The sequence below is a fragment of the Lycium ferocissimum genome, chromosome 8 (assembly GCF_029784015.1).
Source record: "Lycium ferocissimum isolate CSIRO_LF1 chromosome 8, AGI_CSIRO_Lferr_CH_V1, whole genome shotgun sequence".
NCBI classification, from domain to species: Eukaryota; Viridiplantae; Streptophyta; class Magnoliopsida; order Solanales; family Solanaceae; genus Lycium; species Lycium ferocissimum.
Genome location: NC_081349.1, coordinates 37,460,365 through 37,532,453, shown reverse-complemented (window position 1 = coordinate 37,532,453; position 72,089 = coordinate 37,460,365). Strand labels below are relative to the sequence as shown.

At 32.2% G+C, this 72,089-nt stretch overlaps 4 protein-coding genes, 1 long non-coding RNA gene and 2 other non-coding genes across 9 annotated transcripts; 4 read left to right on the top strand and 3 right to left on the bottom strand.

Moving 5' to 3' along the window:
* Positions 1-1,470: 1,470 nt before the first annotated feature.
* On the bottom strand, positions 1,471-1,545 carry TRNAK-CUU (transfer RNA lysine (anticodon CUU)). Its single transcript has one exon. It is a non-coding gene; the product is annotated as a tRNA-Lys (tRNA).
* Positions 1,546-4,054: 2,509 nt separating this feature from the next.
* On the bottom strand, positions 4,055-4,127 carry TRNAK-CUU (transfer RNA lysine (anticodon CUU)). The gene has a single exon. It is a non-coding gene; the product is annotated as a tRNA-Lys (tRNA).
* A 7,613-nt stretch (positions 4,128-11,740) lies between these two features.
* LOC132068316 (L-type lectin-domain containing receptor kinase S.4) lies at positions 11,741-14,139 on the top strand. Its single transcript, XM_059461881.1, has one exon. The coding sequence runs from the start codon at positions 11,970-11,972 to the stop codon at positions 14,040-14,042; it is 2,073 nt and encodes a 690-aa protein (XP_059317864.1). The 5' UTR covers positions 11,741-11,969; the 3' UTR covers positions 14,043-14,139.
* Positions 14,140-25,698: 11,559 nt separating this feature from the next.
* LOC132066897 (thaumatin-like protein) lies at positions 25,699-27,251 on the top strand. The gene is made up of 3 exons (XM_059460092.1): positions 25,699-25,977; positions 26,265-26,636; positions 26,745-27,251. Exons 1-3 carry the CDS (start codon positions 25,776-25,778, stop codon positions 27,044-27,046), a joined length of 876 nt encoding a protein of 291 aa, XP_059316075.1. The 5' UTR covers positions 25,699-25,775; the 3' UTR covers positions 27,047-27,251.
* Positions 27,252-31,249: 3,998 nt separating this feature from the next.
* LOC132068315 (glycerol-3-phosphate acyltransferase 5-like) lies at positions 31,250-33,821 on the top strand. Its single transcript, XM_059461880.1, has 2 exons — positions 31,250-31,972; positions 32,688-33,821. Exons 1-2 carry the CDS (start codon positions 31,427-31,429, stop codon positions 33,645-33,647), a joined length of 1,506 nt encoding a protein of 501 aa, XP_059317863.1. The 5' UTR covers positions 31,250-31,426; the 3' UTR covers positions 33,648-33,821.
* A 3,014-nt stretch (positions 33,822-36,835) lies between these two features.
* LOC132068314 (E3 ubiquitin-protein ligase SDIR1) lies at positions 36,836-44,528 on the top strand. 3 transcript variants are annotated; one of them, XM_059461878.1, is made up of 9 exons: positions 36,836-36,934; positions 40,330-40,498; positions 40,623-40,677; positions 40,770-40,822; positions 40,938-41,166; positions 41,290-41,404; positions 41,962-42,007; positions 43,285-43,410; positions 44,031-44,528. In XM_059461878.1, the coding sequence occupies exons 2-9, from the start codon at positions 40,421-40,423 to the stop codon at positions 44,154-44,156; spliced, it is 828 nt and encodes a 275-aa protein (XP_059317861.1). In that variant the 5' UTR covers positions 36,836-36,934; positions 40,330-40,420; the 3' UTR covers positions 44,157-44,528. The 3 variants fall into 3 exon arrangements, with proteins under 3 accessions (XP_059317861.1, XP_059317860.1, XP_059317862.1); XM_059461877.1 differs by having other exon boundaries at positions 36,849-36,930; XM_059461879.1 differs by lacking the exon at positions 36,836-36,934 and adding an exon at positions 36,986-37,123.
* A 26,107-nt stretch (positions 44,529-70,635) lies between these two features.
* On the bottom strand, positions 70,636-71,745 carry LOC132066896 (uncharacterized). Its single transcript, XR_009416959.1, has 2 exons — positions 71,035-71,745; positions 70,636-70,919 (listed from the first exon to the last, which is right to left on the bottom strand). It is a non-coding gene; the product is annotated as an uncharacterized LOC132066896 (long non-coding RNA).
* Positions 71,746-72,089: the final 344 nt, after the last annotated feature.

The following is a 72,089-nucleotide window of genomic DNA, read 5'->3' as shown; positions in this document are numbered from 1 at the left end:
GGGTTAACCAAAAGAGGTGAAAAAAAAAAAGGCAAGCGCTAAGCAATAAATTATTACATATAGCAAGTTAACGAGTCGTGTCGTTAACCTTTAGCGCAAGAATTTATTGCTTAAAGGCATTTTCGTAACATTTTTTTTTGTTGGGTATTTTGGTCGAAACTGTTTTTTTTTTGGGGCATTTTGGTTCCGGACTCTTCACTTCGCCTACTTGTCATGAATTTAAGCTACCTTCACTTGACCTCTTTATTGTAGGCTGTCTGGAAATGTCCTTTACTGATTATCCCAGCGGGCTATACCATCGAATCAACTTAGCCGTTTGAATATAGTTTGAAATCATGAGATGAAATCATGAATTGAAATTATATTTAGATATGCAATTTGAATTTCTTAAGTTATGTTTTTTCCTATAGATATAAAAACTCCACAAGTTGTGAAAACTATCAAAATATTCTCAATGCTTATACAATCCTACCAATGAGCAAGTCATAGTTCATAACAAAATTAATACGTTACTAGAAGTCCTTTCTAAAAAAAAAATACAACATTAAGTAATCAAACTTTAGTTCAATAAAAAAGAAAATTCAACATGAATAGTAATGTAACTACTCTTTAATATAATCCTCCCATATGTTAAGACATAAATAAAGGTTGATAAATGGTTGGTGTGAGTAATTGTTAAAAATATCTACCAAGTTATAGGTCTTTTTTTACAAAATATAAACTTATGAGTAAAGTTTTATATTTAAATTTTTTGAAATCATGGTTTGAAATCCCAAATCATGCCTTTTTGGATGATTTGGGATTTGAAACCATGAGATGAAATGCATGCCCAAACGCTGATTTCATCTCATGGTTTCAAATCGCATGTCCAAACGTCTACTATATATCTAGGTTCCTTCTAGACTACAAACATGAAGGAGCTAGCAGAGCTAGAATATGAGTTGCCGATTACGGGTTCGGCCGAACGTGTTTGTCCGAATCTTATAGTATTTGTCTTCAAAAATTCATTGAATACGTATAAATTATTATTTAAGAACCCAATAACTTAAAATAATTAAAATCATTTCCCATAAACTTCAAATTCCGTCTTCACAGTCATTGGAACATGAGTTCTACTACTTGATGGTGGATGTAGGTCAACAGTGTTTAACATTCACTGTGTGAAAGGGATTAAAATCATTACTCTTGAGCTATATTTGAGTGGACACAAGCGTTAAAAAAACAAGTACGTCCTATGTGAAGTATGGGTTGGGAAAAGAGAAAAATTGAAGTCAACAATATTCTTGTTTTGTCATTGAGAAACTTGGCTTGGATAGGATCGATGAGAATGTTGCAAGTAAGAATATAACTTAAAGAGACAAAGTTAAACATTATTGCTTTCGTGTTTTTTCATGTCTTCAATGAGAATCCTATGTAAAATGTGTTCCATTCTTCAAAAATTAGAAAGTTGGATAGACCAAGTTATTTAAGCGCCCACCGTGGGGCTCGAGAACCCACGACCACAAGGTTAAGAGCCTTGCGCTCTACCAACTGAGCTAGACGGGCAAGACATTGCAATAGCAGTTAAAGCTCTCTCTGCGTAGAAGACAATTGTATGAATCCTGCTTTAACGAAATCAGTTAGTAATGAGACAACTGAAGAAAGGGTGACGTAGATAAGAATCAACCTCTTCTCAATGAGGTTTTGAGGTGTCGCAGAATCCAAAAAGCAACTGATGATTAGAACCCCTATGTAACTTCGTATTTAAAATATGCCCATGGGCGGAGCTATGTAGAATGAAAGGGATTCAAATAAATTCCTTCATCGGAAAATTATACTTCACGAATAAGATAAAATAAATTGTTAAATCCTCAAAACATAAGGGAAGTTGTAGCGAGCAGGGGCAAATGTAAGTTCAAATTCTAGAAATGATATTATGCATCTTTTTTAATCCCCCATTAGTCAAGCACAATCTATTGTAAACATGCAGGTCGATTTAGTCAGACTCAAATCTATTGCAAAATTATCAACGCACTGGATGTTTTCAAAATCAATCTTATAGTGACACTAGTTGACTGGACTCCTGATTTAATCATAAGCTTGAATGTTAATACGTCAAACACGTAGATCATAAAGAGGTCCCAACATTGAGTACATTAAAAAGGTATATTGGCATACTTCTGGCCAAAAGTTAGATTTAGCAAATGACGCCTTAAAAACAATGGCATTGTATAGTCATATCTCACAAGAATGGATGAGATAATGGAAGAAAAAGATACTCCACCACGCTTGAAAGATGCATTCCTCAAAATTGTAACATATCCAATCATCCAAACACACTAAAAAATGCAGACCTCTATTTCCAGAATAATTGAAGGGGGCGAATTAGATACAACCACTAAAGATCTTAAGAATTTGTGCAAGCTTAGTATCAATATACAAATTTTGGAATCAACAATTATAACAATTTTCTCGAGAAAATTCGAAAATCTTGCATCCAAATAAAATCAATTCCAGAAGATTTTTAATATCACGAGTTCAGAAGATTCAATAACAATGGAACATGTATATATCACATTGTATATCAAGATATATTACGCCGAAATTTTTATTGATATACGTGATATACAAGAGATAAACAAATGTCCGGTGTTATATACTTTATATATGTGGTGATATGCACGAATAAACAGGGGAGATATACTGATGAAGTCTTTCTACACTCGAGTTTTAACTATGAAAATCATACAAATCGGCCTCCAAAATTGATATTCAAGATCCTTAATTTTCTTTTCAAGAAAACTCAATATCATCCATCCAATCAAAAGTTATAAGATTTTAACAACCAAAACTCTGAAAAGCCCATAAAATAATAAAGATTATAACCTAATAGAGTGCTTATCGGATGAGTATAATGTGAGAGAGAGAGAGTTTTGGGGAGAATGATTGAAAGATTTGGGAGACAGAGAGGGAGTAGGCACTGGTATGAGCTTTTTGTCGGATAACCTAGTTCTACAACATACCAATTTGTTAAATTAAAACATGAATCTGAGCTATCAGATACTAATATCCATAATTGGTTTTCTATACCATTTATTGGGCTTGGTTGTTATGCAATGCAAAATTTCTAATTAAAAAATATGATTATGTCTGGCTCTTATAATGTTAAGGAAATAAAACTTGAGCCGCGAGAAAACTTCAGGATAGGTATCCTACATCTTAACAGATTTTTTTTTTTTTTGGATGAAGAATATCTTTCTAGTTACTTTGGAACAATTATAGGAGATTCTCTAGAAGAAATACGGTATGTTTGCTTCTGGAGATAATATACTTGGTCCTACTTATGGAATCAAATCAATACGTTATGGAAAAAAGATTGTGATATCAAAATCATTGAGATCATACCAAGTCCCATCAATCGAATCGCCCAAGATCAAAGTCACTTTCTTAATCAAACGTGCATTTTCTTAATCAAACACGAACACCAATGATCAATTCAGAGTAACCACGTCATCACCCCCAATTGGAAATACTAGGACATTCGGACATGTGAAAAAGGGGAATGAAAATAAAAAGAAGGGTTAGAATGGATAAGGAAAGCCACTAAAAGAGCAAGAGAGACTGGAAAAAAGAAAGGGGGTGATCCAAGGCACAAAAATACCAAACATGTACACACACATGCACAAGGAAAAAGAAGTAGTCAAACACACTCACACACACACACATATGCAGTATATATATAATGTATTTTAAGGGGCTCTGAGCTCTTAATATTTTCTTTTCCAAACATTTTTCTAATAAGTTTTTTTTTTCGTCTTTTTGCTAACATTACTAAATTATTTTGCACATTTTTTTTTACAAGCTATGAGTCTTCAATGGAGTTGACTTAATTTTCATCAGTCATCTTAAGAAAGTCAACAATATTCTTGTTATTTCATAGAGAACTTTGGCCTGGGTAAAGGACTAGAATGTTGCATGTAAAAGTTTGAGTTAAAGAGACAAAGTAAAATAAAAATTGTACTTCTTTCATAGTCTTTGAGACAATAAGTTGAATGGGGTTTGAGTATGATTGAAACGCCCACCGTGGGGTTTGAACCCACGACCACAAGGTTAAGAGCCTTGCGCTCTACCAACTGAGCTAGACGGGCAACACATCACAATACTAGTTAAAGCTACTTCGGTAAGAGATAAGAAAAAAAAATTGTATGTATACTAGCAACACTGCTATAACGAAATTAGTATATAATAGTTTAATAAGATAACTGAAGGAGGATGAGTATTCGTTAGTCAGAGCACAAAAGCAGTTACCTTTTTTACTTTATTGTATCTAATCCTACACTAATTTTTGGAATTCTCTAGAATAGCAGCTTCCTTATTCTCATTCTATATATATATATATATATATATATATATATGAGTTCACACCCTGTTTTACAAGATAACTACTGTTCATTCCAACAACTAGGTTACTTATAAGTTATAACTTTGATGATGTTAGATCGCGTCACATTTAGGTTCAAGAAATGAGATGTTATTTTATATATATAGTCTTGACAAGGAAAATAAGGTAATAATTGTTATAATCAGTTAAGCTATAAGCATGCAAGTTTTTTGCTAGTAGCTAATAGGCTTCTCTTACACATATATGGAGGGAGGCGAATCAATGTGCAAATTTTCTAGCCAATGAAGGTCATAAGCACACAGATTTGATAATCTAGGATATTGCGCCTAAAAATATGGAGTTTCTTCTCCTTGCTGATTTAACAAATGTAGCTTATGAGCCTATAATGCTTGGTGTAATTTCTTTACTTAACATTATTAGCGTATGTAACTCATATCCATGTAACATGCCTATCCGTTCACGTAACTTCTTATTTCTTCACATCTTTTTGTTTTCTTTCTTTGCAGTGGATTGTGATAATTAGGTGGAACTACAACTTGCCTAGAGGAGAAAGAGAAAAAAAAAATGGGAATAAATGAATAACAATATTAACTCATTTCAAACAAGGCACAGCTACATATCAATATTAACTCATTTCAAACAAGGCACCGCTACATATCAAAATGTTACGACCGCCACTTTCTACATAGTGAGTATATTTGAATTTGCTTTGAAGATCTCATTTAAAATGTAACAATCGTGCTTTTTGACCAACATTTCAAATTCTCCATGACATAAATCACTTTTATTTATTTTACATTCCTTTGACTTCCTCTTCACATAGAAGCCACGACAATCTTCTCTTTTTTCGTCCTTGTGATATATAACTCAGTATTTTTAACGTCAATTAATTAAAATGTGTATTTCTGATCTCTTCACGTAGAATATATGTTATACTTGATTATATATAGAACTATATTACCATATGATATGGAGGAATAATACAAACTTAGCATAAGACATGAGTAATTAACTAGTGGAAAGATTAACAATTATGGTAAATTTGTGAAGATTCACAAGCAAAGGGGTCAAAAATGCACAATTAAATTAATTGAAGATTATATGTTCTTAATCAAATATTATAGGGACTAAAATTAAAATTTACTATAATAATTACGGGACCAAAGTGCTAGTAACCATAAATTATAAAAGAAAAAAGAACTAGATAAACTACATGACAATGGATTATTACATGAACTTGCATTATTAAGTTCGCCACTATAAGCAAATATATATAGCGCTTTCAATAAATTATTATGTAAGGACTTAGAAGTTGAATTTCCTCTACTCCTAATTAAAATAAGTTAAACAAGTTATATTTATACATTCCCACCGCACCCGGCCACCCCCACTAAGTTACACAATTGCAAATATTTTACTTAATTCTTTTGACCAAGTCAAAAGTCTACGATTCGTAAAATAACTTATCTTATTTGACTTTATATCTTTTACAACGAACGTGAAATAAAATTCACGGTATTAGTTTTGCTCATAATTGACAAGTTCCTACTAAAACTGTATGCTGGTTAAAATATTCAATTAATTTTATCACTTAAATGAGGGAGCACACTTTTATGGTTAGATAAACACTTCCTCCACTCATCTATTCTCGTCTATGTGTACAGATAAAAAAATAAAATAAAAAATAAAAAAATAAATTAAAAAAAACTAATTTTAGCATTCGTGTGTTGCATGTGTCAATGAATTAAATAATTTATACAAAAAAAATAAATGATGGAACACTAGTCAATTAATTCCTTCCCTTTTTTTTTCTTTTTTTTCCCAGTTTTTCTTTTTTTGCAGGCCACTGAATCAATGCCCTTCAGAAAGATGGAAAGTAAGCCCAGTGAGAGTTCGAATTCTCACATTGTAAGCCCAAATGCTATGGTCTAATGGTAAGACTACAATTTGTAATGTGTGGATATTAGGTAGTATGTGTTATGGGTTCGAATTCTACTGCGGACGAAAATTCTGAAATTTAAGTGAAATACATTAGATAGAAGGTCCACTATTCATCGAGTTTCGAATCATGTGTCACTAGTGCTTGCGAATTTCTATATTATACCCCCTTCGTCTCATATTTTACTTGTCCACATTACTAAAAATACTTGTCCCAAATTATCGATACATTTACGAAATCAATATAAAATTAATTAAATCTTTCCCATCTTATGCTTAATATTAAATGTTCTTGAAAATAGTCAAATTGATTAGAGTGTTTTATTGGGGAGAGATAAGGGTAAAGTAGTAAAAGTACATCTTTTATTTATGATTTCTTAAAGGGCGTATGAAGCAAACCCGAATTCTAAACACAAATATAAATATAATCACTGATAGCCAAATTACAACTATAACACTCAAACTATCAAATTACAATGGAAAATACTGAAATAACAAGTAATTAAGAATAGAAATAAGAATGGAGATGAGAAGTTAAACTCTGAGAAAGGAGATGACAGGAACAAATAGTTTCCTCTTCACAATACGCATAAACTCTTCTCTCTAACCGCTAGTCCTTTTTAACCAGTTGCTAATTGGGCCTGGATTTCAATATTTTACTCTGCCAAACAATCTCAACTGGATCAGTCTTGTTTACCACTTCTAGCCCATAGGCCCTTATGAAGTTAGATTGGTTCATAACAGCGTACAAAGTGGAAGTGGACAAGTTATATGGGACAGAAGAAGTAATAAACAATGGAAAGTGTCGTATACCACAAAACCTTGTGGTAAGGCTACAACTTATTATGCGTAGGTTAAGCATCCATCACGGATTTTTCTACCAACAAAAGTCTAGTATTTAAGTAGAGCAAGATAAAGGGAGAGATGATTTATCTATCAATTTTAATCGTGTGCCACTAACACTCAAATATTTCTCGATTATATATAAAACCGAAGAGGCTCAAATATGCCATCAAACTATCGGAAATGGCTCATTTATGCCACTCGTCAATAGTTTGGCTCATTATGCCATCACCTCAATAGTTTAGCTCATTTATGCTATCGCCGTTGCCATTTTTCATTAACGCTGAATTTCAATAAAAGGATTTAATTTGTCTTTGGTTTAATTAAATGATGTGAACCTCTAGTTGGCAGTAAAGTGTTATATCTGGTATTATAAACCGACATTAATAAAAAATGGCATGAATGAGTCATTTTGGTAGCGGTGATGTCATAAATGAGCGAAACTATTGAGGCGATGACATAAATGAGGGAAAACTATTAACGAGTGGCATAAATGAGTCTTTTCTGATAGTTCAATGACATATTTGAGCTTTTTCTGTATATAAAAAGTCACGTCTCTCTAAATATGTGGAGCCGATAGACCAAAGTGAGTTGCACCTAGACCTTTTTAACTAAATTTTCAACCCTACACTTAACTTCTATTTTTGGAGTTAGGTTGTGGGGTGGGGGAACAAGGTGAGGGCACTTTTGAAAATAAATTCCATTTGACTTTAATTTATACAAATATGAAATTGTTTTGATTGAGACATTCCCTCAAGTACGCACCATTGAGATTTTTTTGTTCCATTTTCTTTTTAAAAATAGGCAGGGAAATCAAAAATGAAGCAGTTGAAGTTTGTCCATAAAGAAGTACTTTTAGGCTCTTTTGTTTATGATGTCAAATAATTTTTTCAGTTTTTAGATAAATCAATTATAAATGAGAAAAATATTCTCGAAAGGGCTTTTAGCATTTTTATTCAAATAAGATGTATACCTCTACCTAGAGTTGGTAGTATTGATGTGGAATCTTAGGTGGCCTCTCTTCCATTTTTCTTTTTTAAAATTTTGGAAAAAAAATAATACATTTGTCCTAAAACGTATTTTTTATGTTTCTATTTTAAGAATATTTTTCAAAAAAGGTTTTCAAAAATTATTTTTTTGAAGAAGTTTTCTTGAATGAAATTTATCCTTTTCGTAAATTTTTAATTTTCTTTTCTGTGATAAAAAGATTTCGTAAAACGTTTTCTAAAAGTTATCCAAATGGTTGTTAATTAGCATTCTCCGAATCATGATTATGACAAGGATTTATACCTTGGAAGAAAGTGCAACTATGCCTTCCCCACATTAACACGCCAAATAAGTAATAATATTAAAATCCATAAGCCAATAGTTTGAGTCACTAATTATTTAATAGAGTACCTTAGTTCAGCATCCTCTCGTTATGTCAATCAATTTTTTTTATGGATAAAGATACTTAGCTAATTTGTCAGGGACCAGATAATAAATTAATGGGTAAAACTGGAGCATAAGTCAATGCAAATCATACATTAATAGATTACCTCTTGCAACTTAAGGAGATTAGTAGGCGTTTGGACATGCAATTTCATGTTATGATTTCAAGTCATGAGATAAAATCAGCGTTTGGACATGTGATTTCACTTAATGATTTCATCTCATGAGATGAAATCCCAAATCATCCAAAAGGCATGATTTGAGATTTCAAATCATGATTTCAAAATTTTAAATGTAAAACTTGACCCATAAGTTTATATTTTGTAAAAAAAAGACCCATAAGTTAGTAGATATTTTTAACAATTACTCCCACCAACCATTTACCAACCTCATTAACTTTTACCAACTGTTAATTATGTTCGTACCATGTGGGAGGATTATATTAAAGAGTAGTTACATTACTATTCATGTTAAATTTTCCTTTTTATTGAACTAAAGTTTGATCAGTTGATGTTATATGTTTTAGAAAGGCCTTCTAGTAGTGTATTAATTTTGATATTAACTATGACTTGCTCATTTGGTAAGATTGTATACGAATTGGGAAAATTTTGATAGTTTTCACAACTTATGGGGGTTTTTATGTCTATAAGAAAAAATACAACTTAAAAAATCCAAATTGCATATCCAAATATAATTTCATCTCATGATTTCAAATCATGTCCAAATGGCTATATTTGTTTCTGACTAATATAAACATTCATGATATCATTTACCTTATCGCTCTCATCTTATATTTTGCATCTTTAATGTTTGTTATGATTTGTATTTATCTAAATCGAAGGATTAACAATTTGTACAGACTTCGTCTCCGTATCAATCGACTAAGGCTAAAATGTAGTTGACTCAATCTTACAAGACCTACAATTCACCCCTATTGTACTTTCAGTTAATTGCTTAATAGAGTACTTGCTGTAGTTCAACATCTTCTCATTATGTCAATTAAAATTTTGATGGATAAAGATATATAGCTAATTTATGAGGGACCAGATAATAAATTAATCGGTAAAGCTGGTGTATAAGAGCCCGTTTGGCTTAGTCTCTAAGTTGCTGAAAATAATTTATGCCTATTTTAAGCTTTTTTGAGTGTTTAGGTAAGTACAAACATAAGTCATTTTATCTTTAAAAATCTATCTCTTATAACGCTTTTTTAAAGCCCATCCAAGCGCTTTTTCAAGTCAAATAAATTCATACTATTGCACTTATTAGCTTAATTCATTTCCCCAAAGAAAACCAAAACTCCTTTGTTAGCAACGAAGAAGACAAAATTTGCTAAGGTGGTATTAATATTCTCTTGTGCTAATAGGGCTATCCTCATTGGCTCAATAATATAATTAAGAAAATGATCACATGGCTTATCTCGATGACACAACTGAAAGTGTAACTTTACTGACCTAATGTTGATTTCAACAAAACTAGACATGAACTCTATATTTTATATGTTTTCCTTTTTTTTTTTTTTTTTGGGGGAGGGGGTGGGGGGGGGGGGGGTTTATGAGAAAGCTATAGGTTAGAAGTTTATGGGGTTGTAATATCTTAGATGGAATTGAGAGATTTTTGAAACCGAATGATGCAAATTATGCATTTGCGAAAATTTGTGATATTCATTATTACAATTGTTATTCAATGAATATCATGTAACTTAAGTAAAAGCAAAAGATTACATTTTAATTTGCAACAAGAGAGTACTTATAAACCGTACGTTTACCAACACTATCGTAACATTATCAGAACTATGCCATTTATCCATGAGAGATTGAGCTAGAATTTGAACATTATGAATTTTAAATTTTAAAATAATGATATCGGGTGTTACTAACTGAGTTATGAATTTAATGTTTATATATAATTACTGAATTTATTAAAATTAATATAAAATTGGGACTAAAGCTATTGAATCTGACAGAATTCGCATGTAACCTTCTAGCTCCGCCTTTTAATAAAGGCTAGAATCACACAATTTTTGTTGTTCAAACAATTTTGATCTATGATATCTATCCTAGTACTTTGAGCGGTAGTTTGGTAAGCGGACTAAATTATCCTGGGATTATAATCTTGGATTCAGGATTATAATCTCGGGACTAATTTATCCCCATCTGGGAGATGGGATAAAATAATCCCAAGGTTAGTGGGATAAGGTGGGATATCCCATCCTTAAGATTTTGCTTCATTTTATACTTTGTTTGGTAGAAGGTATATATTTATCCCAAAATAAATTTATACCTTCTATCAAACATGATTCAAAAAATTAATGCTGAAATATCCCAATTTATACCAGACATCAAACTACCCCTGTTCTGAAAATATGCCGGGATCAATCCTTAGTCCAAAAGCCTTTTCAACTTTGCAAAAAGGATTCACTTAATTCTTCGAAGTTAAACCGACCAATTAAACCCAACCATGGCATCAAGGTTGCAACTTGAGGTCATTGACATTTCATTCATCTCTTGTCAACTTTCCTTTCAAAAAGAGCTGGAGGTACAATATAGTGGTCACAACTCACAACTGTACTTTCAAGCACTTAATTTCTTTTGTCCAGTTGACCCCACAAATAAATCTTTTGTCAAAGAATAAGATGTAGCCTAATAGTCATTGAAGTGAGAGAAAAATCACAAAATCTCAAGTTTGATTTCAACGGTTACATAAAATATCAGGTGATTTCTTTTTATCTAATAGATAATGATACGCAATATTGTATTCTATTATTTTTAAGTCATTGAGTTCTAAATAAATAATTTGTACATATTCAATAAAATTTCAAATAAACACTAGTATAAGATTTGAATCAAAACTGTTAGATTAAACCGAGCCGACACTCTCATTCCACCCCTAATAGGAGGTAGTTGATATCATGTGAAATAACTGAGGCGAGTGTAAGCTGACTTGAACACCAATCTAATCAAGAGAGGTAAAAACGAATAATATAGCACCCAACACACGTCCACTCAACATGTACAACGTGAGACCATTTTCTTGAAACCAAGTGTCGAAGTAACTACGGTAGTTGGCTAGCATGGACTGTAGTGCGCTATAGTGCTAACTGGTAAAATGCATTTAATTACAAAAATTCAAAACATAAAAAATAAACATTTGAAAATCACCCACCACAATTTCCTTCTCCCTTCTGCCACTTTATATTTAACAACCTCTAGACCCCACTGTTTCCCCTTTCCTTTTTAATCACACAGACAAATCACATGTAACAAATCAAAGACAACTCTAAAAAAAGAATGTCTAGATTTTTTTCACCCATAAAAATCATCACCCCACACAGTTCTTGAACGCTACAACCAAAAATTTAATTAATCTTAGCTATGCCATGGCCGAAAAAATTAGACTAACTCTTTTCTTGGTACCTTTTATTTTTCTATCAAGAACAGTTTGTTCTGATGAGTTTGTTTACTATGGTTTTAATGGAGTTGGTGCTCGTGATATAAGTCTAAATGGGGTTGCTGAGATTGTAAAAAATGGTGCTTTAAGGCTAACAAATGAAACATCTAGAGTAGTTGGTCATGCTTTTTACAAAAGTCCAATCAAATTCAAGAATTCTAAATCTGGTAAAGTTTCTTCCTTTTCTACTGCTTTTGCTTTTGGGATTGTTCCAGAATATGCTAAATTGGGTGGACATGGATTAGCTTTCACAATTTCAAGAACCAAAGAGATGAAAAGTGTACTTCCTAGTCAGTATTTAGGCCTATTAAATTCAAGTGATGTTGGGAATTATTCCAATCATTTATTTGCTGTTGAATTTGATACAGTTCAAGATTTTGAATTTGGTGATATTAGTGATAATCATGTTGGTATTGATATCAATAATTTAGAGTCTAATGCTTCAGTCAATGCTAGTTATTTTTCTGAAGGAGATTCCACTAAGCAAAATCTTTTTCTCCAGTGTGGCAAGACGATTCAGGCCTGGATTGATTATGATTCAACAAAAAATATGTTGAATGTTACACTTTCCCTTTCTTCAAAAAAACCAAGTTATTCAATTTTGTCATATCCTGTGGACCTTTCTCCAATTCTTGAGGAATTTATGTATGTTGGATTTTCTGCTTCAACTGGTTTGCTTGCTAGTTCACATTATATATTTGGTTGGAGTTTCAAGATTAATGGGGAAGCTCAAAGTTTGGATCTTGATTCATTGCCTTCTCTACCTCGACCTAAAAAGGATCAGACAACTTTAATTGTAGTTACCTCTTTATCTGCTGTGATCTTTCTTGCATTTGGACTTATTTTAGCCTTGTATGTCATTTGGAAAATCAAGAACATAGATGTGATTGAACCTTGGGAACTTGAAATAGGTCCACATAGGTTTTCTTACAAAGAGTTAAAGAAGGCTACAAGATGTTTTAGAGATAAAGACTTGCTCGGATTTGGTGGATTTGGTCGAGTTTATAAAGGAACGTTGCCTAAGACCAATACCGATGTTGCTGTTAAGCGAATAAACCATGAAGCAAAACAAGGTCTCCAAGAATTTGTATCCGAGATCGAGACAATCGGTCGCCTTAGACATAGAAATTTGGTTCAGCTCATAGGATGGTGTAGGCGGAAAGGCGACTTGTTACTTGTTTATGACTTTATGCCTAATGGAAGCTTAGACAAGTACATTTACGATGAGCCAAGAGTTATTTTAACGTGGGATCAGAGATTCAAGATTATTAAAGGTGTGGCTTCTGGTCTGTTGTATTTACATGAAGAATGGGAACAAACAGTAATCCATAGAGATATTAAAGCGGGGAATGTTTTACTAGATTCCGAAATGAATGGAAGACTCGGAGATTTTGGACTTGCTAAGTTATATGAGCATGGTGCAAATCCTAGTACAACAAGAGTTGTGGGGACATTGGGTTACTTAGCTCCAGAATTAACCAAAACTGGAAAGCCCACGACGAGTTCTGATGTTTTTGCCTTTGGTGCTTTGTTACTAGAAGTTGCTTGCGGGAGGAGGCCGATTGAGGCGAAGGCATGGCCCGAGGAGTTAATCATAGTGGATTGGGTATGGGATAAATGGAAGGAAGGTGCAATTCTTGAAGTGGTTGATCCGAGATTAAATGGCGATTATGACGAGATGGAGGCCATTATGATGCTTAAATTAGGTCTAATGTGTTCGAATAATACGCCATCTAAGAGACCTAGTATGAGGCTAGCGTTGCGGTACTTGGAAGGTGAGGTGGCGTTGCCAGAGACACTGGCAGCGCCCAATGAATATGATGGAAAAAAGGGTGGCCCTAATGGAATGGAGTTTGAAGACTTCGTACATTCTTATCCATCCTCGTCTTATTTAGAGAAAGTAAACACATGGTCATCGGCTTATGATGGTGAAGGAGATCTCGATATTGAAGCTAATCCGATAACCCCGTTAACGGATTCTGGCGGAGAGGACAACAGGTAGCCATGCAAAATGGAGGGACCAAACTCCCTCCATATTTTTAGTACTTCTTTTTATGGTTTGATTGTTTTACTTAAATGTAAATTATTGCTTTTGAAACGAAAATGATGTTAATATCACCCATTTTGAGGATATTGATGTTAATAGGATGTGAATATATTATTAGCAACCAGTCACCTTTGGCTCTTGATGGCAACTTTGTCCATTCCAAAAGAATTCTAACTTCATTTGGTTCCCTTTTTATTTTCTCTGATCTTGTTCTTAATACATAACTTTATTTGTGTTTCTACATCAGTCATGCTAAGTTAATGCTGCAGATCTGTAGTGGCTATTGAGCAAACATATCAGTCATAACCAAAATGTTGAAACTATATAGATTCTCTTATAATGTGGTGAACTTTATGGCATACTTGTACAGCAATCCTTTAAGAGTGTATGTACTTTATGTGAAGTATCACAGATTTCATAAGAAAATTTCAGTCTTTTAGACTTTAGTTAACATAATGTCATTCATGTATTCTAACAAGTTCATATGAATTTCTAATTTTACTAAGCAAGATTTATTATGTTTCTACTTCTTGTTTCATTTTCAATCATAGTAAAACCGATGAGATTGTGGAAGTAAGTATTCTGATTGCGTTAAGCAGTACGTATAAGGGGTATCTGTATATGGAGATTCTACCATATTGTTCACCATACAATGTGATAGTCTTGATGCATGATAAGGCAACTCTTTGTTCTTTAGGCCGTTTGGTTGGAGGGATTAAGTGGGTTATTCCGGTATAAAATTTGGGATTAAATCTATCCTGTGTTTGATTTAGGGTACTACCTAAAACAAGAAAAAAATTGTTTACACAATCATGGGATTATCTATTCTATATAGAAGGTGGGATAGATAATAACCTGATTTTGAATCAAATGACCTCTTATTGAGTTGTCAAATACAATTTGATCTTTTAAATCCCCTGTGCAAGCCTGTCGTGTCTCTGTCTAAAAGTAAATTAGTGTATTATATACGTGTAGTATCATGTCTCAAAATCTTTTCTTTGCCCACCTTGAAATGATATGGACAAACCAAGAGCACAAGAGATATTTTAAGGTGACAGGCAAATTTATATCTAGATAAAACTCTGATAAGTTCTATTTCCCATTTCATTTTATCTGTCTTAGACAGCACATGAAATTTAAGAAAGTAAATGAGTCTTGAATTAATTTAGTGATGTAAAACTAAAAATGTGTATAATATATCAAAATGTCTTTTGAATTTTGTGGACCTAGACGTGCCAAGTAGGTTGTGAAATTGAAAAGACAATAAATATAGAAAATGACATTTTTTTAAATGGACTAAAAAGAAAAGTAAGATATGTAAGTTACAGCACATGGAGTAATATTATATATAAGCTCTCTTGCCCTATAGCTTTGCCATTTATTCTCTCTTCACTCTGTCTTCAAGACCTTCATTTTTCGACTCATAAAGAAGAAAACAAAAGAAAGAAAGAGCTAGTCGATAATGACATTTTGTGACAGTTTCCACCTGCTAATTATTACTATTGTCCACAGTCAATATGCAGGTTTGGGAGCTGAAAAATGAAAGATAAGATAAGATCTATATAAAAAAGTCAATTCTCCTAGTTCAGACTAGTTAATTCGTTCGCGCCGTTGTGAAAAAAAATCAAACTATGACTAAATAATTATATTGCTGCTATAAATTTATAATGTAAATGTTTTTTCCCAAAGTAATAATATAAGTAGCGTACAAATAGAAATAGACTTGTAAAGTCAGGTCTAGAGATAACTCATGTAGTGGACAGAGAAAAAATTATCAAAATTTTATGCATCATTTGTTTTTAACATTTATAAATTGAACACCGCATACAACAACTAGCAATTTAGCAACATTGAACACATTTGATAAAAACAAAACCCAAATTTAGAATAAAAATTCGTAAGTTTAAAACTCATGATAACACTTTTAATGTGTATTCTTGCCACTAAATAAAAGGACTCTCACCAAACAAACATATAAATTCTCGATTATTTTGTGACTGATGGATATAGGTCACAAAAACCTATTTATTACACAATAACACAAATTTTAAAATGAAAAGAAAAGATAGAAATGGAACATTTGTGTGTATCAAAAGTACAGAAGAGATTAAAGAATGAAATTCAGATAGAACCTAAGAAAGCAAGTGAATGTATAAAATAATCTAAAATTTCAAACAGCTATGTCCGAACGATAACAACAAAAGCGAGAGTTTGATAATACCCTTCGCTAAATTTTTTTGGTAAAGTGTGAAGGATATAATGCTTGATATCACCATTACAACAATTTTAGAAGACTTCAATTGCTTGACACTCAAAAGCCTAGGCTCTTTCATATTACTTCCTTAAACTATTTCAATAGTCAATAGCCTCTATTTTATTTCTTCATCCATTTGTATATACTTCTAATTCCTCAGCTTAACTGTTAAAGCTTTTGGAGCTTCCCTACTATCTCAAATATGATCCTATACAGGTAAGAGAAAAGAAAAAGAACCAACTTTTTAATCGAATAAGATGAATCAGTAAGAAAATTTGTAAAAGGTGGAATAAAAGAAAATTAACTTACCCTCCAATTACATGGTTTCAGCAATAATGTAAGAGGCCTTTGGAAGCAACTCTATAAATAGTCGGATTGTTGCACTTATTAAATTAAGGAAACGTGTCTATTAAGTGCAATGACAATCAGAAACAGTTTTAAGGAAACAGCTTATGGGGGAAGAGAAACTAATATCTAATATTTAAATTTAATAGACACGACTGTAAACTAAATAGATACAATGTTTTTCCCTTTTGCTGGAGCAATAAATGTAGATAATTATAGACTTATTGATAGAGTGATTTTAATTTTCAGCAAATATTTTGAGGGAAATATAAGAGAAAAATGTCAAAAAATTGACAAAAAAGATAAATAGCGATGGAGGCCACACAGAGGTGCCACATCACCTTTTTTATGCCTAGCTTTATGTTATATATAGATTTGCCAAACATTGCTTTGTGTAATTTCAGAATGTAAAGAGAAAAGAAGAGGGCACATATATACTTCCTGGAACTTTATCAAGATACTAGAGGAAAAACGAGAATTTTCCATTCTCCGAGTAGAGATGCAATCAAGATATTTAGTTTATGGGTTTTGCACTACACCTCTTTTTACTTATTGAGTTCCAGAGAGATTATTATTTTGTTAATGGTTTGAATAAATTATTTGGACATATTAAATGAATTTCTCTGCTCCTGCGTCTGAGAATAGTTCTGTGTTCAAAACTCGGTCATGAACAAGCTTAATATGATCGTATTGTTAGGTGTGCAAACAAAATTTCATATTAAAAGTTGACAAGGAAAAGAAGCGAAATCTAAAATATGATACTCTTAATGGTACAAGATTTTTTTGAAAATAAAAAAAGAGATACGGGCTTAGTTAAAACAGTATCACACTATGTTAAAAATGTGTTGGGTTGGTGTTGGTGTTGGCAACACGTACAATCTACAACCCTGTTCCTGATCTTCCTCTCCCTGTAAACAACAAACTAGTTAGTCCATTTCACACTCCATTACTATCAGATAACGAAAAAATTTAAAAATTTATAATAACTAGAGAATAATAACAACCTTTGATTTTATTTATAAATATGACTTAAATTACACATCATGAGTGTCCCGAGGAGTTTATTTAATTGAAACCTCTCAAATTTATTTCTCCCTCACCCTTCTCTCTCTCTCTGTTCCCTCTCCCCGCCCCCGACCCACCACTTCATGCTCCTTCTTTCATCTTCTTTTCGTCTTCTTCAATCTTCTCTCTCCTCTTTTTTCTCATTATCTGTTTTTCTTTAATTTTAAAACCCCTTTCCTCTTTTTTCTCATTTTTTCTTTTTTATTAATTTTAAAATCAATTCTATTATATACGAGAGTTGTGGAGCTTCATGCTCACCAAGTTTTTTAAGATATTCTTCGTTGTATTTCGTATTTCTAATTTATGAAACCTCGATATATTTCATTTTTCAGTATATATGCATTCTACAATTTTATATTTCTTTAAACTCCGAATAAACTTAAAAGAAAATAATTTAATTTGATTTACCATTTAAAATGAAAAAAAAAGAAAATTCGTTGTATTTCAAAAATCTCACTCGAAAGTATTTCCCCGTAATAACAAAAAAAATGAATTTAGAATACTACTAAAAGTAAAAACACCTTGAAAAAATTATTGGACTTCCTTTTTTTCCTTTCTCCTCTTTTTTTCTCATTTTCTCGTTTTTCATTAATTTTCCTTTTCCTTTTTTATTAATTTTTGGTATATATATAAGTTAAAGATATTCTTGACACGAATAAACTTAAAAGAAAATAATTTGCACTTGCAAAAAAAGAAATTTTGAAATTCTAAGTAAAAGTAAAAATTGAAAAAAAGTAGACTTCCTTTTTTCCTTTTTCTTTTCCTTTTGGTATATATTTAAGTCAAAGCTGCTACATTATGCACCCGAAAATTTTGAAATTCTAAGTGTATTAAAGTAGACTCTAAATCTAGAGCTATGCAAAAATCGGTTTAACCGATAAACCGAACCAACAAAGTTTTCAAACACAACTGGTTTGGCCTCCCACATTTTTCACAAAAATATCACTGAAATATACTTAAAAAGGTAATTTTAATAAGACCTTGTTTATTATTGGGTTATCGGTTTAACCGTTAATAAAAACTTAGAAGTAAAAAATCGAACTGGTAGTCCAATATAAAAACTTACAAAATCATATAAAATCATTAACTCAATAACTCGATATCGGTAAATCATTAATATTTTTTTCGGTTCAATTTATCGGTTTAAATCGATTTTTGTACGGCCCTAGATTCAGGATCTATTTTAATGACACTTACAATTTTGGATTTCTCAAGCGTATAATGAAACAACTTTGAATATATACCAAAATTAAAAAAGAAAAAGTAAAAATGAAGTCCAATAAATTTTACAAGGTGTTTTTACTTTTAGAAGTATCCTAAATTCATTTTTAGTTATCAATTTTTGAATTAAAAACTTATTTTTCAAGTACCAATTATTTTCTCTTAAGCTTGTTTAGAGTTTAACTGAATTATTAAGAGGAAATTGAAAAATTGGATAACAAAATGGAAGAGTGTTTTAAAGAATTTTGATATGCGTGTAATAGAATTGGTTTTAAAATTAATGAAAAACAAAAAATGAGAAAAAAGAAGAAAAGGGTTTTAAAATTAATGAAAAACAGAAAATGAGAAAAATGAGGAGAGAGAAGATTGAAGAGGACGAAAAGAAGGTGAAATAGGAGCATGAAGTGGTGGATCCCGCATTAAAATTTTAATTAAATATTTTATCACACACCACGTCATACTTATGCCTCTACCATTTTTGTCATGTACTCCCTCCGTTCATTTTTACTTATTCATTTTGAACTTTTCATGTCTTTTAAGAAATAATAAATGGAGTATATAATTTAGCAATATACCTATATTAATTGATGCATATTTTTATTGGATTTGAAAATGATTTGAAGTGAGTAATTAATATTATGGGTAAATTAGAAAAAAATAAATTATTTTTTCTTGATGTACTAAAAGTGATAAGTAAAAGTGAAAATATATTTTTAAAATACTAGACAAGTAAAAGTGGATGGAGGGAGTATATATTTTCTGAAATGAATGACTCTTGCTGATTCTTATTAAAAAGGGATTGACCCTTCTCCGTAATGTATAGTGCCAAATATAATGCTGGAACATAGCAGAATTTATGGAAGTAGTACTACTCCCTCCGCTCACTTTTATTTGTTCATTTTTTATTATGCATACCCTTAAGAAATAATAAATAAAGTGCATAATTTATCAATATACTCATATTAAATAGTGTATATTTTTATTGGATTTGAAAAATGATTTGAAGTGAGTATTTAATACTATGAATAAAGTAGAAAAAAAAAAGAAATTGTCTTGTCTTGATATCTTTAAAAGTGAAAAGTAAAAATGAAAATTTATTTTTGAAATCTTTAGATAAATAAAAGTGAATGGAGTGAGTATTTAACAGCCCATGTGGCTTAAAGCATTGAGAAAGACCAAGTCCAAGCTGTCTTAAATTTGTTTTCATGGACCCTCACAACCAGAAGTTACTAAATGCAGTAGAACATAATAGGGACTTGCTTGAGGCTATTAACAAAATATTCCCTCAAATCAAAGAGCATTATGAAGATAAAGTAAGGGTGTCAAATGGGTGTATTTGACTAAATTTGAGAGTGTGAAAATGGCCCTGTAAAATAAGCAGGTTGTTAAGTTATGACTAAGGGCCTGTTTGGAAAGCCACCCAGGTAATTGGAATTGGATGTAATTGGGTGTAATTACGGTTTACAAATTTGTTTATCGGGGTAATTCTAATTAGGTGGGAATTGAGTGTAATTGAGAGGGTGTAATTACACTCTCCAATTCTCAAGGGGGGTTGAGAATTGGATGTAATTCTGTAATTACAGGGTTACCTTTTAATTTATTTCTTTTTAATTTATTTTAATTTAGCCGAGGGTCTTTCGGAACGGCCTACGTATTTGGAAAAGTCGAGTCACTTCCCCCCTCCACCGACCTCACGTTATGGGATTTCACCGGGTTGTTGTTGTTGTTTTGTTGTTGTTAATTTATTTTAATTTCTTTTCTTTTTTTTTTAATTTATTTTTTATTTCTATTATTTAATTTATTTTTTATTTTATTTTAATTTCTTCTCTTTTCTGATTTATTTTTTATTTCTATTATTTAATTTCTTTTTTATTTTTACTTTTTCATTATTTTTATTTTTTAAATATATTTTTATTTTTGTAGTATTTATATTTTATTTCCTTTCTTCTCATTCCCAACCTTTACTTCTTGTGGGTCCATATAATTTCTCGTATTTTTTTTAGTTTTTTATTTTATTCATTTAGCAATAACCGTGTTAATATTCTAATTTTGAACCGCATCTCTTAATATTAGAAAGAATGAGTCATTAACAAACTTGGCATGTAATAAGTGACGTTATTAAAATAGAATTTCGTTGTGAATGAGGTTATAGACTTATATATTTTCCTTTCTTTTGAATTATAGGAGTATTTCTATACATGTTACGTTGAAACATTACTTATGTAACGTTGGAATTTGACATATAAGAGTATTATGTTAAATTTTTTTTTTTTTGATTTTGAATTTGGGTTATATTTTCGATTTTAAAAATATTTGCTTTAGTACTATTGACTTGTTATTTAGTTATGTTGTTTATTTTTCACTTAAGTTGATAGAATTTTGTCAAACATTTGAATAATGTTATGGCATTATATATATAAATATTCTTTTTTTGTCAAACATCCAATCCCATGATGTTCTCACAAAAAAGGTATGCTTTTAAGTTTTATAATCAATTAAAATAAAAATATTATTAATTTGAAATTATATATCAATTATTTTTTACAATATTAGTTACAAATATATGATTATTAATTGACATATTTTCAAGAAACAATGTATTATTAAATAACTAATTTAATATCATTTATAAAGGCACATATTTTTTAAATATTAATTTTAAATTTTTTATAATCAAATGTTATTTTTAAATTAAACTATACGTTGTGTAATTACACTTGTGCAACCAAACAACACACTTGTAATTACCCACCGTATATTACATTATGACAAACAAACAAAGTCATTGTAATTGCATTTGTGTAATTTGAGAGTGTGTAATTACTAGGAGGTAATTACACCAATTCCAAAGCTGGTTTTCCAACAGGTGCTCTAAGTTGATTTGAGTCGAGATAGACTAAAGAATGGGTCAATGCCCCACCTACTGGACTCTTACATCTTTCTATTTTTTTGTTTATTTTCTTATGATTTATTTAATTACCTAATAAAAATTATCTATTATAGCTATATACAACATATCAAGGCAATTCGTGCAATTTGACCAAAATTTGTTTGACAGGATTTTTTATGGGTCAATTTGGGCTACATTTTAAACCAATTAGCTCAACTTTTAGATGAACTGATTGAACGGGTTACAATAGACTGAGCTAATAATTGGGCACGTCACTAACCCATCCAAACTTGACGGATTGACATAATAATATTTTCATGGTCTAATTTTACTGTCGTAGTGCTTCATACTATAAGCAGACCTGACTAGCTAAACAAGGGTACTATGAAAGAGAGAAATTAACAAAAATACTTAAATTTAACTCCATTTGTAAAAGATACTAATCAAATACATACATGCCAAGTTTTCAAAGGCCATAAACGCCTGAAGATGTAAAACCACTTACGGTGAAAGGGTTCAGGTTGAAGAGGGACTTAATATTTCCTTTGGCACTACCTATAATATGCACTCTCAGACAGGATGGATAAAAGGTGAGAAAAGTACATCTATCTATCTATATATATATATATATATATATATATATATATATATATATATATATATATATATCTTAAGGGCCATAAAATATTCACAAGTTGGCATGTCATCAATGGCACTCACCATAAAGTAGTGTGTCTTTGGCACTTACTGCAATCTTTCACCCAAAATCTCCAGCACCTTTGTTGTAAGAAGTTTCTTTTTTTTTCATTTCAAAATCTTGTTTGGAGTTTGGATCAGGATCCAAATCGCTTATCACTACCAGGAACTACTTCCAACACATTCCTCATTCCAACTTCCTCCACCGTCTCGTTTCACAAGTCATAAAGTGAATTCGTAGAATTTATTATGCTAGACGCGAAAAAATTGAAAATATGATCTCTTATGCGCCGCGTAAGTTTAAAATAGTCACTTAAATATACTCGTGAACAGTTTTGATCATTTCCGTTTGTCAAATGTAAGCATTATATGTCTTCATCAAAATATATAACAAACTCTGGCGATTAGATTTAACCTCTCTTGCATGGAAGCCTAATGTCGGGCTGAACTCTAAAACAATTAAAAAAACAAGTAGAAGCATAATTACGAATTACTCTAGATGTTCTTTACATAGTTTCCCAGAATAGACACACTTCACCTGAATAGATTCAGAGGATTCATATATAGCCAGAAACTATATAGTTTGCGGATCATACTTTTGTGGTAAATGGCCTAGCTAGGTCCCAAATTAGAAGCCAATTCAAATGTACAGCAAAGATACATGGAAGCAAATGTACATAGTTCGGAATCCCCGATCAAATAATTAACATAAATGGTCGCCCACCCAATAGCTTAAACAAAAACCAAAAAACCAAAAAAAAAAATTGCCAGTAGATGTATAATATATGTATAATCAATGTATAATATGGGTATAACTATGTATAATCTATATATACCATCTAGGAAATTGGCCGGCTTTTTGAATGTCTTGATCTTAGCATTACAGACCTGCAATCATCAATTTAATGGAAGTAACAGTAATTGAATCCATTATGTAAGGAACATGTTAATCACTTCATTAGATCAGTTTCAATCAATTGAACACAGGGCCTGGCTCGTTCTTTAACTAATTTATCTATTTCTTAGGACTCCAGGCCCGTAATATTCTGCAGTCCCGGCCCAAGATGCTTTTCTGCTGACCACATGGAACTTCATCCTTTTTGGAGGCCTTATTCAATTTTGTAGCTTCAAATGAAAAGGACTTATTATAGCAAATATTATATTTTTAGGCTACCATTTAGATTTTGTCCCTAGTTTTAAAACTTGTGCAAATATAGACCTTGGGACCGACAAAATATTAGACTATCATTTAATGTATGCAAACTTTTAGACCGTAGTCTAACTTTTTCTCGTAAGATTTTCGGCTTATTCAAAAGAGATCCTAAGACTATGGTCTAAAAAATCTAGAAGTTACTTATAAGAGAAAACAAGTTCATTTACTAAATAGTTGTCCCAAAAAGAGATAACGACAAAAAATTCAGAGTTAAGAGATGACATCCATAAAGTAGTTGTCAAGTGTTTCTCGTAATGCATTTTCACCTTTCTTATAAATAATAAATATTGAAAGGCTTGTACGCATAATAATAATGGAATTTATAGTTAAAAATGATTTTTGTGCTGCTGAAAAAGAAAAGCTTAACGTGGCATCAACAGTTAATATCAACAGCGAATGATTTTTCACCGATTTTCGGAAAATATGAAGAAGTAAATACATGAAGAATATACGAGTTCAACATCTATATATACATAAAAAAAATTAATTTTAATCTTGATATCGTAATTTTTATATGAACCTACTCGTATATGAATAGTGCAATTTTCCTTGGAGAATCTTGATAGAAACCCTGTTCCTTTAGCATGTATCTTTTTTTTTTTTTTTTTGGTTAATAGGATAATATTATTAGTAATAAGCGGTTATGAGATTGATTCACATGCTGTTGAGTAGAAAAAAATAAGTTGTATGTATAGTGTAAATGTTTTACGTGATCAATATAGTTTAACTAAGCCTGGTAGCTACCATTTTTATCAAAAGACCTTAGCATTTATCAGACCAATTTATATGTACTTGGTTATCGAAATATTTTTACATAGGCTGTGCATAAACTTCAATTACGAAAAAAAAAAAAAAATGTAAATGAGGGCTACAGATTTCAGTGTACATGTACACGGTTACCATGAGACTACTCATTCGGAGTTTCAAGAATTGCTCTTTCAAGAATTGCTCTTTTTCTTGTACAAAATAATAAAATAAAATTGCTCATTTCTCCTCGAGATCTATAATTGTAGGAATAAGTGCAAAATGACTTTATCAATCATGAAACATAGTTACACTTGCCCACTAAAAGCTCCTTTATTAACGAGAACCCACCACACTATGACTATTAATATTAAAAAATAAAAAAGTAAGAGGCGTCACTGTATTTTTAAAAAAATAATGTAATCACTTTATCCAGTGGATGACCCAGAGTCCCAGAGAGAAGCTTTTAAGGAATCTGTTTTTCTAACTTTTTCACATAACAAAGTGGAAAATTAGCTAAACCATTTCCAAATCCTCTGTTAACGGATTTAATTTTTTTGGTGTGATTGCCAGCTCTGAACAAGATAAATTAAATAGATGTGCAAAGTAAAGTAGACACAATCATGATACATTATCTTGTAAAGATAACGAAGAAAGACGAATTTAATAGTGATAAAATAACATTGAGAATAAGGGTTTCATGACCCAAAAAAAAAAAAGAGAATAAGGGTTTAAATTATATACACCACCATGAATTTTAATATGTGATAATAGGTTAGTCACTATATTTATTAGATTATCAATTAACGTAGATGTTTAACAATATTTTTTATCTCTCAACTATTTACTAGTAAATTCTAATTCTAATATTTTTGATATCTGACTAAGTAAATTTAATTTACAATTACTTGAAATGTCACTTTTGATTCCTTTACTAGTAAATATTCACAATTTTTCATAATTATTAACCGTTTCACCATTTAATCACACATGTTTTAGGTTTAGCCTATACAATACTTCTAAAAATAGTGAAATATAACATATGTTTTGCGGAAAGGGATCAAAAGAACACATAAACAAATTGAAGGTCTAATTTTCTGAGTCATATATCACAAGAACTAAATTTAGCACTTATTAATAATTGAGTGACCAAAAGTTCGTTTGTATTACCTAATAGGTGATGCATTTTGTCAGGAAAAAGTGGAACATGGAGAAACTGCTCATCAAGTACCTCCCCTTAACTGCTACCACCTCTTCAACATGACCTATACAGTTTTTATCCAAAATAACAACAATTTTCACACGTTTGCACAACCAGTAGCACTCATATTCTCTTCCTTTACATATAGTCACCCTTTGCTTACTTTCTCACTCAAATCTAGAACAAAAATTCAGAAGAACATGAGAACTAATTTACATCTCTTGCTTTTGCTATCTTTGGCCTTTTATCTATCTTTTTCAAGTAATAATTCTCTCCCTATATATATTTTCCATGTTCGTTAAGTTTTTCACACGTCCCCAAATCCCACTTTGTTGGATTACATGGGGTATGTTGTTGTTGTTAAGTTTTTCACTCGTGTTCAATATATGGAATCTGTCAGTAGGCTGCATAGGGATGCAGCCCTTCCCTGTACTATGCATGACTGAATAGTTCGTGCGACTTTTCTTTTTGTCACGACTGTTACGTTTTCCATAGATTGAAATTTGTCAAAATGTACTAATTGTCTAATGTTTGTTTATCATATGCAGATGGAACTCAACTGCTTATAGTGAACAATTGCAAAGAAAGCATATGGCCTGGAATTCTTGGGACAGCAGGGCATGAGACACCTAACAATGGTGGATTCCATCTCAAAATTGGCCAACAAGTAGTAATTGAACTGCCTAATCTATGGTCAGGAAGAATATGGGGCAGACAAGGTTGTTGTTTCGACGAAAATGGCAAAGGTTCTTGCCAGACAGGGGATTGCTCCGGGCTTCTGCATTGTTCAGGGGCCGGAGGAATCCCCCCTGCTACGATCGTGGAAATGACATTAGGAACCTCAAACAATCCACAACATTACTATGATGTCAGTTTAGTTGATGGATTTAATATCCCCGTTGCTATGATCCCGATTGGCGGTAGAGTGCCTCTCTTAATATACATTTCTTTTGTTTCTGATTTATCTTAGTTCAAAGTTTTGCAATTGTTAGCTTCCACATGACGCCATATTATTTCAATTCCAACAGGTAGTGCTGGTTGTGGAGTAGCTGCTTGTGAAGCTGATTTGAATGAATGTTGTCCTGAATATTTGGCAATTAAGTGCAAAGGCAAAGTTGTCGGGTGTAAGAGTGCTTGTCTTGCTACTAATGATCCCAAATACTGCTGCACTGGGGAATTTGCTAGTAAGAACACTTGCAAACCAACCGCGTTTTCGCGGTTGTTTAAGACTATTTGCCCTAGGTCTTATAGCTATGCCTTTGATGAATCTACTGGACTTAAGAGTTGTAAGGCGCCGCGGTATCTCATTACCTTTTGCCCTCCCACTTAATGGTACGAACATTTCTACTGATGCGATAAGAAAATGAACCTTGGGCGTAACATGTGTGTTCGAGTGTTAATTCAATGTTGCAACTTTTTTTTTTTCCCTTTTTCTTAGTACAAGTCTGTGTATTGATCTTCTATTTATGAACAAACTATTCTATCAACATTTACTCTGCTGGTTAATAATATCTGATATCTCCAATTCTCCATTATACCTTTCTTGCTTTTTTTCTCTTTTCCTAGCTAGTCCAAAGGCTCTTAAGTGATTTTAACATTGACTACAAGATGGCTTCTACCACGGTGTTTTTAGAACTACTACATGGTAATTTTAATTATTAATTAGAACGATGATGACCGGTGCTGATGAGAAGTAACAAATATCAGTAAAATAGTTGAGGTGCAACACAAGCTGCCCAAGTCTCAAGGGCTTGTTTGAAAGTTTGGTCTAGAGATATAAAAAGTAAAGTTATCATTTGGATTTTTCAACTCACAGGAATACATAAATATCTACATTTTCTGCTTCAACTGGAAATTTGAGAATTTTTGCTGGCATGAAGTGATATAGTCAGAGCTCTATGAACGGTATTGTTCTAACTTTAGTGTAAGAGATCAATTAGTCTGATGTAATCATTTTGTGGTTTAGCCAATAGGAAAAAGTGACACATTGCTGTAATTAGTGGGTTGGTTAAAATAATAGAGTATTCTTTTTCCGCCTAATATACATATGTTTCACTTAGTACTTTGTATTTAGCAATAAGAAAAGTTTAGATCTTTCATTTCCCTCTCCCAGACTGTTCTGATATGGATTTTATAGGCAAATACCATTCAGTCATCTAGTTTACAAAATATGTACACAGTGTATAAGTAGTGTATAAAATATACTAAATATGCATATACTATATACACCTATACACAATATATAAATACCTATACACAACATATACAGCCGAAGTATATAAGTAGTGTATAGTTCGGCCATATATGGTAAATTAGATGCCAAAAGGTGTATTTGCATAAGCTTCCCATTAGAAATTGATGGAGTATGTGAATGATGGATTTTGACAAGTCCAAGTTTTGGTTAACGGGCATTGGTTGTGGATCTTCAGTCCGGCCCATTTTTAGATAGTTAGGTCTTTTGTCCATTGACCAATATGAATAATGATTTGCACAAATAGTATCTTTTAGTGATACCTTTAAATATAACATTGTTTTAAAAAGTTGCAAAATAGATTCACCGTCGGCAATAGATAGCAAAATTTTGTCAAATCGTCAGCATTTTTAATTGATGAACAAAACATGTTTGCTTATTGCAAGTTTGCAACTAATTCTATATATGGAGTGTGTTACTTGTAAAACACTGATTTGGATATGAGTACTTCCAAAAATAAGTTCAATATTTGATGACTAACAACATATAGGAATGAATATGTGATATAGGATATATGATTCATTCTGCTTTTTATCTCTAATTTTTTAAGAGAGAGCAGGTAGATATAACAATAGAAAAAAAATAGGGAGATGATAAGAGGATAGATAGGCGATATTCAAAGCGATGTCTATTCTATTCCTTTTTTTTTTTTTTTAATAGAGAATATATATATATATATATATATATATCAGAAAGAAAATTCCATAGTCATTTCGATTCCATAGGCATTTCGATGGTCATTTTAAAAAGCCAAAAAACAAAAACGTGGTGAGAAGCAGTTGAGCTACCAGTATATAGCTTCAGATAGAAACTTAGCAAGTCTAATACTCATACTCAGTATGAATATTTGGTGGACGAACTTTCACTTTTTCACTTATCATTTACAGCTGTTTATTCTCCACAAATGTAATGAATTAAATGTTTGTACTGCTTCAAATTTAATAAGGTTGGATTTTCCAAATACTTATAAAGCTTAAACCAATTATTTAAATGTTTTATTAACGAGACGAAAGTGAGAACATGATATTTGGACCATTAGTTAGTATAGAATTAATTTAGCAGCTTGTGGAAGTTTCGGTTTGGTTGAGTAAATACTGTACTAAACTTGTGGTCGACGTAGCTTGTTTGCTGATTCAAACCCAAAATTAAACAGCTAGGAGTAACTTCTTAGATCCAGTAGGCATTAATATGTGTGAGATTTATGAGTCATTTAATCATTTGATGAGTACAAATCAACAAATTACTATAAGCTTATTAGATTTAATTGGTCGTTTGATTAGATTTTGGTACAAGAAATTGCTCATATAGCCACCAATAATGGAGCTAACTGGACCACCCGGGTTGCGTTAAATATAAGGTTTCCATTCCTAGAGCCCTAACTTGTGCCGTTTTGTTTAATTGTGATAATTAAGTAAAGGGTCAGTGGAATTTAACTTGTATATATTTAGTTAATCAATCGGTTTAATAGATTATTTACCCTTGTCAATCTACATTTACTATAGACAATTATTTGCAGTTATAATCTCATAGACAATTATTAATTGTAGTTATCAACCTTCCCCAGACTTCATTTGTGAAATTGCACTGAGTTTGTTATTGTTGTTGTAATTTAAAAGTATATATTGTCTATATAAGTTAAAAGAAATAACACATGTAATTTTATCCTATGAGGCATCTTCATGATGCATGTTCCTGGCTTGAATAGGTAATCAATCAGGGTATTGTTTGTTTTAGATATGTCATTATAAGTTACACCTGTCTCTTTCCTTTCTATATTCACACATATTAGTAGCCTACTGTTGTATTAATTGCTTTAATTTGTTTAGGAGCCAGGAGGCAAAATAAATAAATACGATAGAGAATTTGTAAAATTGGTTATGTTGATCAAAAGCTTGATGCATAGTGGCTAAATAGATGTACAGAATTAAATTTTCACATTTATGTGCTTGGGTTATCTATCACACTTAAATGAATTCACCAGATTGAGTTTTAATACCACTAGGCACTAGCTAGTTAAAACAGTATACTTCAGTGTAAATATCACCAACTGCTAGTTGCCCCGTTATGTCCATTTACGAAAAGTTGAAAAGTACTCATTGTCTCATGTATCTAGTTCACATTCCATTCTGTCCTCTGAAAGATAAAAAGAAAGACATAAATGTTAGTCTATTTAGAGTCATAATCCCAAAAATATATTGAAAGTCTAAGTTGGCATGAACATCCCATTTGCGTCAGCTATTCGTTACCTATGTGGCTATGTCATGCATAGCTTGATACACGTATATGGGATGGCAAAAAATAGAAGGAAAAAAAAAAAAACATGTGTAGGACAAACAGGAAATTTCTAGACAAGATGACGAGATGTAGAGCTCAATTAAAATCATCAGTTTCAATTAGAATTTAATTTGACTATAAATAATATTCCTTCCGTTTCAATTTATTTGTTCGTTTTGACTTGACATGAAGTTTAACTGTTTAAGAAAGTAAAGGTTTTTTTTGAATTTTATGGTCTAAATTAAATATATGTAGAATTTACCAAATATCCTTTAATCTTGTGGTCTTAAATAAGTTGTGTGAAGTTGAAATTAAAATATTGCTAAAAAGGGAAAGAGATATTTTTAAAAAAAAAAAACTGACTAAAAAGAAAAGTAAGACCAAAAAAATTGATAAGGACGGAACATTCTATAGTATGCGGAAATATTGAAGTTCAACTTCTGTAAATATTGGTTTGCCTACTAATATTTGTAAATACAGGATTTCAATATTTGATATACCTGTAAAATATTGAAAAACTTGCTTGGAAGTGAAATACATATTTGAATAAAAACTAACCTAAACAAACTGTTTGCAACGACGACTTCAAATACTTTTTGTCCAACTTCAATAAGGTAATGTCGAAACGCCTACTATTATACGTATCCAATTGATGATACAGAAATTTCCCCGCAATGCCCCAACAAATAGCCACAAATCATAAAATACTCTTATAATGACCACTTGTGTATTACATACGGTTTACTAATCCTCTCATCCATGCCTTAATGTTCTAAGTAACCTAAAAATGAACATAGCAGACATGCAATATTTGGTGGCCACGTAGACCCAATTCTTGTGACTCTCACAGATTTTGCAGTTTTAAAAAAATGTGAGATAAGATTAAAATAGTTGGTCGAGTTAAGTAACCAATCTTTGCATATAAACGTGGCGTATAATCCTGACATTGCATGAAAATATATTATAAAATTTGGCTTAGAGCTGAATATAAATAAGAGTCCTCCATGCATCAAATGTTAGTTGTGAACAGATAAACAACCTCATTTCTCTCATTAGAGCACGGTCAAAAAAGGAAACGTTTACACTTTACAAAATCCACTTCTTGATCAAACTTTCCTTAGAAAAAATTACAAAATTTCACACCAATATTTTTTTTGGAGAGAATAATCAGAAATTAGTTCATCAATGGAGTCTATTGTTTCTGAGCTCGAAGGGGTTCTCTTGAATGACCCAAATCCCTTTTGTTACTTCATGTTATTGGCTTTCGAGGCATCGGGGCTAATTCGATTTGCTCTGTTACTAATGTTATGGCCAATAATTCGACTCCTCGAGGTTTCTGGGAGGGAGGATTATGGGTTAAAACTTACTATTTTTGTGGCCACGGCGGGTATAAAAATATCTGAAATTGAATCAGTGGCTAGAGCTGTCTTACCTAAGTTTTATTTTCATGACATTAATATGGAGGCTTGGAGGATATTTAGTTCGTGTGATAGGAGAGTTGTGGTGACAAAAACTCCAAGAATTATGGTGGAGAGATTTGTGAAAGTGCATTTACGAGCTGATGAAGTAGTTGGTAGTGAGCTTGTTAGTAAATCAGGATTTGCAACTGGATTTATTAAGGATGATTTTGACAAGATTTCAGATCGGATTGCTGCATTATTTGGTGATGAACAACCAAGTTTAGGCCTTGGTAGGCCACAATTTGGAAGATCCTTCCTTTCTTTGTGCAAGGTACGTACGCCATACTTACCAAACAGTCTATCACACAAGCTCAACTATAGAAAATGATTTCTTTTCCTTTAGGTATAAGTTATATATCATTAGTGTAAAAAATATTTGTATTGTTAGGTCATTCAAAGAATATCTACAAGATTTGTAAACCTGAAAATAAGACAATTCACCTGCTGCAACGAGTAAATTAAAGTAGTCTGATGGTGTAAAAATTATTTATACTAACGGTGTATATAACTAAAATCTAACTTTTAATGCTAATATTAGTGTAAAAATAGGATTTAATTTACTTATACACATTAAAAATATAACAATTTCTTACATTGCCGATGTAATTTAGCCTATTATTGTCGGTTACCCAATCTTATTTTCTCTTATTTCAATACTTATAAATATTTATCTTTTAAGTGATATGATTGTGTAAAACTTCTTTACACTATCAATGTAATAGAAGTTAAACTCAAAAACATATATTGCTAAAGAACTTAACTTATATACATTGAGTGTGTGGGAAAAAAAAACTTTTAGCTATCATTGTAATTTAATACGTTGTAATAGGTAATTTGCCTTATTTTCTAATTAATTCACTAGCTATTCTTACTTTTTATGAATGATTACATGTTATGTGTTTTAAATGATCTAGTAGCTAGTGTAAATATTTTTCTTAGCTATAGATGCATACTAATTCATTTTAAAAAAATGTTGCATGGAACAGGAACAATCACAACCACCATTCTTGAGCAGCAAAATTAATCAGGACCACAACCAGCATATTATCAAGCCATTACCAGTAATTTTCCATGATGGTCGACTTGTTATCCGTCCAACACCATTCTCAGCCCTAATAATCCTTTTATGGATTCCAATAGGCACCATTTTAGCTATAATTCGAATTTCCATTGGCGTAATACTTCCAATGTCAATAATTCCCTATATAACTCCTTTATTTGGTGGCAAAGTCATAGTCAAAGGCAAGCTGCCACCACCAGCTACCACCAACAACCCTGGCGTACTGTTTGTCTGCACTCACCGAACCCTCATGGATCCTGTCGTCCTCTCCACCGTACTTCAACGTAAAATCCCAGCCGTAACATACTCGATCTCACGAATAACTGAGATTATGTCGCCGATACCAACAGTTCGATTGACCAGAATTCGAGACGTGGACTCACAGAAAATCAAGTGTCAACTACAGAAAGGAGATTTGGTTGTGTGCCCTGAAGGAACAACATGTAGGGAACCATTTTTATTGAGATTCAGTGCACTTTTTGCAGAATTAACCGATCGAATCGTACCAGTGGCTATGAATTATAGAGTAGGGTTTTTTCATGCAACAACAGCTAGGGGATGGAAAGCTATGGACCCAGTTTTTTTCTTCATGAATCCTAGACCATCTTACGAGGTAACATTCTTGAATCAATTGCCAGAAGATGCCACGTGTTCATCTGGGAAAAGTCCACATGATGTTGCAAATTATGTTCAGAGAATTTTGGCTGCAACATTAGGATTTGAGTGTACAAATTTTACGAGGAAGGATAAGTACAGGATTCTTGCTGGTAATGATGGAATAGTAAAAGAGAAATCCAGCACTAAATATGGGATTAAAAAATTGGTTAATACGTTCATACAGGTGGTGGGCACAAGAAAGAAATTGATTATGAGCTACTTTATTTAGTACAATATTTAAGTTTAATTCTGTTTTTGTACAAATTAAAACCGGGGCTTGGATTCTTTGTTTTTTTTTTTTTTTAAATCTTCTTTTAATTATTATTTTTCCAGAAATGTTGAATAATCCACTGGATGCATTGTGGCTACTGCTAGTTATTCGGTCAAAGAAGGAGTGTAATTTTCTTTTTTACTATTTTCATTAAGAGAGAGATCTTGTTTTGTATTCTTTTTATTAAGTCAAAGTAGTTGACGAATTTATTATGTATCAGCCTAGTATTCTTTTAGACATGCATATTTAGATACGTGCCTACTCTAAAATAGGCTCTTTTAAAATGAACCTCATCGCCCTTTTGCAATTGTCTGGTCTGTATACAAGATCTAATCCTAAGAAAAATTCTTCATCATTTTCATTTGTCTACTAGTGTTGAAGCATGTACGACTTAAGTGATTTGCCAAAAAAAAAAAAAAAAAAAAAAAAAAGATGACTTAAATAAGAAACCGTAAGTTGCTTTTGGGCTTTAGACATGGCCTACTCTAAAATAGGCTCTTTTAAAATGAACCTCATCGCCCTTTTGCAATTCTCTGCCCTTTTGCAATTCTCTGGTCTGTATACAAGATCTAATCCTAAGAATAATTCTTCATCATTTTCATTTGTCTAGTAATGTTGAAGCATGTACGACTTAAGTGATTTGCCAAAAAATAATAATGTATGACTTAAATAAGAAAACGTAAGTTGCTTTTGGGCTTTAGACATGGCCTTTTTGGTGAAGTGCATAGCTAGCCTATCTTTAATCCGATTTAAAACTAGCCGAAGTTTATAAATTGTACAGGAAGTTTAATCACTTCGAAATCGATTTTAGACATATGCAACTATAATAACAAAAATTTGCATGAAGTTTGGTCCAAACTTCATATAATGTTATCTGAAATTTGACTTTACAATCTCAAATTTTATATTTGTATGTTTGAAATTTTAACTATCAAGCCTGAGATACAAGTGTAACTTTCATTAGTCTCACAAACAAATTAAAGTGATTGGTTTTAGTTGACTCCCTTATGCAATGTTGCTATGTAAATTAGCATAAGTGATTGGAGGCATTTTCGTAGGTTACCTTCATAAATGGACGGCAACAGTGATCAAGAATGATGCAACTGGTGCATCTGGGTATAAAAAATTTCATTCAACATTTCAACTGTTGAAGTGGACGAAACAACACACTAGTAGAAATAAAGGTCTTTCCCGCCGACATTCAGTGAGAAATTTGTCTTTATAAAACATGATTTTTCTATCTCATTCCCACGGAACCAGTTCATTGGGAAAGTGCATGGTGGGAGACAGGTTCCCATTGAAACGCTGGGAAACTTCTTAGTTTTTTTTGTGTGAAAACACTACTATTTAGATTTTTCCCACAGACATTCGGTGGGAAATAGCCACCGAACATTTTTTAGTAAGAAATCATGTGGGAAAATAGAATTTTTTTAGTTATAATACTGGATAAGCTTAAAATTAAACAACAAAGAACATTAAAATAAATAAGTGCTTTACGTCTCGGGGTGGGCACAGTTTGGGCCAACCCGAAATCCAAATCAAAATCCGAACTTTTTAAATATTTGGATTATGGATTGAACTTCGGATTTTATTTTTAAAATTTATGATTTCGGATTGGATATGGATTTAGTACTATGGATTTTTGGATATCCAAAAATCTAAAATTTTTATATCTTATATATAGTCCTACCTATATCATATGTGCCCAGTACTAACAAGTTTAGTTTCTAATGGTCCAATAGATTAGTACTTAAGGCCCTACCCTTTAAAATATTAAGTCCAATATACAATTCTCTACTAAATCAAATATAATATAAGGTTTTCTTACTTTTCAAGTCTCAAAAGTCTCACATTAGTATCACCTACGGCAGAGTTCTTTGTTATTTTTCCAAATGACTACTTGGATTTTATTTTGTTCATTTTCACTTTTTCATAATGCTTGTATTTGGTATGGATTTACTATGCTGGACATGACTTGAATTTGCTAATCTTAATTTAAACTAGAAGGCTTTTTTTACTGAGCAATTAAGATTTAGATTTACCTCTGTGGAACTAACACATGAATTTCGTTCCTAATAAGTTTGCCTTAAGTCTCAAGAGTCAAAAAATCCGAAATATCCAAACCGAACTTAAAATATCCAATTCAATCCGAACTTATTTGGATTGGATTTGAATTGTAATCTCTTCAATCCGAAAACCGAATATCTAAACCGAAAATTTCATATCCAATCCGATGGCCTAAACGGCCACCCCTAATTATTTACGTCCACTCTGATTACATTTCTTAACACAAAAGATAAACATACAATAGTTGAAATAACACGACATATGCTGGTAGCCTGGTAGTCGACGACATAGTAATTAATATCATGGAATCTCTGTCAACCAACAAGAAGAAGGCTCCTTAATTTATTTTTTTCTTACCAAACACAAAACTACTTCAAATAATAGGATAAAAACTGACTAACAATTACAATTTCTATAATGTGTTCACGCATAGGTAAGGTCCTTAATTTTTTTCTTACCAAGCCAAATTGTTAGTCTTTCAAAATATTTTTTCTTGAAAATCTTTTTAGAAATAAGTTATTTAAAGTAGGGACAAAGGCTCAACTATGCTACTGAACTTACCGAATGATTCAAATATTCGTTAATAGTTGGATTTATTTATATCATCACCGTGACACATTTAGTTCATTCGTGCCACAAATCACTAACGGAGCCCTACTACTATCAAATTTTACCACATGTCATTATCTAAACCTTTCAATACTTATCAACCCACACCCTTTTTTAATGAGTGACATATGTGAGTCATTTCCTTAAGTTCAGTGACATATTTGAGTCTTTCCCCAAATATGTCACTCGTTAACAGTAAGGCTGAAAATGTCACTCGTAAAAGTAGCTTGGAATTGGTAAGTAATAAAGGGTGTACATAGTGCCACGTGGCAAAACCTAATGAACCAAATTTGTCACAATAATGATATAAAATAAACCCAAATATTAACGAGTGACATGGATGACATATTTAAGCTTTTTTCCTATTTTGATAATTTGGCCCCTTTGGTTTCTCATCAATTAACCACATGGGACTTGCAGCAAAACGACGCCGTTCCACATAACACGACATTCAAAAACTATTTTATGATATCAAACACAAATTTTTTTGGGTCTTTCTAGACTCGTTGGCTCATATAATCAAATTCTTATTCTTAAATTCCATCATTCTCCTTAATTAATCCATGTAAGTAATTCATTAATTACTTCTCCATTTTGTCTATATATATATCTTATCATGTACCTTATAGAAACTGCCGTCATATTTATTGCACCGAAAGATTTAATTTTTCATTTTAGATGCACCGATAATTTTGTTATTGTACTATTTAATCTAATAATCTTGTTCAATTACTTTTGGATGTGTTTTGATTCTTCCGGTATGTTTCATTTTTGATAATTATTATTGCCTCGGAAAATGCTATAATCTGAGGGAATTTTCCTTTTTTTGTGCTCAATGTCAGCTATTTATTGATAAATTTGGAGGGGTTTAGGAGAAATTGGCTCAATTTTAACAATTGGATTAATGTTTTATCATAGTGTGACCAAAATTGGTATATTGTATTTTGTTTTGCTTGATAATTTCTGTTTCAGAAATGGTATAATCTGAGTGAATTTTCTTTTTTCGTGTCGAATGCAGCTATTTATTTATAAATTTGGGGTTTTTAGGCTAAGTTGCTCGGACTCTCCAAAAATGCTACGGCACCCGTGTTGGATCCTCCAAAAATACACTACTTTTGGAGGATCCGACACGCACCCGATGATATTTTTGAAGAGTGCGAGCAACATAGGTTTTAGGTGAAATTGCATCTGTTTTAACCATTAGATTAATGTTTTATCACACTGTGACCAAAATTGGTGTTTCTTTTGCCCATTTTGCCTGGATTTTTTATTTTTCTAGTATAGAAGTTAATGAATTTGCTATTGCACTGTATGAAACTAAATATGTTATAAATTTGGGGTTTTTAGACAAAATTGCCTCAACTTTGATAATTTGTAGTAATATTTTATCATAGTGTGACGAAAAGGGGTAATTTTTGCCCATGTTGCCTGGAATTTTGATTTTGCTAGTATAGAAGGTAATGAATATTGTATTATACTGTATATAACTAAACATGTTGTGAAATTGATGAGGAGACTCTTAAAGAGAACTTCCTTTTGTGGTTTTGCCTAAGTTGGATGGAACTTTCCTATTTGATACATTGCGATACAATGGCTTACTATATTGTTACTGACAAAAAAGTGGACTTTTTGCCCCCTAAGGATGATCTTTAGCTGCCAATTATGAGTCTCTTAGGGGCCATTTGTTTTCATTAAGATTAAGATGTTTGTATCTGAATACACATCTGAATATTAAGATATTGTATGTAGATCTTAACACTGAATGATTAACACTGTTTTTTTTTTCTAGTATCTGGATGTGTATAATTTATATATATATATATATATATATTTAAACATAATAAGTATATTGAAGTGAAATAGTAGTTATTAAATATTGATATTGCTCAAGTGGGAGTTGATAGTTTGCAAGTTTTTTAGCTTATTAGTTGTATGAACTCGTTTATATTATTAGTGCGATTCTAATAATACCTGGTTTACTCGTCGGACTTTCTTTAAACATTCCACTTAAGTTAATTTGAATATCCTGCCTTCTGTCGTCAGCTTTTACTTGCTCCATTGTAGCGGCTGAAAATTGGGATTGTTCTAACTCAATGCATATAATGCATTTCTTCATGGAGACCTCTATGAAGTGGTGTATATGGGAATGCCTCAGGGGGAGTCAGTATATGGGGAAAGATCAAAGTTTGTAAACAATTAACGTCATTGCATGGCCTTATATAGGCGTCAAATTAACGCAGTTTGGAATTCACAAAGGCTTTAATGGATTCTGGGATAACCCAAAGTCACTGTTTGTCTGTGACTATTCTTTGTTCAGTAAAGAAAAGGGAATAGCTTTGTCAGTATTTTAATCTATGTAGATGATATTTCATGACAAAGGAAGATATTGAGTCAAAACAAGAAGCAAAGAGGATTTTGCAGTAGAAGTCTTAGATACAAAGATCTAGGGGAATCATGATACTGCAGAGGATGGAATTTGCAAGTTTAGAAAGAGGAATACAAAAGTATGCACTAGGTTTGACATCTGAATTGGGCTAGGGAAAGCGAACCAGTGCATACCTACTAGCACATAAACTTAAATTGATTAAGGAGGTACTCCTTGGAAGGATGTGAGTTGTTATCAAAGGTTGGTTGGCAATTTGTTGTTAAAACCATGTCAAGACTAGATCTAGCTTTTGCCGTTCTTATCATAAAATTCAAAAGAAACAAGGACTTGATTTAGCTTTTGCAGTCCAAAGTCCAAACACTTACTCAATTTATGGAAATCATGCTTTGGGTTTGCTTTAGTGGTAGTCAAAGTCAAGGTGTCAAACACATAAAGAAAAAGAAAAAAAGCATCAAGAAGGAGCAAGATATACTGATGGCTGCAGATTGTTCCAAGAACATTGTGCTTCATTGTGACTTTGATTGGGTCACATGTTCCAACGCTAGGCAATCAATTGTGTGATATGTAAGAAACAAGAGACTGTATTAGGAGCTTAGTAGAGGCAGTAGCATGACTTCTGCAGTGGCTGAAGTCATTAGGTTCGTTGGTCTTTTTAGGGAGGTGGGAGCTGAAGGCAAAACCCTGTGACTCTGTATTGTGACAGTACAGCTGCAATCCAATTAGCGGGAAAATCCATTATTGCAAGAGATGACAAAGTATATTAAAACTGATTGCCGTTTTGGGAGGAAAAAATTCAACAACGTTTGGTACATGCCGAACAAGTATCCTAAGGAGCTTGTTGAGAATAATTAAGAAATTAAAAGTGTCCTCTTTAATAGCTTAAGCTTATAGATTAGGTGGCCACACGCTTCAACATGGTACCGAAGCATGTGGAGGTTCCTGGTTTTGGTTTTGGTTTTGAGTCTTACTGCCACCCATTATAAAAAATGAATTTCTATGTGTTTGGCCCATGAAAAAGAATCAGGTCCCCGCACGAGGGGCGTGTTCAGAACATAATTAAGTAAATAAAATTATGATATCTCCAAAATCTTAAGCTTTTAGATGAGTTGGTCACATACTTCAACTGAGGTAATAGCTGATCTTTAATAAAAGGCTTGGGTGGGACACAACATGAACATTTTCTTGGCAAGTTGGGATGTTAAACATTCTTCTCTCTCCAGTTTTGAGGACTGTTGGAAAGACACATTGGCTGCAATTCTAGGTGGTGACTGTGACATAAGTGATGGTTGTGAAGAAGGATAGAAGAAAATGTTGTAAGATAGTAGATCGGTTAGGGGTGGGGACATGTATATGTCTAGAAAATCGGTATTATACATACTTTACACTTCTTACATAAATGAACACATTCTCTCTCTTCTCGGTATTTCTTGCCCTAAGTCATATTCTACTTCTTGTGAATTGAACTATTAATTTTCATTTATGACTGTTTGCTTTAGTGTTGTCTTTTGAGACAAGGTGTAGTGGGTTAATATTTGTACTGGACAAGTTTTCTCACTTCGCTTTTCTCTGGATTTTCAGTTAATTCAAGCTCGTCAGTGGGATTTGATTGCTGGACCTTCTATGAACTGTCAATTTTTTGTGCTGAAATAGTTCTCATACAACTCCAAACATGAGTTTTGTTTTCCGAGGCGCTAGAGCAGATATAGATCCTGGTTTTCCAGGATTGATCCCTGAGCGTCGTGCAGTGGTAGTTTCCTACATCTCCTTTTAATCTTGGTCTAAATTGCCCTAAATGCCTCTAGTGATAGTTACATTCGTTATCCGTTTTACTAATCTTATGTACCTTTTCTTTTTTCCCTTTCCTCATTCAGCGTGTCCATTCAGCTCGGCCAGTTAATACTAACTCACTAGCTTTTCTTGTCACGGGTACCTGTAGCTTAGATCCCTTTGTTCTTTTTATATTTGGTCGTGCGTTTGACTTACCTAGATCTTTCAATCTAACCAATTTGTTGTGACAGTGCTCTTGCTGTTCATGATTCTAAATTCTCATCAAATGTCACCAAACTTTCTGGTTAGTAGTCTCTTAAAGAGTGATATCAAAAGCATCTGTATTTATTGAATTAAGTCTGGTCCTTATTTTATTTATGTGGAATCTTGTGCGTGTGTTTTTGAAATCTACCTTGCAGCTGTGGTTGGTGCTTGGTGTCTTCTTCATGGCGACAACCCTTAGGATGTATGCAACCTGTCAGCAGCTTCAAGCCCAGGCACAAGCTCATGCTGTTGCTGCCAGTGGCCTTCTTGGTCCTACAGAGTTGCGGTTGCATATGCCCCCATCTATAGCACTTGCAACCAGAGGACGGTTGCGAGGCCTCAGACTACAGCTTGCACTTCTTGACAGGGAATTTGATGACTTAGGTAACAATGCACGCATCTCTGATCTTGAGCATCTTCTGGCTTTTTAAAATCCGGAAACCAAATTTATCTTGAAATGATCTTAAGAGGCGTGCGAAGTTTATTGATATTTTTTGGTACTAACAGATTATGAAACGTTGAGGGCACTGGATTCTGATGATGTTCCTACAACACCATCTATGACCGAGGAAGAGATAAATGCCCTTCCTGTTCACAAGTATAAGCTTTCTGGACCCCAAAGGTCTGTCATGTTGATTTGGTTGCTACTTTTTCCCCTAAGTCAGTCCACGTCTTCTTCCTCTGTTCTTTGTTAACTTCCATATGTGGCATGTGATTTAGGGAAATGAGGAGGTTGTTAGTTTTAATCAGTTATCAGGGGATTACCAAACTATGGTTTCTACTTGTGATCTTTCAGGTTCCTGATGTCCACCTTGATATGGTCATATGATGCTGGAATTTGATTGACTACATAATCTTGTACCATATGTAATGAAGACTTAAAATTTCTGCGCAGCGAGCTTTGTTGTCGAGTGCTTAAGTTCTTTTATTTTTACTGTTCTTGCTCTGTATTGGAAGTATAGGAATTTTTATATCTTGATTTCTCTGATGAAGTTAAGGACAATATTATCAGTACGTCAGTTCTCTCTTTTTTGTTTGTGCCGGAGACTCCCTTCCTCGTAAATGTTTTGTAATATTCTTGTTAGAATTGATTGGTGTATATCTGTTAGTACTGTGGCATGACTCTCCTTCAGTAATATCTTGGCTTCTCTTGATCCTAATGACTGCTCTTCTTGGCAGTGCTGGTTCATCAACACAACCGACATCTTCTTCAGGGTCCACTGAGGTACCTCATTGTCTAGCCCTCTCTTGTAGCTTATAGAAGAGATGCACTACCCAATTGCTTATACTTTATAGTAGTTGTTTTTGACTTGTTCATTCTAGTGTCCTCGTTTGAACAATTGATTTGCAGAAATGATGTTTGCACGACTTATCTATAAGACACAATGTGATGATGCATCCTATTTTTACTACTCCGTTTCACTTTATGTGGCCGTGTTTGAGTAGACACAGAGTTTTAAGAAAGAAAAGAAGATTTGTGGAGTTTGCGGTCATAAAGATACCATAGACATTTTTGTAGCTATAAAAAGCTTGTCATTAAGGGTAAAATGGGAAGTATAAAGCTAAATTGTTTCCAAATATAGAAATGTCCTATTCTTTTTGAATCAAACTACAAAGGAAAGAGTTCCACATAAAATGAAACATAGGGATGATGATCTTTTGAATAAGTTCCAAATCTGTTTACCACAATTTATGTTTTAGATGACAAACTGATCCTTATCCAGTGACACCAAAGTGTATGCGCAAAATTAAATTCAAGTATTAAAGAGGTCTTTCACCTGCATTCAAGGGAATAATTGAGCTCATTTCATGTTTTACAGTAGATGCTGCTCCTGTGCTTCAAGCTGTGTGCCTAAACTGGCCATTCTAATTTTTCTTGTTTCTTTTTCTTCTGCAATGGCTATCTCCTCCTCATATTGAAACTAGTCTTTCTGAGAGGTGTCTCCAGAGATGTTAGAGCTCATATTCACAAAGAAAGTATAATAGGAGCCTCGTCAGAGAAGTTCTTAACCTTTGGTAGGAACGTCCTGCTCTTTGAGAAATTGCCTTCATTTACTTTATGACACATTTGGTTGTGAATTCCCATGTGGCAGGTATATATCTACACAGACCAATCAATATTCTGAGGTTTTTCTCCTCAGCCCAACCATAAACCGAGAATGTCAAAAGATTGGAGGACAATTTGTTCTATAACTATTAAGCCTATAGCAATGTTACTCTTTCTCCGTCTAGAGAATGAAAAGACAATCATTAAAGAAGGCAGAAAAATGAAAGGAAGAGAAAATTTGGAGGAGATTTTATCTTCATAAAGACCATAAAAGACGAGAATGTCCTTAACGCATTGGCATCCTTCATTGTTGATGAAATAAAAACCAAGTCATGTCAGCGATCTGTATTTTCTATGCTGAACTCTTATATTATTTGCCAAATGTTTTTAAGTTGTCAAAATTTCATTGTTTTGTCATGAGAAAAGTGAGGAATTTTTTATTGTATTTCAAGCAGAAGAAGCAAGAACCTGCAAGTGCTGTAGGAGGTACAAAGAACTCAGACGACGAACTAACTTGTAGTGTCTGCTTGGAGCAAGTCAATGACGGGGAACTCATTCGTAGCTTGCCTTGCTTACATCAGGTTAAGTATTTTGATAGTTACATTTATTCTTGTGGTGGTCTTCTGCATGCAAGTGTATCACATTTTTACTTTCATAAAATCCCCTCCTGAGCACATTTCCTTAGATCTATAAAAATATTGTTTTAATTTATAATTAGTTAGTATTGACAATCATCTTAAGTTCTTAACTATTTTGAGATCTCTCTATTATTGTAACTTGTAAGTATCATAAGACAAGGAAGACATTTATGGTTTAATTACCGCCAAGCATCTAGAAGAACTTGTAATTAGTGTTGCACAGAGAACCACCAAATATTGTCTTTTTTCTGTTTGTGTTTTGAGAAAATTAACAACCAAAGTACTTTTTGGTGTATTTTGAGGAAAATAACAACTAAGTATTATCTCTTTTGTTTGTTTTATTTATTGGTATAGTATAGTTTAGCTCTATAATTAGGGTCATATGACAATGTTTCGAGTTTCCAAAGAGATCTTTTCTGTTTTACAACCGGTGGGGTTGTTGAGGTAAAAAAACTTCCTAATTCAAGCTTGTAGCAGCGACGTTAGTAACGTTCAATGTGGATATTTGGACATATTGTTGCAGAGTAGTTACATATTTTCATTGTTTTCTTTTGTGTTTGCAGTTTCATGCAAACTGCATCGACCCATGGCTACGGCAACGGGGAACTTGCCCTGTGTGCAAATTTAGGGCCGGGTCCAGGTGGGATGAGAATGGACAGGGAGGAGAAGATGCTTATGATATGGTGTAGTTTCAACATGGTGATAGACATCTGTATAACATATTTGTAAAACCAACGTCGATACACACATACATATATATATGTACCACAGAAGCCTGAATCACCAAGAGTCTCTTATGGCACTCTGTAATTGTGCAAAGTAGCAGAAATATGTTACATTGGTAAATATTAGCATAGTCTTTAATGTTATCAGGATACATAGGTGAGAGTCCTCGATCGATGTCTCCGTGAAACACAGGTGCCTTTTGGCCTCTGCAGATTATTGTATCTGTTTCCTCCCATCATGGTCCTGAAAAATCGTTTCTGGAAACTTTAGCTGTAATGGTTTTTTTTTTTAATCAGACGTGGCTGTTTTTATTATCAAATTAATCATTCTCTGAACTAATGTTGCGTACACTTTGTTTCCAATTTAGTGTTTTTTTCCCTTAAGAGAGAATTATATTTTGTTCTTTTGATACCATGAAGCATCACACCTTTGCCCTTAGAGGGAGGGATATGGACTTTGAATTTTGTACTTTTAACAACAAAAAGGGTGCAAGGGTATCATTGGCCTATAAGAAGTAATGAAGAGAGAATTTACCTTTCCTTTCAATGTTATAGTAATGTTAATACTTTGATTGTTCTGCTTTGTTTGACACTATTTCCTTTTTAGTTCGTTTCAACAGGGAAGATTCATTTATATTTTGGAAATAATTTAACTTTATCTTCTCATTTACTTTTAATGAGAAGCTTTTATGGTCACATTGATGTTGCGATATGTTTAAGATCACATGTTTCAAAAGTTCTGTAATCACACTAATACGTAACATATGTAAGGTCTTTAATCTTAAAGTGTTTATTTCAATCTGATAGGTCGTGATGGATCAAACTATGCCAAGTGCAAATAAAATTACATTTTGCTCTAGTGTAAGAAATAAGAATTTAATATTTTTGAGGTTGTGGGTCTGCTCCTGCAGTGTACAGAACTACTCATGTTTATATACTCAGATTTCAAATATAGTGAGAGCCAGGTCTGATCTTTCTCGTGCGTTAGATTAATATCATTCATGATTTGACTTTGGTATGACTTGATGCGACCGCCTAAAAATATTCTTCACTATATTTCGGTTCATATAAAGGTTAATACAGTATTATGTTGTTTCATCATTAAGATTTAAGACCTTTTAATTTCTTGATAACAAGACGTTTATCAAGAATATTTTAACAGTATCTTAGCTAAAACAGAATATATAACTTTATACAAAACTCGAATCCAATGATTTGGGGTTAGATTCATTGTTCAGAAGTTCATGAATCGATATAAAATTAAAGACATTATATTGCCAAATAAAAAGATACTAATTTTTTATGTGTGTGTTCAAAGAAAATGAACTGCGAACAAACAAGTCATAGAACTGCTAAGCATTAATAATAGAAAGATATAGAGAAATATGTAAAAGGAGAACCTTAAGATAGGAAAAAGAAAATCATGGTTCAACTTTTTACAATACGAATATGGGGAATGTGGAAAAATTGAAGTTTGCTAGAGGGGATATTGAGCATACAAATTATACTAGTACTCTGGTTTTCACCAACATTTGAAATGCAATCAATTTAAATATAGCTAGCTTTTATTTATAAAGACGTTGTGTCCTAAATTTTTTTTATCATTTGAAAGTAGCGGAGATTTGCTCTTCATCTTCTTCGTTTTTTTAAACTCCATAACATTATCTTGAAGTTCCAGTTTCTACAAGTAAAACTCAAGAATATTGTGTGTTGGAGGGTGAAAAGAGACAATCAATATAAACTCTCATTTTGGAACTTACATTTTTATTTTCACCAAGAAAGACATTTTCCTCGTCATGTTTTTCTAGATAAAATATTTTAACCAGCTTCCATACCAACCACACCCTTTAAAAAAACAGTTTTATATGCATCGACCATATGGACCTAAGATGAAGCCTCTAATAATATAAAATAACCAAATGGAAGAAAAAGGAAACAATGCTTTTTGATCAATTTAGTGATTTAAGTGTAAGCCTTGTGTGGACGAATCTTTTAGACATGTCCATTCATTATTGTATCTGTACCAATGTACCTTCGATATCAAAACAATTTTTTGTGGCTATACTATAAGAAATATATGGGGTTCAATGAAATTAAAGCTAAAAGGGCATAATTTAATAAACTTCCATCCAGACTTATTTATGCAACACTTATCTTGCTTGTAGTTTGAAATATTACATTTATCTCTCTTATGCCGATTTTTTTTTATTTTTTTTTTGCATTGAAACTAAATTTAAGGGACTAATTTTTATAATATTCCATAATATACCTCCTTTTATTTAAGTAGTTTTTAAAGTTTTGCAGCACAAATCTCCTCCAACATATAGATGTGGTTGCGGCATTGAAATATTTTGAGTAAAATTTAGAATTTTTCTTATTTCTAAATAGCATTGCAATTTGCAAAGGCTTAATACCTCGATGTACAAATCTTTAAACTTTGGCAGATGTTTTGTAAGAAACAACTCAAACTTACAAGTGAAGGATAAGACTTAAATTTGGCAAAAGTTTGTTTTTTAAACACAAGAATCACATGTGGCAAATCACGTGCTTCACAAACTTGGATTTTCTTAACTTTTTTTTTTTTTAATCTGAAAAAAAGCCTAAAAAATTCAACAATCCCCAAAAATGGATACTCCGACATGAACTCGTCTCCCAAAAACGAAGCTAGACAAAAATGAAGATAAAATTGCTGTCTATCTTCTTCACATCTCCGGTGAGCATATAACCGAAAGAGATGGTCATTCCAGTCTGAATTAGTAGAAAAATGCCATTACCATTGAATTCCTTTGATTCTGTCCTCTCCTCTGCACAAAAAATCTTCAAACCCACTCATCCCATCTCCACCATCACTAAAATTTTATCCGATTTTTTGCAATTAGGTTTGCATCAGAAAAGTTACTCTGCCGGGAATGACTTGTTTAAAGCAAAAATCCAAATTCAGAAAAATAAAATTAATCAAGAATAGAGCTAAAAATCAAGACATGAAAAAGACACCATAATTATGAAGTGAATTAGGCCTCTGGTTTGAGAAATGGATTAACGGTCTAGGGGATGGGAAAATGGAGGGGATGATCTTGGGATGGGGTTGTATTTCTTTTTTCATATTGTACTTCAGTTTATGTTTTAGTTATACTAATAGAAAAAATAAATTACGAGTGTCATTTTATAATTGGTCTATCAAACACATTAGAAGCAAGTGTGTTTCACACACTTGATCTTATATACAAAGGTGTTTAAAAAGCACAAACTTTTAGCTTTAAAAGCTGTCTATCCAGTTACTAGTTAAGTTTGAATGTCTATCTCCTCCAACATATAGATGTGGTTGCGGCATTGAAATATTTTGATTAAAGTTTAGAGTTTTTCTTATTTCTAAATAGCATTGCAATTTGCAAACGAAGAACTACGTGAAGGAGAAAAGAAAAAAAAAAAAAAAAAGGAAAAAGAATCCAGTAATCTACAAGACCAAAATAAATAGGGAAAAGACAAATTCATAGTTTTGAATGCGAATTTTGTTTAAGGTAGAAGAACTACTTAGATTCAAATATTTAGTTTAGTTAGTATTTCATAAGGTTTCATCTGGTTATCATTCCACTCTATTTTCATATTTGTATCTTTGGGTTAGAATTCAATATGTTTTTAAATTTTTGTGGCGGTTGTTCTCATAAAGATATATAAGAAAAGAAAACACGAAAATAGAAATAAGGAATACTAGCAATATCGATCTCTTAGTTATTAGTAATTTTAATTTAGATCCCCGTGATAATTCACTAAGCATACCTGATTTTTAACTAATGAAATCGTATCTTTTTTTGTCCTTTTACATATGAAATAATTATATTTCGATTATGTTTAAAAGTTATTACCCTCAAACATAGAGTAACAATATAAAATGTAATACAATACATAGGTAATAAATAAGCTTAATAGTTAATTATTCGTTAAATTTGTAAAGATTTAGAAGAAAAAGAATCAAATGCGGGTGTTTCGACATGTGTTGGTTGACATTTGAAAGAAGTAGTATAGACTATAGAGTATTTTAGCACTTACACAGTATTTGGACATGAAACACACTTAAAATTTTGACAATCATGAAAACGTGAAAAACAAATAAAAACTTATTTTTCAAATCTCATCAACTTTTATATTTCAATTTAAAGTTATTGGACCAATTTGTTAAACAAAAACAATATCCGACTAGTATTTCAAGTTATTAAGCCATAATACGTGGCCAAATAGTAACAACATATCATCAGGATCAAAATTAAATTTTATCAACATTTCAAGGATTAAAAGTGAAAATTTCCATAAAAGTAAAATCGAGAAGAAAGGGAAGCATTGACTTGTTTGGGGTGTTATCGTATAAAAGAAGGCAGCAGGCAAAGGACAATTGAGTTTCCAAATTAAGAAAGCTAAATCGACAAGAATATATAGGGCACTGCCATTAATATAATTACCTGTTGTGTCACTTTTCCCAGCGAGATTTCTGGGGTACCTTTCTGATGCAAATTTTAATGGTGTTTCAGGCTGTACTCATGTAATAAGCCAATTTGACATTTAAATGGCACTCCTTCGTCTTATAATATGTGTCATCTTACAAAAATAATTTATCTCATAATAAGTGTCATATTAGGAAACCAAGCATAAATTAGCTTAGCTTTTTTTAATTCTACCATTAGACAAAAAATGACAAGTTAAAGTAACATCTTATGATGATTCGAAAAGCCACATAGTAACCTGGTATTATTGGATTTCCAATGTCAAAAGGTTTATCACTTGTGCATGCTCTAAAAAAGAGAAAATAGTAATTTATTTTTATTATATTGGATAATTTGATAAACTTTATATTGCATTATTGATTTCTTAATATGCGTATTTTTGGCTAAGGTAACACTTATTATGCGACGGAGAGAGTAATAAAAGAAAAAAAAAAACATAAAAAAAGACATCTAAATGGAGGTTGGCCTAAGTTTTTTTTTTTTTTTTTTTTTGTGTTCAGTTCTGTTTTAGGGTGTCAACTAATTTAATTCGCGTCGTGTAAGACCAGTTAAAAGGGAAAGTACTTCCTACTAGAAATTTTTTCTTTCTCAAGGATTAAAACCTAAAGTCTAAAACATCTGATTAATGGCGAAAGTTTGCTAATCTAAAGGTTTTACTTCATAAATCTTCTTAGTTTTTCAATAAAAGACAACATTATTTTCAACCTTTTTATGGACAATTGCACATTTAAAATTTAAATTTGATGAGTTCAATTTTTAAAATCTACCTATAAACTAATTGACTTTTGGAATTACTTATTATTTCAGAATTTAATATGATGTGTTTAATTAAACCCGTAGCAAACATGCTACATCCGACTCTACTGCTGGTGGGTGAAGCTAATTAATAGGATTCAAGTTTACAAGTTTATTGAGTACATACTATGTGTAATTTGGCCAAAAGAATCTGATTACACATGCTTGAAGTGTGAAAAAACATCTTTGTGTCACCTATAGATAAGAGTTTTCAGGGTGAATATCTGAATGGTCCAGTATTCGTCAAGTATTTTCAAAGACATTGATATTGTTTAGGGATCCGGTTCCTCTCCATTTTCTCCAAGTTCCTATCTAGATGAGTAACACTTGTCTTATTTTATTATTAATGGTTTTGATTTAATTAACTAAATCAAAGTCTTAACCATGATTATTAAAATAAATATTTATATATATTTACTCCTAAAACTTAATTATTTAGAATGTTTTATTTACAAAAAAAAAACATCAACAACCCTAACATAGTTAATCTGTCCAAATTTGTTACTAGTATTTTGAATCACATGTAGCCGAATACAAGGCATTTGTTCACCTACTTAATTTTCTTACTTAAAAGCTTAATAGAACTATTTAGACCTAAGAAAATCATGGGGTAATAAGCTCTAATCATTTGAAACTAAAAAGAAATTTTTCACGGTCCATCAAAAGTTTTATGTCGATTTGTAAATAAAAATTATCTTCTGAACTCTTAAACGAAATTAATCAAGACATATTACTTATATTAAGGAGAAAAAAAAACTTATATTAAAAAAATGTCTTCTCTTTTTCATGTTGCTCTATTTTAAATGTTTTTATAAAATTTAATAACATGACATTTTTATTTTCAGTAGCAATTTCCTTACACTCAGTGTAAGGCTTGCCTTAGGCGAATCTCACATCGGTTGGGGAGGAGAACAAAGAGTGCTTGGATACCTCTCCTCTGCGTACGCGTTTTAAAGCGTGAGGGCGAAGGTTCCAAACCGGACAATTTCTACAAGCGGTGGCACAGGGCCATTACGGTTGGTATCGGAAGCCGTCTGCGGGCGGTGCGTGGGGCAAACCTCGAGCGGACGGCCGAGTCGGGGGTGAGTGTAAGGCATGCCTTGAGGCAAATCTTAGGCATCCCAATGGGGAGGACAACGAAGAGTGCTTTATAAGTGCGAATCCCGCATCGGTTAAGGAGGACAATGAAGACGGTGGCACTTTTAAGGATCAAATATACCCCTCTCCTTTAGTTTATTGGCTCTCCCTCGCAAAGTAATCAAATATATGCGACGTATATACCCCTCAATGGATGGAAAATTCCAAATCAGACCAAATTACCCATTTATCAAAACTTACACATGCCCATCACTTAGACCAACCCGACCCACAAAATTATTTCCCCCACCCAAAATTAGTCAGCATGTTGTTTGTTCTCATCACACAGAAACATGAATTTGTGTTATGCTTTCCATTCATTTGGTTAAACTTTAAACTATGGAGATTATGTTGCTGCACAGGGAGGATTTGAATGGATTGGTGGGTTTGGTAACCACAAAGATGCCTTATGCAAATTTACTTGCCTTTTATGCCTTATCAAACTGTATTTTTAATGGGAAATCAGAAGATAGAAAGTTGATGCTGTTCGAAGTTCAAGAAATTGGTGAGGCCATATAGCCATTCCTTACAAACTCGTTAATCTCTAATTTATTCTTATTAGGAGTTAAGTTACACAACAAAATGAAGGTTTGTGTGATTTGAGCCAAAAGACTACTGATGAGTTAGTTTGGGATGCAACTGACAGCCATATGAACAAAACCTTAAATTGCATAACTTTGAGTTTGTCAATTAGTTGACATAGAACCAAGTCGCGCATTATTTCTAGGAAAGAAGGTACCAACTAGTTCTACTTTAAGAATTACGATCAACTCATATGCATAAACATTGAAAGAGTTTCAAATTACATTAACAAACCACATTACAAACCAAATTAGATGGGGGAAATAATTTTGTGGGTCGAGTCAGTCTAAGTGATGGGGCATGTGTAAGTTTTGATAAATGAGTAATTTAGTTTGATTTGGAATCTTCCATCCATTGAGGGGTATATCTGTGTACTTTGGCTAATGGGGGATATATTTGACTACTTTGGCTAATGAAGGGCAAAGTTAGTCAATATAATAGAGGAGTATATTTGACCCTTTTTCGTTAAATCTAAACCACTAATAATAAAATAAGATAAGTGTCGATAAGAACTTAGAGAAAATGGAGACAAGGAAAATGGAGAGATCGACTCATTGCTTTAAGTTTTGGATTTTATGCTCAAATATTATGAGAATTTTATATTTATAAAAAGAAATGGTTTGACATGACCTAAAGCTACATAAAAATTGAAAATCAAAACTCGCCGCATTGACCATAATTGGTCATGACTAGGTGTGGACGAGGAAAATCCAAGTTTCAACCTCGAGGACATACAAATGGAGGACATATATACAAGAATTCCAAGCAATGAAATGAAAAAAAAAATTATTGATTTGACAATTGACACACCATTATAATCGTCCTTTCAAGACATGAAAGGTATGCTGTGAAATCAAAAATAGGTTTCTCATGATAATCCTTAAGTTCTAGCTAGTCTTAGTGTTAGTGAAGGGTGAAAAGCCAAGCCCCCCCCCCCCCCCCCCCCCCCAAAAAAAAAAAAGAGAATAATCACACATACGATGTTAAGAAAGATACATTAGTTTATCCCAAGCTCAAATGCTCAATGGTCTTGCCGTTGCACCTAATTAATTAAGAACTCTTTCATCTACTGAGTGGGAGCAAAGGTTATCACTAAAGAGAATTAATATATAATTCATATTTCTAAGAGATTTTTTTTTTCAACTTTGTATCGGTAAAAATCGGTGTAAAATATTGCGGCCTTCCGACGCGTGATCGGAGTAAAATAGGAACGTTAACTTCAAGATGTGGCGTTGGTTTGAGTTCGGTGATTCGGACGAAGCGAAGTCCGAGGGGTCCGTAATCCAGTGAGCCGGAGAGATGTCAGCACAAAGGCGAGAAATTTGCCACAGGTTGGATTTCACGCCGCCCATTATGCCGACCGTTATAAGACCAACTGTTAAGGCACTGTTAATAGTAGTAATTAGGATCAAGTTATCAAATTTGGAGGAGCATTAGGACTCTAACTCTTGTACCTTAAATGGAGGTAAACCCTTTCATTAGAAGAATGAGAAGGGATGTGATTCTAATCTAATACACTTACTCTGTAAAATTTCTTAAAGTTCAAAGTTGTTTAAGCGATTTGGCTCGGGCACACAGCTTAAAAAATGTGCCGCAAAGTGCAGAGGTTGGAATAATAATCATTGTAATAGACAGATAGATATTGATGAGTTAGCGGGGAAAGCGGAGTAGTAATAAAAACAGTGGGTGTTGGGAATAATTGAAGAGTCCGTACAGAAATGTGATGAGGAGATTGGGCTTTGGCATTGCTGCATTGCATGGAATTGTGTGTGTATGTGTGCCCCAAATAAAAGGCCCCTCTCTCCACTACGCCGTGTTCGCCGCTTATTGTCATTCTCCCCCCACCAAATCAATGTCACATCTTTTCTCCTTTTCTCACTCTAATCCTTGTTGGCTTCAGAATTTTAAGTTAGTGAGTTTAGTTTTTAAAAAAGTTTTAATTTTTTTTATTATGTTGTTCGGAGTTGAAGGAAAGTCTTGACGTAATTGATAAAGTTGCTGCCATGCGAACGAGCTGTGAAAATAGTCACTTATAGAAATCGAGTAAATTGCGCATAGAAGTCATCAATATGGGTTTGGCTCGTGAGGCCGCCCAAATCTAATCCTTTATTTAAGTAGGTTGGGGTTAAGATTTTTTTTATCCAATATAAGTGAGGTTCAAAAGCCCGGCCTCTTCTTAGCCGTCGGCCTCGGGTTGGGTTCATGCCCTTGACCCTTTTAAAAGAATAATAAATTAATTAATTTTAAAAAATATATAAGTAAATTAAACAAAAAGATAAAAAGTAATGAGAAAAAAGAATGTAATACTTTTTAGTCTTAGAATTTATATTATGTTTAATTTCTTTTGAATGTGATCTGAATTAGTGATTAAAAATAATAATTTATATTTGTTCTTTTGAATTTTTTCTTCTATGATATTGCTTTGCGCATGAATGTGTGGTAGAAGATTCTATTTTCCAAAAGTTTCATGTTCAAATTGCACTAAAATTCACTTAGAAAATGTTATTTCGAAAGACGAAAAAACTTAAAGAGTTGGCCCGTCGTAGCCCACTGCCCGCTTAAGGCTAGGTTGGGCTGCCCCGTTTTATGTTGTTGAGGGTTGTTTGGTTCGAGTACAAGTTATCTTTGAAATTAGTAATGTTGGATTTGTTATGTAGGGATTAGTTATATTTATATTATTTTTTATCGATTGTTTGGTTTGTTGTATTAAAAATAACATGCATTGCATGAATCCTAAATACTACTGAATATGGTGTATAAGCAAAAGAAGAGTGCTTGTATTATTAATGTCATGATTTACTATGTATAACAATAGTATTGAATAAGGTGTATAACTAGTAATAATATTAGTTGTATTGGATTTAAATTTACAACCAAACTTTGTATTAAAATTTTATTTATATTTACCAAGATTATTTAACTTAACACCCAAACGACCTCTTGAAGTTGTAGATTAATTAGTGTGTGTTTGACTGTTTGGTATAATGTTTTTAGGTTTTGTAGAAAAATAATTGATTTTCTTACTTATTTTTTTGTATTTAATTAGTAAATAGAAAAGATTATTTCGTGAGTATTTATATATAATTTAGGCAAATATTATTAGTGTGAAGGTGGGGGTTGGCGGGTCGGGATGGAGGAGTAGGGTGCTAAGGGTGGGGAAAAGATAATTATTACTCCCTCCGTCTCAAAACAATTGTTTTAATTTGACTTGACACAGGTTTAAGAAATAAAGGAAGACTTTTGAAATGTGCAGTCCAAAACAAGGCTATTGTGGTTGTAAATTATCTCATAAAGTTAAATTTGTTTCTAAATATAGAAATGTGTCAATCTTTTTGGGACAAACTAATAAAGAAAGTGAGACAATAAGATAATTTTTTTTGGGACAGAGGGAGTATGAAATATTACTTATGAATTATGATACTCTTGCTTTTTCCAATTCCACAATAGAAGCTGTTTTCTGATACTTAAAAACTTATATTTAGCAAAAATATTTTTCAAAACGTCGGGACCAAGCAAACATGAGAAATTAAAAAAGTATTTTCATCTAATACTAAACACACCCTCAAAATTTAAGTACTCCGTGTTATGAGTATTTTATTACGGCTCCTTTCTTTCCTCCTGAGCTATTACTATATCAAAAGAGGCTTTTTTAGCAAGAATATATTTTCCTTTTAAGCGTAATGATTATTGTCACAAAAACATTTACCAAAGAATTGGTTAATGCCATTAGATCAACGCTAAAGTTCTTTAACAACATTTATTGTTATAGCTAAAGTTTGACATTATCGGTAATAATTGATTCTAGAGTATAATTAGCGGCAATTAAGTTATTACCGCTAAAAGTATATTTTGTTGTGGTAAGAACATTTTCTCTGGTCCAGTGGACACATGTAATATGTAAGACTTCCGAGTGTATTTGATTAGACTTGTGTTGACCTCGGTATTAGCTGGCTATACCTAGGATTTCACATTTTCTTATCAATATTACTTATATACAGTTTTCCAGTATGTTTCAATTCAGGTGAAGATATAGTTGATACAAGCAGAATAGTAACGAGTAGAAAGTAGCAATATGGGAGATAGAAGATCAGCAGGTTGTAACAAAGCTTGTGCATGTTTACCTTGGTAATGGAAGTCAATATTTACCAAAATAAAATAAAATTAGGTGTTTTATTTTTTTTTACATTTTGCCTATTAATTTCGAAAATAATGTCATATTTCTCTATGTGTAGCAAGTTTTTAATTCCGGACATCTTTTTATCTTTTCTTGACACTTTTCTGTGAAAATGACATGACATATTTTAATATCATCATTCAAATTAAAAATTTAATATATTAACATATTTTTAGTTTAAAGTTATAAATTTAAAAATCATTCTCTATGTTCTTGATTTTCTAAAGTAGTCAAATTAAAATACATAAAATAAAACTAAGGGAGTAGATGAATAAAATTTTCAAGAACCATATAGGTCAAAGTTTCACATCGAACATTAATTTGACTCTTACACGTCTGGTGGGTCAAAGTTTAATTAATATCACCATGTAGTCCTCACTTAGCCAAAGGGCTAGGAAAAATTGATCATGATACTTATCTTTTATATGGTTATTATTACTTAATAGTATGTCTCAACAACCCTATCGAAGAGATTTTACTAGCGTTACAATCGTTATCTCTATATACAAGGCCATCCACAATTTTGCTTAAACGTTATACATAATTTATTGGATTTTTACATGAATCTAGTTATTATTGTATTTTAATTTGAGATCGTGGTAAAAACTCATGAACTTTTAAATTCTGAATTAGCCTGTGGCCATGCATCTTTTTGATGACTAAGCCTTTTGTCAATTAGAGAGGAAGCTATGATTTGAAGCTTATATAGAGTTTGGAATAAAACTACTAAGTTCCGCCTTTAAAGTTTTTGAGTTCTACATTAATAATTTATACATATTCAATAATTTTTTTTAGTACAAATACAAAATTTGAACTAAAATTACTAGATTCGGACCCAACCTATATAACCAAAGGACTAGCTACGTTCCTGTTGCCAAGCATACAGTACAAGGCTTTTCTTGAAAAGACAACTTATATGTGAGAGATATAAGAAGTTATAATTAAGTTTGTTCAAAATCATGTAGAGTAGGACTTGCAAAAACAAAATATATCATATATATTGTCTCCTTTATCAAAATGCTTATTTGAAATTGTACCCAATAGTTTGCAATTATAATTAAAAATAATTTTACTTACAATTTTCGACATATTTAATGAATACTTATATATACTTAAGTAGATAGTACACAACAAATATACATGTTCTCCAAACGTTTCACATTTCCCTCCCATCGTCCCATCTACAGCAAAATCCCATGGTGATCAAGTGTAGGATTATAATAAGGGATAACTACATGGCATAACCAACTCTACTACATATTTATATTTAGTAGCTATAGTTTAAAATAATTACATTCCATAGCTAATTATAATATGTTAAATACAACTTATAGCTACATATATATATGGATTATACACATTATTCACTTCCAACCAACTCTCTCTCTCTCTTCTCTTTCTCCCCTCTCCCCCATCCGTAAGGCAGTAAACCATCATTCTTTTCTTGAAAAATTACTCCTTAATTAAAACGCCATGGATCGACGGGCTTATTGGCAAACATAAGCTTAGTCCCATATTGATTGAGATCGGAGTATGTATAACATGTCTCTTTATAAGATCATAGTTAATTGAATCTCAGGTGCTTATGTACCTCGTATTAATTGTTCTAGCTTAATAAGTTGTGGTGGAAATATTATATTGTTGAAAATGGCGACGTCGGTGGTTTGTAGATGCGGTGGTTTGATTGTATTCATTTTTTTAACGGTGTTGTTTAAAAAATGTAGATCTGGTGGTTCGATTGTATTCATTTTTTAGTGTACGTCAGATCTGGATGGAAAAAACCAGATATGGCCGGAGTCTGATCAGAATTTTATTTTTTGTATTTGGTTTTGAGTCTATTCGTTAATTTTATTTCTTGTATACAAATGAATACAATGAGAATAGAGTGAAATTTATTTCTTGTATTCAGTTTTTGAATGTATTCTTTAATTTTTTTAGTATAAAATTATATTTTGAAGGATATGTATACAATCGATTTTAAATATAATAAAGTGAATAGAGTAAAGCGAAATGTAACTTGAATACAAATAAAAGAATACAATTATGAATACACACTTAGATGAATGCAGCAAAATTTTCCGATTGTATCAAGAATATAAAATTATATCCTTATATGAATACAATAAGCAGTTTTGCTTTGTAATGTAAATAGGTAAAATGTAGCTATCAAGCATAAATAAGCCTTCCTAAGTTAGTCATTTATGAAATTTTCCCTTATAACAATGCTCTCTCTGTTAAGTCAATTTGACTCATTTTCGAATAGCTAAATTATATTGGATTAGACCAACTCAATATTTTACATTTAAAACTTAGATATTAAAAAACAGACGATTACTATTACAAGTTGCAAGTTTTCTTATGTAATTTGATGACAAAATATATTTTAAAATGCTAGTCAAAATTCACATAATTTAACTTTTAAAAAATGAAACATGACAACTAATATGAGACGGAAGGAGCATTTAGTATCATTATGATGGTGTCGTATGTAATATTGAACTAAGGTAAAGATAAAAAACCATATACTTCCACATAAATATTTGAAAAGAATATAAAATTATATCCTTAGAGCATGTTTGGATGGGCTTAAAAAAAGCAGTTTATAAGCCAGAAAAAATAAGTTAGAGTCTAACTTATTTTTTTTGGGCTTATAATTTTTAACTTAAGCTTCGCTTTTTAAGCTAAGCCAAGCGTGCCAAATTAATTTTTTGAGCTTATTTTAAGCACAAAATGACTTTAAGCTGGCTGGTCAAATACTCAAAAAAGCTGAAAACAACTTATAAGCAACTTATAAGCCCATCCAAACGGGCTCTTAATAACGAGGACCATAAGGGAAAAGTTGGAAGTGAGCCAAAATGGCAAATGAGGAATCAACTCAAGTAAACCTTAAAACCCATGGAAAAGTTCACGTGTACGCTTCCTTTAATACACATCGCAGTCAGTCAATTTGATAAATTCTCTGGCAGTACGCCATTACAATATGGTAAGTCTTTATTTTTTTCCATAAATAAGCAGCAATTAATAGTATATATTCTCAGTAAGTGTTTTAAATTTCTAAGTAATTTCTGGTACTTAGGATTGTGATGTGTAACTGTTGCAGTACACCAACCAATCCTAATATCTCGTATTGAATACACATCACTTCTATACCATGAGATATTTTAGTATTTATAGATCCACTCTTTAACTACATATTCCTCATCACTACTCCAATATTTTTCTCCATCTCTTTCTTTCAGTTTTCTAGGGTTAGGGATAGAAAAAGTATTCTCCTTTCCTTTTTTTTTTTCTTCAAATTATTGGAAAAGATCTGATAATATCCCAGTCAGTTTTTGCTAGTGGAGCATCATCAAGATTCACATAGCCTTTTTAGGGTTTATATTTTTAGCCCTATGGGTTATTGATGTGGGAATCTTGATGATGCTGCAGCAGCAAATAATGGCTACTTGTTTAACATTTTCATACTCATGAATCTAGATCTTGAAAAGAGGTGTGTAAGTATTCAATATCTTGTCTTATGATTTTAACCATATATATTGTTTTTATTGAAACAAGATGAGGCAAGAGGGTGAAATAAATTCCTTAAACTGCTTTTTTTTTTTTTTAAACTAGTTGATTTATAAGTTCACCCGTTCCTCTTTCTAAGATATTTTCTATGACAAATGGTTCGCAGGATCAAACGGATACTTGATTTAAATTTAATGGATTCAAAGATCGTAAGAGTCGTAGGGGCTTAGAACTTAATATCTACACTTTTTATTTTGGATTTTATATACATATTTTTATAGTAGTAGAGGCAAGACTTTTAGCAAGGGAATTTATTATACTATACGTACAAAAAAAATCTTGATACAAGGTGTAATTTTCTGACGAAGGATGTTCAAGACCCCGCTCCTAACACTATAGATCCACCAGCTATAAGTTTTCAAACTTATTATAGCTGAAGAATGTTTGAATTTTTTTTTATTTTTGCAATATATTTTCTTCATAAATCTTTAGTCCATATCTTTTTTGTTTTATTTTCCTCTTATTCAAAGTTTTAGAGTCAGAAAAGAAAATACTGTACTACCTAGTCTTTTGGGACATTTTCCCCATGTTGCGGGGGAGATGTGTGGGGGTTACTTCAGTGTTGATTTCAACGAGGTTATAATATATTTATTCCTTTTTCTCTTCTTCTTGTAATTAATTGTTCTGAACTTGGCCGTACTTTTAGATGCAGTAAGTATGTCTGTACTTCAATGGTATTTATCCACTGTACAAAGATGAAATTATTTTTTGTGTCATAAAAACTACTCGATCTACTTGGATTCTGCAATATTGCCACTAGCTCTTTTGCTAAAGACTGTTTTCTGTCTTTTTCTAGATCGATCTTTTTATATCTGCTTGAAGATCTCTTGTCATTGTTTGTTGCAGTTGAAATATACATAGTTGATGATTCTCTTTGGGACCTTTGGCAAATGATGCCTTCAGATTTTATCATATGGTGCTGGTCCATGTACAGTTCCAGGTCAGTAACATAAGTACTCCGTTTGTTTCACTTTATATACTGCCTAACTAGACACGGTTTTTAAGAAGGAAACGACTAATTATGATCAAGGGCTGAGTTAGCATAGAAATTATGTGTTGGACAGGATCTTGTAAGTTTGATCCAAACCGTATTTTTTTGTTGGGGAACTATGATAAATATCAGATTAATTATAAACGTTAAATCTTGAATTGCATCTTCTTATCATTTTAGATATGCCAAAATGTAACATTGTTATGGATATAAACATGTCTCTATGGTAAAATGAAAGGTTTGAACTTATAGAAAGAACATTCTTTCTTAAATACATAGATTAAAAAGAAGATAACAACATGTAAAATGGACTGGAGACCGTATTATATTTTGTCTTTTCAGAAAAATCATGGAGCTCGCTTTATTTCATTTCCCTTTCGTTTTTTTTTATCCAGATCTAATGTGCTTAGAATTTTCTTTTGGCTATTAAGTTGTGATATTGTTTGTCTTTTTGACAAAGAAGTGCAAGATCTTTTTATTACTTTGACCAGTTAATCTTTTTTTCTTTTCCCTTTTGGATACCAATCTGGTTAATATTCCTTTGATGAAATTTTTCCATATATTTATTGAATGATATAACATTTTTGTGAACCTCAGATCCGGCTAACTATATATGGCCTGGTGTGTTTTAAGAACCTTCTTTGGCAATTAGAGGGAATTGAAGATCAACAATAGAATTACCTCTTTATAGCCAGATTGAAGGGCTACTGAGAGGGAATTTTGTAGCTAATGAGTACAAGAACTCTAAAAACTTCGAGATTTTGTTTAGATTCTATACTTCTCCAGAACCTAGGTATATAAATGCCAAGAACTAAAATATCCGAGGGTTGACTCTTTGTAAATGTCACAATTAATTACCCAATAACATAAGAAAGTCGTGGAGTACATCAGGAATCATAATTTGTGGTAATAATTGCAAATGAATAACTAAGAGGTGCGAACAAGCTAATGTAACCCGTCTCATTGCTTTTAAGACGGACCTAAAATGCATGATAAAATGATTGGAAGAGAAAGGAATTGCTATATTTTTAGGGTTTTCCTGTAAAATTTCTGTTCTTGATGTTATTCTAGCCTATAAATCGTGATATTGCGCAAGGATCAGATATGTAATGGTGAATTAAAAAATTTATCTTTCACAATGAAATTTGATAAGTAAGATCTTGAGTAAGTGTTACATATATCCATGCGAACAATGAGAAACCTTGTTATAGTTATTTCTAATATGATCTATGAATATCAAGAGTTGAATATAGCAAGAATAAGAAATTGACATATTTCTATTATAGTCATTTTATTCTTTTAAATAATCAATTTCTTAAATTTTTCCCTCTCCACACTATAAGGTCTACCAAGAGCAACCAAATTAACAGAAACTTTTTCCATCTCCACTGTACTCTAGGGCTAAATACTGTTTCCAATTTGATATTTTAACTTCTCAATCATACATAGTCTGCAGTGTAATATTAGTTGAAATTTTGTTGCCTCTTCCATTCATGTCTTGAGGAGTTGTTTAGCCATCCAGAAATTTATATGTCAGCAGAAAACATAAAAATCTCTGCTAGTACTTTTTATGGTTACATATATTACAATTATTTTTACATATATTATTAGTCTGAGATGAGTGTAAACATGAGTAACATAGTATGTGAGTATTCGCACATAGCCAACCTCCTACTTTGAATTGAGGCATTTATAGGTGTTACTTCTGTTTATGTCTTGGCTCTATTTTCTTATATGTACTACCTTTTTCACCATATATATACATTTCATTTTCATTATGTTTCTTCAGTTACTTGTGCAGGCAGAGAAATTGGCAATATGTACGTAGAATCGGAACAAAGTATGAATCATTGGTTATCACATAACAATTTCAAGATAGACTGAGAGGCAGATTCAAAATTTTAAGTTAATAATTTTTTGATTTTAGGACACAACTGGGTTTAAGATAGATAATTTGTACATATTAAGTGGATTGCTTAATATAAACACGTCCTTTAAACCAAAATTACTATGTTCTACGAAGCCATACCTTGTGATGTAGATCCTCATCTGAAGATAAATATTCACAAGGTATGTATAATCACGTCAGCTATGTTATAGAGAGCCAATGCAGCAATCAAATATCTCAGACATTGTCATGCAAAACGTGCTTTCTAACAAATATTATCTCAGCATTTTGATCTCTTTCGTCATGGAAGTTTGGCGTTTATCTATAATAATAACTTTAGCTTTCAACGTTTCTTCTTGATAAATGTCCTTATTCGAATAGCTTTTTCGAATGAGGTCATTTTTCTATCCACAAATGCATCATATATTAAAGCTCGTTTTATATAATTGATGGAAATAAATGATAAGCATCAAGTGCTAAGAAAACACTTTAAACAGGCAGTTATATGTGTCTGAGTACAAGTATTTTAATTAAAATGACCCAACATACCCTTACAACTATTTACAGTTCAGGGAAAAGGAAATGAGATGAAGGGCAAGTTAAGAACCTTTTTTTTTGGTTTTGGGGGGGGGGGGGGGGGGGGGGGGATTCAGGGATAAAATATAGAAGAGAAAAAACATTAAATCTTAATCAAACTAAAAGTGTTTTTAAAGTATAAAACCAAAAATTAGGGTGATTAGAATAAATTATGCTTATAAACACTTGATCGGTGCTTAATAAATAATGTACGTAAGTCGAAAGTACTTATAAATTAGTTTGATCAGCTTATAAATATACGTAAACACATTTTTACTTTGTTTATTTCTTTCAATTTACAAGTGCTTAACCTTATAATTGACCCTCGACAGTGGTGGATCAATTCTTTTCGCCTAGAATGGTTTTCTTCGGCTGTCCTAGAACTTAGTTCAAGTGGCAAAGGTTGAGAGATTTATAACTTAGGTCACAAGTTTAAGTCCTGCATCATGCGAACTACCCTTGATATTTAAATGGAGACACATAGAAAGATGAATCTATTATCCTCGAGTTTTGGAAGTAGCGATTAGTTCTAAAAATTATCTCCAAACAAATTTCTCGATCACATAAAAATCAGTTCAATCAAAATCATCGAGCTATTAGAGATCAATTTCGCATTTCCTTTCCGTTCCCTTCTGTGTTTGGGCCCGATATTTTTTGTGACACATACTAGGTTAGTTTCGACCAAGGACATTTACTCTAACGTCCTAAATATTTCAGAATCAAGCTATTATGAGATATGTGAGCTTTTCTAATTAATTCCCCTTCTCAATTGGTTTATGAGATAACTTGAGATTTTCTAATCAATCCCCCTTCTGAATTGATTTATGAGATATGTGAGACCGAACGCCAGTACCTTGGCTTGGTTGTTTTGCAGTGGCTAAATGCGAATTTTTACTAAGGTCTAACAAGTGTCAAAATAAAAGGAATAAACTCACAAAGAAGTCAAGACGAGTCCATATATAATAGAATATATATATATACACATAAATATAGAACTTTTACACAATGTAATTTTTTGAAAAAGGGGTATCAATTGACACCCCTTGAATACGTGTGGCTCCTTCACTAGTTATCTGATATGTCAAAGGTTTCGATGTACCACATTGAATGACTTGTCTAGAAGGGAATGTCGGAATCGAAACTGATGGGAGTAATGCACCGTAAAGTTTCATCGAAATAGTGTATTTCATACTTGCTCTAGTATTAGTTAGCTAGGTCCATGTCCTAAACCTTACAAACATTGAAATAAGCTTTAAACCTTACAAACAAACATTGAAATAAGTCCTTGAAATTAAGATAGTCAAAGTAACGTGAGATTTTTTTTCTTTGATTGACCTGACTGGTGGAAAGATTGATGGACCCTACATGGATATTATTAGTGATGTGTGAATATTCGTTGAGTGGGTACATACACCGCATGATCATAGTATTAAACATACAAAAGAAATCCAGTCAAGCAAGCATTCCTAAATCCTAACCAGTGGCCTACAAAGAATTTTTTATAAATGATGTTGATATTTAAAGAAGTGACCAACGGATCACTATCAAAAGTGGTCGATGCATGTAGCCTTTAGCTATGGATTCAACCAAACCCGTTATTTTTAGCGGTCGATGCATGTAGCCTTTAGCTATAGATTCAACCAAACCCGTTATTTTTCACACTAAACACACACGTAAGCAAATAATTGAACTCATCAAGTTAATAGTGAGCAACGCGGAAATAAAATTAAAAAAAAGGATAAAGGAGTAATGTTTTTCAAAAGGGAAAAGGGTCAAATCTACCCCTCTATTTTAGTTTATTGACTAATTTTGCCTTCCGTTAGTCAAAGTAGCCAAATATACCCCTCAGTTAGGTAAAGTATACACGTATACCCTTGAATGGATGAAAATCCTCAAATCAGCCAAAATTACTCATTTAACTAAATTACACATGCCCCATAAGTTAGACTCGACCCGACCCAAAAAATAATTTCCCCACACTCTAATTTTGGCTGATTTGGGGATTTCCATCCATTCAGGGGTATATGTGTATACTTCGGCTAACGGAGAGGTATATTTGACTACTTTGGCTAATTGAGGGAAAAGTTAGCCAATAAACTAAAGTAGAGGGGTATACACTACAAAAGAATGGGTAATTTGTGGAGGTTGAAAGTTGCAATTCGCGGTGTTTTAACCTCTGTTATTTGCTTAAAGGCGGCTAAAAAGTAAAGCACTCGTAACTTTCAACCTCCGCAGATTACTCATCTTTTGTAGTGATATTTGACCCTTTTCCCTTTCCAAAATGTTAATTTAAGTTAATCCTTTTTACAAATGCCTAAAACAATTGTGCAGAAGACGTACATAACAAGAATCGAACCACTGACTTTAAGAATGTAAAGTGGAGCATTCCATCAAGCAATGTCATTTAGTTACATTTACTAGTCAAGTTATCCGCGCTTCGCGCGGTTAGAGATTAAAAAAATCACGAAACAGTTTTCTTTTAAATCAGTCTAGATATAAGAATTTTTTTAATACTCTCAAAAACTTACACACAACACACATATGTGAAAAAGCTCCACAAATGAATATATAAAAACCAGAAAAATATATCTAAATAAAAGCCTCCCACTTTTGGTAGTTTAAATTTGATTGCGACATGAATTTATGTGTAGCTTATATTAGAAATTCGAAAAGTCTCTAAATACACAAGTACAAATAAACAGTGCAATAATTAATATTTGCACAATATATTCTGCATTTCCTTATTTTAAATAACACAAAGTTTTTAAATATACCTACTTAACTTTTCCTCTTGCACTATAGTTATTCTAATACACCTACTTACTTTTCCTATTCCACCATAAAAGTTGCGGTATTTATTATTATATCGGAGTATTATTTACCGTTATTAATTATAAATATCATTTACTATAAGTAATTAATAATCCTATTTTTTATGAGCATTATTTTTTGTATGTGCCTTTCAAAGAACTCAAAAGTCTTTAAACATAGCTATCCGTATTCTCCTTTTCGCTATAATATTATTTATTAGATGCTAAAATATCATTTTTGATCTTTTATGGCATCAAACATTTTCATTCTCCCATAATTGCTTATTGATTACGTATTTTAAGCTTTTCTAGCGCAAACAAAAGTGTTTCTTACTTCTTTGCAACGAAGGAGAACAATTTTGTTTCACTTTTTTTTTTTTTTTTTAACATGTAGAGAAGCACCTCTAAGTCTTAATATTCAACTGGCATGGGAAGCAACTTTTAAGTCTTAACCAATATATAGTTTAGCTACTTCAAAACATATTCATATCTCTAAATGGTGAATTGATATTTATCTAATAATTATTTTTACATAAAATCTCCATTGCATTCGATATCTGAGAAACTAAATAGGTGCATGAACTTATAGCTTCAAATCGAACAATCTTGATTAATGAAATGAAATATAGTTTAAATAGCATATATCTTGGATAATTTTTTGTCTTCCATCGATATGCTTCTTCAGATTTACCTAAAAAAATTCAAGATATAATTAATTTTTTTTTGAAAAACCATTAAATTCAAGAACTTCACGTAAGATCCGACATTTGTTAGGTCGATGTTCATGTGAGAAAAAAGTGTCTTACTCAAGAATAAGTGAATTTAGACCAAATCAAATTGAGTCATTTTTTGAGTATGATCTTTTCTCTCAAGATTAATCATAAATTTATACATCAATTTCTCGGAGGTTATGGACATGAAATTAAAGGAATTGAGAGTTATGAATATCATTAAGAATAAAAATTACGGAGATAAATGTGTGAGTTATGAACTCTATAAGATAAAATAAATGGAAAGATTAGGATGAAAATAAAAAAAATGAGAAAAAAGATAAGTAATTTTTCTACTCTATGAGACATGGCATATCACTTTACTTATGACCACATCACATGAGTTGTGAACTTCAAAACTGAAAAGATGTCAGCGCGAATATATTCATACTTACACCTAAAATAAAAAGCATGAAATCTACTTACACAGTGAGTAGTCACAAATTACTAACATTTCCGATTTTTTTTTTCATACTAATATAATTTAAATGACGTAATTCATTGAACTTTTTTTCCCCTCATTATACCAACTCTAAATAGCTATGTGTGTTATTCACCCATTCAATTCTTTGCCATTCTTATCTAAGAGCTTAATTTCTAGTTTTTCATATGGAAAGAAGAAATGAAGTTAAAAGTACAACTTAGAAAAAAAAAAAAATTGCGTAAATTATGCATTTTTTCTTCCTATGATTTCCATTGGTCAGCAACCAAATAAAGTGTTCTATACTTCTTTACTACTCCTATAGGGAAGGTGGAAAAAAGATGAAAACGTTAAAAAAATCAAACTCAATCCATTAATTCCATAGGTAAATGATGCATGAATTTTTCATCCTTCTTCCTTCTTGCCTTCATATTTACGTTTCCCGAATGCAGTAAGCTTTTCAATACTATTTAACATCCAGTAGTCACAAATTGAACCATATCACCCGATGCTAATATATTCCGAATATTTTTTGTGCTATTGCTCCTTCTTTCTTTTTTTCTTTCCTCCCTATCTTCTTCCTCACACCACCATAAGCAATTAAGCATTATATAGAAGAGATCAATAATTCTAAATATTTGGGCGTGGTGCCATTTTTTTTTGTAGAGAAATTTGTTTGATTGGCTTAATCCTTGTTGAACGACTTATATAGTAGCTGATGACATTTCATTTTTTCCCAATTAAATTATGGATCATTTACATTCTAATGAATATCACATTTATTAGATATTGAATTCAATCAAATAAGTATCACATTCATCCACGTTCTTTATCCATTTAATTCATTTAGCAGGTCAAAAAAAAAAAAAAATAGTAGGTTGACTAATGACTTTTGGGCTTACTAAGGGAAGATAAATGGGTTGTTCTTATGTTTTCCATTGGTTAACAAAGTTAAAGAAAAAACTTTTCAGTTTTTTAAAAACATAGCACGTTTATTATAATTAAATGAGAAGGTCATAAAGATCATCATTGGTTATTACTACGTGGGCTAATTAAGTGATATATTTATTTCGTGAAGATTTTTTTTAATCTATTTAGTTAGTAGATTATGTACAAAAATGAATAAAAAAAGTCAAAAAAATGAGAAAAAAAGATAAATATGATTTTGGCTATAGGGAGGGTATTACATTATCTTGTCTATGCCTATACTTTATTTTATATATATATATATATATATATATATATATATATAATGCTTACAATAGAATAGGAAAAGATGGGGGAATAGTTAATGGAGGTTATATATTTATGTTGTGCTGCTACGTGGCTGCTCAGACAAACATTAATTTGGGTGTTATTGCAAATTGTTATGTGGCTAAATTAGTATTACTAATGGAGCAATTAAGAGGTATAAGTTATGGAGATGATTTTTTAAAATAAAATAAGTAAAAGAAATGAGTGAAAAAGTCAAAAAAAGGAGAAAAAAGATAAATGCCAATGGAGGCCATAGAGAGGTGCCACATGGGATAGTTTATGCCTAGCTTTATATTATATATAGATATGTTTGCAAATTGTGTATAGGTATACTTAATAAAAATTCCGTCAAAACGGTGTTGTGTGACACTGCTTTGATGAACGTGAAACCTGAAAGAGAATTTTAGAGTCCGTGAGATTTCTTAATTTAACTATTCATTATTTGAAATTCAATGAGCTGATTAACTAAAATTCGCGTTGAATAAATCTACTACAGAACCACGTATAGTTCCTACTAAATTTGTGAAAAATGTGCTCGTTGAAAACTGGTTCCGATGGACAGATTTTCGAGGGTGTTCCGACAGTAACATTGGTGGGAAGTCTTGAAATATAATTTCTAGACGATGATGAAGTAGCTTTATCTCTTTATTTTTAAGGAATTTTTACAGCCCATAATCAGCTCTAAGACTTATTTATTAGTAATAACTACCTTTTTTTAAAACTATATTTGGTAGCTTAATTATTTATCAAATTACCATCTATAACTTGTTTTTGTCACTGCAGTGTATTTCCCTAAAAATAAATACCTTTCTCCCACTTACCCACAATCTTTTTTTTTTCCAAATATTTTTCTTTCACCTATCAAATCTATTTTCTCCCTCACCCCTCTTTCTCTCTCCATTCCATCTCCTAGTCTTTTAAATTGATTTTCTCTCACCTACCAAATTTATTTTCTCCCGCACCCCTCTCTTCACAAGCAGAATCCAAGACGTGGCTTCACAAGTTAATCGCGATGGCATTCATCTCCTTCGATTCCTCTCAAAAGAAGAATGTTGGGAATTGCTCCAGTTGAAGATATTCCCAAAAGAAAGTTGTCCGTTAGAAGAACTAATTGAAATTGGATACATAATTGCAGAAAAGTTCCAAGGCCTTCCTCTTTTGTTGTTCTAGTTTCGGACTTCTATCAAAGATAGAAAGATCTAGAGATTATTGGGAAAAGTTTGAGGTAAATTTGAGTTCAAAACAATTGATGGACTTAGTAGATATGAGCTATCAGAATTTACATCCACTCAAGTCATCCCACGCCTCTAACTAGTCCAATCGAAAGTCTTTATCTCCGGATAACGTCCTTTTTGTAGCAATCTGAGCCGACTCGCTTCTTTCCCATGAGAACACCATTGATGAGAGTTGTGGAGCTTCATGCCCACCAAGTGTTTGATAAAATGTTTTAGTATATATTTCAATGTATTTCTGTGTATTAACAAACAGTATATTTCAGTATATTATTTCTCTGTATTTCAATGTATTTATTTTTTTTGGGTGTAAATATAGTGAATGTTCCAAATATAGAACCGATTTTTACTACACTTTGTTTTCACGATTTTTGTACTTCGCTGTATTTCTGCATTTTGTATTTCTAATTTATGAAACAGTTTCTGATATATTTCATTGTATTCCATTGTATATACGGATACTACAACTTTATATTTCTTAAACAATTAACCATATTTCATTATATTTCAATGTATATTTTCCAGTGATAAAAGTTGAGAGAGATACATAAGCTTTTATGGAAGAGCAACCGTTATGCGTGATTTATGGGAAGGTTTAAATTGAATCCCATAATATATATATTTTTTTAAAATGTTCCATAAATAGGGCCTGATTTTACTCTTCAGTAATTTATGTGAAATATGATTGATTTAATTTGACTTACTATTTAAAAAGGAAAAGAATATTATGTTCCAAAAATATAGCCTATTTTTTCTCTCAGAATTTTTTTAAAAAAAATATGTTCCAAAAATAGAGCCTAAATTTACTCTAACGTGTTTTGTATTTCTCTGTATTTCAAAAATGCGAGATACAACTGAAATACAGCCAAAAGCAGCTACGAATTGTAAATCTTCAACTTGTAGCTATAACTAGTTAGAAGCTATTAAAAGATAGCTATTTGTGTAAGTTTTACTATTTTTAAATAGTGATAAAGCACTTCAAAAACTCTTTGAGCAAAATCAGCATTAAGCAAGGCTACAAACTTGTTTAAATGGGCTTTTATGTAGAGAGAGCAGAGTCCACTCCAGACCCAAGTAGAATTCCAGAATTAAAGTTTTGGGCTTCATGACCCTTCATGGGTTTTTCTGTCCAAGTTTACTGGATTTCTTCTGACTTCGATCATAAATTGTTTATTTATTTTTCAGTTTGGAGTCAATTATAGTTGCACAAACAAAGATAAGTTGGTTGAGTTTGTTCTTCAGACATAGAAAAAAAACGCATAGAGCTTTCCCAATATCTACTTATCTTAAAAGTGTTTCTTTATTAGAAATGTCAAAAGTACTTTAGGAGAGTAACAATTTGTGTTTGTCTAATCAATTTGAAAAGTACTTTGGCAATATTAGAGCAATAATTTATGTTTGGCCAAGATTTCAAAAGTGTTACCGGCAAAAAAAAAACTTTTTACAGCTTCTGAAAAACTTGTACTGACAGTTGAAAACTCTTATTTTTCCTTAAAGTTTCGCTTAAAAGCTCAAATCAATAAGCATTTTTGTTCACAAAATACACACTTTTGACTTCACGAATGTTTAGCCAAACTGGCTATAGGTGTAATAACAGGCATAACAAGAATGCTCCCCATAGTGCTAAACCAATTCTACATTGTACAAAATCTGAGATACACCAAAAAACAGAGCAAAAACACCATCAAATTCTAGTTAGATACCTTCACATTGCAGCAATATACAACCCGAAAAAACAAAAAACGAGCAGTTTCCTTTTCTTTTTGATTAAAAAGCAATAATATTCAAACATAAGTCTCCCTCCTTGGCACAATAGCAAATAAAATCTCAAGATCAGGTGGCTGAAAATACCCTTCCTTAGGTGGAGAACTCTGCTGTTTCACATAAATTCTTTTCTTTCTTGGCGCTGGTGGTGGGCACAATGAATTCACCATAATTCTACATTTATCATGCCTTGGTGTCTTGCATCCTTCCTCTTCCACCACTTCATAATTACCACTCTTCACCATTTCGTACAACGACGTAGGTAGATACCTGTGCAGGTGAAGTGTTAATCTCCAAGAAACCAGGAAATTTCAACCTCGTTAAATGTAATAACAGTCGCGACTATAAACAGACTTGTGAAAATAGCAACAAAGAGTTGATGTACCTACCGGTGCTGGTGAAGAGTTGGGCTTTATGAGAAACGAGGAAGTTTTAATCTCGTTGACTATTTAATAACAGTCACAACTATAAACAGACTCGTGACAATAATGTAGCTAGGGCTTTCTAAAAAAGAGGAAGTTTCAATCTCGTTGACTATAATAATAGCCGCAACTATAAACAGAAATGTGAGCAGCAAAAAGTTAACGACCGAACGTTCTACAACCAGAAGACTAGACACTTCTTTCTCTCTACTTTGGCTATGAGGACTGAGGAAATACAAAACTTTCTATATAAGAATCTAATAATAATGGCGCTGTATTGTACTTTCTATATAAGGAGATAAAAAGAGGGAGGCTTTTGTGGGCTGTCAAATGGAAAAGGCTTCTTCCGGAAGGCTCTTTTTTTTTTTTTTTTTTGACTTATACAATCGTGTGAGGGAAGCTACTTTTATGATTGATGATTATCCTACGTGGCATAAAGTTTAGAAGCTTTTGACCACGTGGTTGCTTTTGATTTGTTGGATTGAAAGGGTTAGATGCCCGCGAAAGTGCTAAGAAATTGGTGAGCTTAAAAATGGACCACTCGATTTTTTTCTTTTCATGGTATTTTCTATTTTTTATTTATAGGGAATGTGAATGTAATCATCAAGTGAAGATATCACACGATTTGTCACTTAAATGGACAGGTCTTTATTTTGCCTTTTAGCAATCGAATATATACTAAAGAGGGAGATAAAGTTCTTTAAGAAAGAAAAGACATAACTTCCGCAGTATATTACGACGCGAATATAAATTCCGCTTACACGCAAAATAGGGCTTGTTTGTCAGGAGAGATAAAAAGTAAAGACCAGCACAAAACAGGACATAGGTGCCAATGACACTAATCAAGTTGATGAAAATAAATGGGCTTTATTCGATGCTATATTCCTTCTTTGTGGGCCCAATAAGTAATGGGCTATGGGCCATGACGATAGAGACGTCGCTCTCATGGAGGGCCTCACTACAGGAACATAATTTTGGATTATAGCCCGTTTGGCCCATAGAAATAATTTTCAAATAT

Excerpts from the sequence above, each read along its gene's own strand:
- LOC132068316 (XM_059461881.1), top strand. The coding sequence starts at position 11,970 with ATGGCCGAAAAAATTAGACTAACTCTTTTCTTGGTACCTTTTATTTTT.
- LOC132068315 (XM_059461880.1), top strand. The coding sequence starts at position 31,427 with ATGGAGTCTATTGTTTCTGAGCTCGAAGGGGTTCTCTTGAATGACCCA. Across the intron at positions 31,973-32,687 it reads CCTTCCTTTCTTTGTGCAAG|GAACAATCACAACCACCATT; the intron begins GTACGTACGCCA and ends TGCATGGAACAG.
- LOC132068314 (XM_059461878.1), top strand. The coding sequence starts at position 40,421 with ATGAGTTTTGTTTTCCGAGGCGCTAGAGCAGATATAGATCCTGGTTTT. Across the intron at positions 41,167-41,289 it reads CAGGGAATTTGATGACTTAG|ATTATGAAACGTTGAGGGCA; the intron begins GTAACAATGCAC and ends TGGTACTAACAG. Across the intron at positions 43,411-44,030 it reads GCTTGCCTTGCTTACATCAG|TTTCATGCAAACTGCATCGA; the intron begins GTTAAGTATTTT and ends TTGTGTTTGCAG.
- LOC132066897 (XM_059460092.1), top strand. The coding sequence starts at position 25,776 with ATGACCTATACAGTTTTTATCCAAAATAACAACAATTTTCACACGTTT. Across the intron at positions 25,978-26,264 it reads CTTTTATCTATCTTTTTCAA|ATGGAACTCAACTGCTTATA; the intron begins GTAATAATTCTC and ends TATCATATGCAG. Across the intron at positions 26,637-26,744 it reads TGCTATGATCCCGATTGGCG|GTAGTGCTGGTTGTGGAGTA; the intron begins GTAGAGTGCCTC and ends CAATTCCAACAG.